Raw genomic sequence first — 72,089 nt, forward strand, 5'->3', positions numbered from 1 at the left:
AGGATGTCTTCCTAACTTGTGGCGAAGGTAAACTTTTTACATATACTGATGATGACTACTTAAATTGTATAAAGGTTTTGTTAAACGTAGTCGTGGCTACACGGAAGTAATCATTTCCTAATTTTATCACGATTTTAATGAACACGTTATAAGCCGAACCAAAAATTAGTTTTATCATATTCTTACTTTCTAGGAGTACGATGCTATCGCTAATATAATTTTTTATTTGTCAGTTGATGGAGGGTATAGTGAATTCGGAGATTGGTCAGAATGTTTCACCTGTGGAGGAGGCAACCAAAAACGAATAAGAACTTGTACTGAACCTCCTCCGTCACAAGGTGGTGCAGATTGTGTCGGGGAAGCGTCCGAAACTCAACCTTGTTATGAAGATGACTGTCCAGGTTTAAATCATACATCTTCATACAGAGTGTTCCACGCAAACGTTAAATATCTTAAAATTGTTCATAGTTTAATTGCTTTCTGGAAAAGAGGAGGCCCAGTATATCAACGTACCCAGTATTATAGAGTTGCACGGTATAACCTTATAATAATAAATAAACATTAAACATATCAAACGAATCAAGAATAATTCATGTGAGTAAAATCATAAAATCGTGACCTTTCTTTATAAGAAAACAACTATTTCAAGAAAACAACAATTTTATTTAGTATCAGTTAAAGCAGACAAAAACATATTTTATAAATATAACTAGCGCAAACTTTAGACCATATATCTTAGGGGACTTGGAGTAGCAAGAGAGTGGCCAGAAAGTATATATACTTTTACCAAAAATACATCGATATGAATCCAGGGTGATACAGGATCGGAGAGTGCAGACCATGAAATTTACGCACCCACCCTTGCCTCCTGAATTCTTGGTTGGATAGACAATTATGCAAAAAATTGGTCGTTTATACTCCAAGTCCCTTTGTTAATAGAAGTAGTATTATTTATGTCTGGAGTTATAGCTTCATTCAATAATAACAATATCAATATAATCAATATTAAAATCATTATCAGACTAAACTATCAAATAAATAAATTATCAAATATCAATTATTAATTCACTCTGATTAAAAAGTTATAAATTAGGATATCTAATATTTAAGAATTACAACTACAAGTGGTTAAAAACGCCCAAAATCGATCTGAGATATTTTCAGTCTATAGTACAATAATGATAGCAATAGTTTAAATTATGTGTCGCTGCAATTAGATTAAATTACTGTAGCTTAAAATTGTTTGGAGTCCAAGTATCTTTTAAGTCAGCAGTCTGTGATTGTATTAATAGTGCTTTCGTTCTCAATTTTATCAAGTTAATGGAAGTTTCTAGGCAATTGCTTGAAGTTAACATTTTTATGAACAGTGTTCCAAAGCTTGGCTGCATTAAACAAAAAGGTATTTGATTTATTTAGAAGAATAACCGTTAGACTCGTTGCACGGTTTGAAATCTTGATAGCCTCATAAAGGGAGTATGGGCAGTGATACTTGATAATCTTAGAGAATTCTAAAATACAGTGATATTTGTACAAGTTTTGAGCCGTAAGAATTTTTAATCTAATAAAAATGGGTTTTGTATGCTCCTTTTCAAAATGTTTATGGCCTAATATTTGCATGCCGTATGGTCTAGTTCTTGCACATGTTGAAATTGTTTATCTAGATATGAGTCGAGATCGCCAAAAAGGATTCTTATACAGTGCTTCTGTATGATAAAAAGACTATCATTTGACCGTTCTTTGAGGACAACTCCCCAAACACTTATACCATAACTGAGATGTGATTCAAATAGAGCATTATATATTTTTAAATATAGTTCAGCAGGTATCGAGTGCCGAATTCTACAGATTGCACCAGTCATGGACCTTAGTTTTTTACGGATGTAGTGCATGTGGGCAGTCCAGTTTAGCTTACTATCTATAACAACACCTAAGAATTTGGTATCCTTGACTTTAGTAATAACCTTACCATTGATGAATATTGATCTAGATTCATCTAGCAGGGTAGCAAATGGTCTAGTCCGTGCACAAGTGTCATCATATTCAGAGGCAGGTTTAAAATGGATGTAGCAGCATTTCGGCATGTTGATATGAAGTAGATTGCATTTCATATAAATCGAGACATGTTTAAGCACTAAGTTGGATCTTAAAATTTATTCCGCTTTTATTTTTATTCCCACTCTCGATTCCTTGCTAGCAGTCCGGTTAATTTAGTACCTTTAGTGGGTCTCATTTAATCATTAGCTCTAATTAAAGAACCTCTCAGTCTCACCCTCTCAGATTTTCACCGCTCCGTTCATTTTTATAGCTTTATTATTTTTATCTTTTTACTACACTTACTAACACGTGCATATTACAAAGGAGCAATAGTTTGCAGAGGCATTCTAGAACGGTATATATTTTAGCTTTCAGTTTCTGTTTCATTATCTTAAAATTTATTCCGCTTTTATTTTTATTCCCACTCTCGATTCCTTGCTAGCAGTCCGGTTAATTTAGTACCTTTAGTGGGTCTCATTTAATCATTAGCTCTAATTAAAGAACCTCTCAGTCTCACCCTCTCAGATTTTCACCGCTCCGTTCATTTTTATAGCTTTATTATTTTTATCTTTTTACTACACTTACTAACACGTGCATATTACAAAGGAGCAATAGTTTGCGGAGGCATTCTAGAACGGTATATATTTTAGCTTTCAGTTTCTGTTTCATTATCTTAAAATTTATTCCGCTTTTATTTTTATTCCCACTCTCGATTCCTTGCTAGCAGTCCGGTTAATTTAGTACCTTTAGTGGGTCTCATTTAATCATTAGCTCTAATTAAAGAACCTCTCAGTCTCACCCTCTCAGATTTTCACCGCTCCGTTCATTTTTATAGCTTTATTATTTTTATCTTTTTACTACACTTACTAACACGTGCATATTACAAAGGAGCAATAGTTTGCGGAGGCATTCTAGAACGGTATATATTTTAGCTTTCAGTTTCTGTTTCATTATCTTAAAATTTATTCCGCTTTTATTTTTATTCCCACTCTCGATTCCTTGCTAGCAGTCCGGTTAATTTAGTACCTTTAGTGGGTCTCATTTAATCATTAGCTCTAATTAAAGAACCTCTCAGTCTCACCCTCTCAGATTTTCACCGCTCCGTTCATTTTTATAGCTTTATTATTTTTATCTTTTTACTACACTTACTAACACGTGCATATTACAAAGGAGCAATAGTTTGCGGAGGCATTCTAGAACGGTATATATTTTAGCTTTCAGTTTCTGTTTCATTATCTTAAAATTTATTCCGCTTTTATTTTTATTCCCACTCTCGATTCCTTGCTAGCAGTCCGGTTAATTTAGTACCTTTAGTGGGTCTCATTTAATCATTAGCTCTAATTAAAGAACCTCTCACCCTCTCAGAAAACTCCGTTTGGAGATATTCCTTATTACGCTCTAAGTTATTAATTTTCCTTGTGTTTGAATCCTGTCACTTTTTAACTGTTTTTAGTCTTTATTATTTTCGGCCGATTTTTGCACTTTTACACTGGGTCATCATTCATAATTTCTGGGATTGAGACGACTTATATCAGCATTTAAGGAAGAGTTTGCTTGTCTGACTTACTTCATTAGACACTTCTGGTCAAGAATTGAACAAGAACCACATTCGAAAACTGGAACATCTGAATGACTCCGCAACCCAGGAATCAACTACTCAGTTATTATCGCTCAATAATCGGTTTGGTATCGACGTTACATACTTTATTATTATTTTTTAAAGCTGATTTTAGAAACCAGGGAATTAAAGTTACCCTCCTAAGGCCAACATTAAATCGCTGATTTTATTTATATATATCACTTTTTTTGTTCTTTCTTTTCCTTCAAAACATTCCAGTACATTGTGCAGAAAGTTGGAGATGAAGCCGTAGTACGTACATGTAGCATTGCACTGGATCGAACTTGCAGAGTGTGGTTTCCTCCAGTCTGCGCCGCGCGCTTATATAAACATACGCGGCGCAGATCGACTGGAGGAGATTGCACTGTGTAGGCTCCGGTGTAATGTGATATGTATGTACTACGGCTTTACAAATTTTGGAAGCATGTAGGGATATATATCTGATACCAATCGTATATACTAAAAATACTCTAGCACAATTGTAACTGCAGTTTTACAGAACTCTAAATGCTTAATGAACACTCTTGCAGGTACCACCCGTATTCACACTCAGACCTGAGTTTAGTCATTTTCCGATACGAGATTGGGGACGGGTTCTATAAACAAACAAACAACAAACAAGCACTAAGTTGGCTTTTTTTTATGTTGCTTCTCTAGACGGTCCTGATATGAAGATATTAGTGTCATCAGCATAAAGTACAAATTTCACTTCACTGTCTGAAAAACAGTTTACTATATCGTTTATATACAGTAGGAAGAGTAATGGCCCTAGAATTGATCCTTGAGGAACCCCGAATTCCACATCCATTGTTTCTGATGGTACATCGTTATACATCACATACTGCTTTCTGTTCGTCAAGTAGCTTTTTATAGTAAGGTAAGTTCTGTGCCTAGGGTGGATGGATTTTTTAACGTTTTTATGGAATTGGTACCGTTGTAAAGCTTACATTATGACAGTTCAGATGGCGAAAGTTTTATCGAAAATGGACCTGACATTGTTTTGGAAATAACAATAATATCAAATGAGTTTACAATAATATCCATGACCAATTTAACCATATAAAGAAATACGGTCGGTGATCAAGTATTGAGCATATGTGCAACTGTGCAAGTGCAGTATTCTAATTGCCCCTTCGATCAGCTAAGGTGCGTCTCACTTGCAGTCATGTGACCGAGATCACGTGATAACACCTTTAACTAACTTATAGCCCTGAGGATCAATTATTGGTACAATGTGTATTGAGGTAAATTGGTCGGGGTATGTTTTATTATATAATATCAGTATTTACACTGAAACATTCAATAGCTTTCCTTAGCTATTGGAACAGTGAAAGACCAAAATATTAGATGTTAACCCTGAGCAAATTGTAGCTTGTAGTTGTGCATTTAATATAATCAATAATACTACATACTACCTTGTCGGACTTTATTTAAACGGACTTTAGTTCATAGTTGGATGCTAGAAGCCCAAGTTTACAATTTACCGCAGAAATTTAGCTCGTACCGTTTTAAAACCAGATCTCGGAGAAGAGTTCACCTTAGATTATTTTAAACCTAATTCTCGGGCAGACGTTTAGCTCGTACCGTTTTATAACTAGATCTCGGAGTAAAGTTCCCCTTGGAGTATTTTGAACCTAATTCTCGGGCAGACGTTTAGCTTGTACCGTTTTATAACTAGATCTCGGAGTAAAGTTCACCTTAGAGTATTTTGAACCTAATTCTCGGGCAGAAGTTTAGCTCGTACCGTTTTAAAACCAGATCTCGGAGAAGAGTTCACCTTAGAGTATTTTGAACCTAATTCTCGGGCAGACGTTTAGATCGTACCGTTTTATAACTAGATCTCGGAGTAAAGTTCACCTTAGAGTATTTTGATTTTTGAACCTAATTCTCAGGCAGAAGTTTGGCTCGTACCGTTTTAAAACCAGATCTCGGTACAGTCGCACTGTTCGGAGATTGTTCACAATACAGTTACACTGTACGGAGATTGTACACAATATGAATACAGTCACACTGTTCGGATATTGTACATAATACAGTCGCAAGCTGTACGGATATTGTGCACAATACAGTTGTACTGTTCGGATATTGTACATAATACAGTCACACTGTTCGAAGATTGTACACAATATAGTCACACTGTTCGGAGATTGTACACAATATAGTCACACTGTTCGGAGATTGTACACAATATAGTCACACTGTTCGGATATTGTACATAATATAGTCGCACTGTTCGGAGATTGTACACAATACATTCGCACTGTACGGAGATTGTACACAATATAGTCGCACTGTACGGAGATTGTACACAATATAGTCACACTGTTAGGAGATTGTACCCAATATAGTCACACTGTTCGGAGATTGTACATAATACAGTCACACTGTTCGGAGATTGTACACAATATAGTCGCACTGTTCAGAGATTGTACACAATACAGTCACACTGTTCGGATATTGTACATAATATAGTCACACTGTTCGGAGATTGTACACAATATAGTCGCACTGTTCAGAGACTGTACACAATACAGTCACACTGTTCGGATATTGTACATAATATAGTCGTACTGTTCGGAGATTGTACACAATACAACCGCACTGTACGGAGATTGTACACAATATAGTCTCACTGTACGGAGATTGTAAAACGTCTGCCCGAGAATTAGGTTTACAATACTCTAAGGTGAACCTTTCTCCGAGATCTGGTTTTAAAACGGTACGAGCTAAATTTCTGCGGTAAATTGTAAACTTGGGCTTCTAGCATCCAACTATGAACTAAAGTCCGTTTAAATAAAGTCCGACAAGGTAGTATGTAGTATTATTGATTATATTAAATGTACAACTACAAGCTACAATTTGCTCAGGGTTAACATCTAATATTTTGGTCTTTTACTGTTTCAACAGCTAAGGAAAGCTATTGAATGTTTCAGTGTAAATACTGATATTATATAATAAAACATACCCCGACCAATTTACCTCAATACACATTGTACCAATTGATCCTCAGGGCTATAAGTTAGTTAAAGGTGTTATCACGTGATCTCGGTCACATGACTGCAAGTGAGACGCACCTTAGCTGATCGAAGGGGCAATTAGAATACTGCACTTGCACAGTTGCACATATGCTCAATACTGGATCACCGACCGTATTTCTTTATATGGTTAAATTGGTCATGGATATTATTGTAAACTCATTTGATATTATTGTTATTTCCAAAACAATGTCAGGTCCATTTTCGATAAAACTTTCGCCATCTGAACTGTCATAATGTAAGCTTTACAACGGTACCAATTCCATAAAAACGTTAAAAAAACGATAAAAAACATTTGACACCCTTGATCACAATATTCTTCTAAGCAAATTAAATTCCTATGGTATTAGGGGCACAGAATCTGTGCCCCTAATACCATAGGAATTTAATTTGCTTAGAAGAATATTGTGATCAAGGGTGTCAAAGGCTTTGCTCAAGTCAATGAATATCCCTAGGACATGTTTATTGCTAGCCAGGGACTTTGTAACAGAGTCTATAGATTTGTGTAGAGCATGGGCGGTAGAATGGCCTTTTCTAAATCCAAACTGTGAGTCTGTTAGTACATCTTTAGATGTGAATAAATTATAGAGCCGTTTGTAAATGACCTTCTCGAAAATTTTTCCAAATAAAGGTAATATTGATACAGGCCGATAATTTTCAATACATTCCTTATTGTCTTTCTTGTAAATAGGAATAAATTTACCAGTTTTAAAAATACTTGGGGATGTTCCACTTTGTATACATATGTTGTAAAGCCTAGCCAAGGTACCAGCGATGAGCTTTGCCGATTTTTTTACAACGATTATAGGTATGTCACTTGCCTTGCCATTTTGAAAATCTCTGATCACCTCGATAATCTCGTCTTCATTAGTTTCTTCCATGTATATGGAGTCAGATACTGAATTAGACATGAACTGAGCAAATGATTCTACTGGTTCCAGAGAAATACTATTGTTCGACAATACATTTCTATTGAGATTGCTTGCAAGAGATGTAAAGTATTTACAAAATTTGTTAGCAATTATTCGTCTGCAAGTAACTCTCTGGCCATCTATGACAAAATCGTCCTTACATCTAGACATATTCTTACTACGGAGTTCATTGATAACTTCCCAGGTCTTTTTTGAGTTCATGCTGTACTTCACGAGTGCATATGCCTGGGCCAGCGTCCCGACTATGCTGCAGGGAAATCTGTACCGAAAGGACCGTGGCCGAGCGCTACACGAAAAGGAAATCGGCCCCTCGTTCCTAGCTTGCTAGGTTCGCCATGTTGTTGTTGTTGTTGTTGTTTTGCTGTACTTCTCGAATTTTCTAGTATAGCACATAGCTTTTGCCATATTTAATGAGTTTTTGAGAAACTTGTCGAATTCCTTGTAGCAGATGTGCTTGTTTTGATCCCCGTCAGGTAGTTTTAATGTACAATTCTTTTTCCATTCGATTTCTATTTCAAGACAGAGCTTCTCTAAGTTAGCATTGCTATAGTCGTAGTGACCTTTCTAAATAAGAATTATAAAGAATATATAAGGTATTATAAAGTATAACATAATATGATAATGATGTATATATACATCATTATTATATTATGTTATACTTTCCCAATCATACTGTTACGGGTATAACGTCTATTAACTAAAATGGAAATCCAGATCGTTGATATTTTTATTATAAAATTACGACATTACTTACTTGGCAATGACAAGACAGTTTAGAATGAATTAGATTATACAATAACCAATGGTTCTGAGCAACAAAACGTCTAATAAAGCTGACAATATATTCAACTCAGATGTTGCACCAACTACTGAAACTGGTAACTTGTTCCGAATCGTTGATGAAAATGGAAACGATGTTCCGAAGGATGAAAAAGGTCTGTTGCTTTACAAGGGTGGAACAGTGTGTGACGATGATTTTGATTATAATGCTGCACATACGATTTGTAAAGAAATGGGATCTACTGGTGCACAAAGTTGGAAAAATAGGGAATTTTTCAGCTTACAGGATAACTTGGACATCAAACTGGATGATGTGCAATGCCTTGATGAATATGAGTGGTCATCTTGTAGTTACAGTGAAACTCACAACTGTGACCATGACGAGGATGTCTTCCTAACTTGTGGCGAAGGTAAACTTTTTACATAGACTGATGATGACTACTTAAATTATATAAAGGTTTTGTTAAACGTAGTCGTGGCTACACGGAAGTAATCATTTCCTAATTTTATCACGATTTTAATGAACACGTTATAAGCCGAACCAAAAATTAGTTTTATCATATTCTTACTTTCTAGGAGTACGATGCTATCGCTAATATAATTTTTTATTTGTCAGTTGATGGAGGGTATAGTGAATTCGGAGATTGGTCAGAATGTTCAGTAATCTGCGGAGGAGGCAACCAAACACAATTGAGAACTTGTACTGAACCTCGTCCGTCACAAGGTGGTGCAGATTGTGTCGGGGAAGCGTCCGAAACTCGACCTTGCAATGAAGCTGACTGTCCAGGTTTAAATCATATATCCTCAATAAAAGTCTATATTTGTACAATGTGCATACATTATTGTTTTGAAATAGGTTTAAACCGCTTACATTGTGGTTTATGATTTTGTATGATCTTAAGTTTGTGAATTCGTTGACTTCTTAAGGTAGAATAGATAACGAGTGTTTATTTCATCTTTAGACTTGTAGACATAAAACCTGGACATAAATCCTGGGCTAAGATAAGTATGGTTTATATAAGATTCTTTACTCATTATATTATATAACATCGACTGTGTTACATTTCATCGGCTGTATCTTAGGTCGAGAGTAATTAGTAATATGTCTTGATGCGTTGGGAAGTTACCATAATACCATAGTTACACTACTAGTTACCATAATAACACTACTAGTTAGTGGTTACCATATTTACACTACTAGTTACCATAGTTACACTACTAGTTACCATAGTTACACTACTAGTTACCATAGTTACACTACTAGTTACCATATTTACACTACTAGTTACCATAGGTACACTACAAGTTACCATAGTTACACTATTAGTCACCATAGTAACACTACTAGTTACCATAGTTACAATACTAGTTAACATAATAAAACTACTAGTTACCATAGTTACACTACTAATTACCATAGTTACACTACTAGTTACCAAAGTTACACTACTAGTGTCTAGTAACCATATTTACTCTACTAGTTACCATAGTTACACTATTAGTCACCATAGTAACACTACTAGTTACCATCGTTACACTACTAGTTACCATAGTTACACTACTAGTTACTATAGTTACGCTACTAGTTACCATAGTTACACTACTAGTTACCATAGTTACACTACTATTTACCATAGTTACACCACTAGTTACCATAGTTACACTACTAGTTACCATAGTTACCATAGTTACACTACTAGTTACCATAGTTACACTACTAGTTACCATAGTTACACTACTAGTTACCATAGTTACACTACTTGTTACCATAGTTACACTACTAGTTACCATAGTTTCACTACTAGTTACCATAGTTACACTACTAGTTACCATTGTTACACTAATAGTTACCATAGTTACACTACTAGTTACCATAGTTACAGTTGGGCTGAAATAAAATGGAAAAAGTTTAACCATATTGGTGGACATTTTTTTTTCTTCAACGATCTTCCAGCAAGAAGATTTAAGATGACCGATCGCCAGGACTTTTGTCCTCGAAATGGCTCCTTTTCGTCACCAACTTTGTTCTTATCGGCTAGATAGAGAACTTAGTTTTTGAGTCATCGACAAACAAATTCCATTTCGTGCAGATTGGAAATTGTTTGAAGCAACTCTAATACATGAAGTGAACGGGACAGTTATTGGAACAAGAGAAGAAGGTTTGCTCGTTGTAAGTTTAGTAAATAAGACAAGTGGAGAAAAGATGAACGGGACCGTTTGTCCTGGTAACTTTAATTGGTACACTGCTAATACGTTCTGTCGCTACCTTGGAAACGAACAGTGTGGGGCAGCAAACCGAACAATTACTGGAATCTCATTTCCGAGTGAGTTTTTTATTACATTTTTCTTCTGAACATTGATATTAAGTTTAAACACGGTACGTGGTAATATTTATATTACGAGGGTTTGTAAACCCAGGTAAATTTTTGCAACCAATAATATAATTCAGGCCGTTTTTATTACAACAAACAATAAAGTCAATGATACTGAATGAATTGATCTGCAAAGATATTAACAACAAAGATACAAAATCTGAATGCTTTGTAAACGTTTCAACAGACAGTTGCAGAAACAATCAGAGTGTGTGGCTGTATTGTACCAACGAAACAGGTTATGTACTCCTATTTCATACCATGTGACTTTTCAGATTATGACAGAAGTTATAATTAATTCGAATCATGTACTATGTATTAAATCATGTGTATTTTAATATACATACCTTACTCGGGAATATTATAGCGGGTTAATTTATGACTGGGAAAATTAATGACCGGAAAAAATATGGCGGACTTTCCCAAAACCCGCCAAATTATCCCGGTCATGTATTTACCGGTGGCCGACCTTTCAAGTTTTTTTTCAGAGGTCAACATATTACAATGCTGGCAAGCATTACCGTCGCCCTTATATTCACAATACTATTTACCCCCTATACTAGTATATCCCCTTTATTGTTTTCCAGGCATTAAGACTCATCGAAAGTAGTTCAGCAGGCATATTTAAGTTCAAAACATTCTAATTCAATGTTAAAGATGACAGGAATAAGAAATAGTTATGTGGAGGTTTTTAAGAAATTTGCGCAAAATACGCGCCAGCATGTTATACGAAATTAGGTAAAAACCCCAAAATCGCCATATTCAGGTGCCTTAAAAACCATGTTAAAATTGAGTTAGAGATCTTTGCAGGGCGTCTAGACCTTGTCCAAATCGACTGTAAAAAAATTGTTGTTTTCAGGAGTATCGGGAAGTGGGTTTTCTGGAACCCCTGTTTTACAACAGATTGTCGTGAAGCATATCACAGTGCTGGCAAGCACGACCGTTGCATTTATTGTGGGTATACTATGTACCCCATTTACTATTATATCCCCTTTACTATTATACCCCCTTTACTATTAAACCCCCTTTACTATTATACCCCCTTTGGTACACGTTACAAGCCTCTTTCGTGCACGCGAAGCGTGCACTCCGGCCGCCGCCTCCGGCAGGAGTTTTTCAGGCATTAAGACTCATCAGAAGTCGTTCAGCAAATTTATTTTTAGTTCAAAACATTCTAATTTGATGTCAAAGATGACAGGAATAAAAAATAGTTATGTTGAGATTTTTAAGAAATTTGCATAAAATACTCGCCAGCACTGTTATACGAAATTCGGTAAAAAACCCAAAATCGCCATATTCAGGTGCCTTAAAAACCATTAAAATAGGGCGTCTAGACGTTGACCAAATCGACTGCAAAAAAAAGTTTCAGGTTTCAGGAGCATCGGGAAGTGGGTTTTCTAGAACCCCTGTTTTACGATAGATTGTCGTTATACATACATATTCAGGGATAGACGCTTTGCCAGTCAATTGTAGCCTGTATTTAATTGTCCATAGATTCAAAAGTATAAAAGATACAGCCATTTCCGACCACAGGTCTTGAAAATAATTGTTTACACTTTAGTTTACATTGAATAAACAAATTATTTGACGTCATGAACACCCCTTGATGACGTCATCAAGTTAACCGTTTTTAAAACTTGATTTTTGACAAAGTAATAACTTTTAAAAATGATTTTACACCATTAAAAAGTAATTGTATTCAAAATCTGAGGAAATTTTTACCTTAGATAATTGTTCAAGCATTCTGAAAATCTACCGGAAAGTTTTTCTAGCTTGCTCCTTCATAAAGATATTCGTCATTGAAGTTTGTGCTTTTTTGAAGAATTATTTTATAAAAACGTCAATTTTGCGATTTAGTATTCTCTGGTGTTGGGCCATGCCTTGGGTTGTGGAGCTCAGTTCTGCTTCCTAAAAGTATAAATTGTGCATTAGGCTGGTTTTAAAGTTAAAAATCGAAAAGTTGCACACGTGGGGACACGCCCAAATTGATAGAAAATTGCTAAAATCACTGAAAATTGCTGTTTTCGTCATTTTCTGTCAACTTTAGAGTGCCGTTGTGATTACAGTTCTTCTTGAAATACTTTGAATCTTTGCATGCTTATCAAATTATGTATAAACCAATTACATGCAAAAATTTACGGCGATTCAATATTGGATGCGCACGCAACGTCCGCTCAAAGTTTGCACGTGCGAAAGGTGAGAATTTTGCTCATTCGTGATTTCCAAGAAATTCTGCTTTGCCACGACAGTTTAATGTCAATATAAATAAATTTAATGCCAACTTGAATGAGTATTAAGTGGCATATTCAGTCATTGATCGACCGATATGCTTACCTAAACACAAGGAAATGTTTTTAAAGGAAAAATTTCGAAATTGTTGAAACTTCCTCCTTATTAATGAAGATATCAGTTTATATTTCGACTTTATAAAGTACCCTGACATTATAATCAAAAAGAGATGATATTTGACCAAAACCCATAATCATGGGTAGAGTGGACCGCTGCCAGTGTCTCTCTTTCCCAAACAAAAGGAAATGATATTAATTTGATTGACCGTTCTCAAATGCAAAATGATACCGAGAATGAAATCGGTCGCTCGCTTTTCCCATTCATTTACAATTGTAATAGAGTAATAGATTAAAAAGAACTACCCAAAGGCAGCTGTACTCGGCAATAAAGATTCAATAAACTTCAGCTAATTCAATAAGTAATAACTACCACCCTTACCCCGAAATACTAGGTATCGACCCGAACGCAACCCAAAGAGATTTTTACAGCATCTGATTGATGTACCTAATCAATCGAAACTTATTACAATTCGTAAGCCGTGAATGATGTATATGATGTATAGACGCTTTGGCAGTCAATTGTAGCCTACATTTAAGTGTCCGTAGATCCAAAAGTATAAACGATACAGTCATCTCGAACCACAGGTTTTAAAGATAATCGTTTAAACTTTAGTTTACATTGTATTGAAAAATAATTTAACGTCATCATCATCACTTGATGACGTCATCAAATTAAGTGTTTTTAAAACTTGATTTTTGACAAAGTAATCATTTTTCAAATCGATTTTACACCATTAAGGAGTAATTATATTCAAAATCTGAGGACATTTTCATCTTAGATAATTGTTCAAGCATTCCGAAAATCTACCGGAAAAGTTTCCTACCTTGCTCCTTCATAAAGATATTTGCTATTGAAGTTAGTGCTTTTTTAAAGAATAATTTTATAAAAACACAAAAGTTGTGAATTAGTATTCTCTGGTGTTGGGCCATCCCTTGGGTTGTGGAGCTCAATTTTGCTTCTTAAAGGTGTAAATTGTGTTATAGGCTAGTTTTAAAGTTAAAAATCAAAAAGTTGCACACGTGGGGACACGCCCAAATTGATTTAAAATAGCTAAAATCACTAAAAATTTTGATTTTCACGATTTTTATCAATTTTGGAGTCCCCTTGTGATCCAAGTTCTTTTTGAAATCTTCTGAAACTTTTCATGCTTATCAAACTATATATTAAATACCACTATGCAAAAATTTACGGTGATTCAATATTGTATGCGCATGCAACGTCCGCTCAAAGATTGCACGTGCGAAAGGTGAGAATTTTGCCCATTCGTGATTTCGAATATTTTTTGCTTTCCACGATATTTAAATGGCATTATATATGAATTTAATGCCAACTTGAATGAGTAAAAAGTGCCATATTCAGTCGGTTATCGACAAATATACCTACCTAAACACAAGGAAACGTTTTCAAAGGCAGAATTTCGAAATCGTTGAAATTACCTCCTTATTAATGAAGTTTCGACTGTGTAAATTATTCTGACATTATAATCAAAATGAGATGATATTTGACCAAAACCCATAATCATGGGTAGAGTGTACCGCTGCCAGTGTCTCTCTTTTCAAAACAAAAGGAAATGATATTAATTTGAGGAACCGTCCGCTAATGCAAATTGAAACCGAGAATGAAATCGGTCGCTCACTTTTCCGATCCCATTTAATAATGAATAAGCTTTATTACAACTAGCAGGAACCCGTCTAACCCTAAAGTGGTGTCAAGACTCAAGAGACTAAAATAATTATTACCTATTTAATTCGCGTTTTTGACACCACTTGGGGGTCCAAATTTTGGGCTCTAAAACTCCTATTTCTTGGTCAATTTTTTATTTTTTCATGCTGATTTGAAGGCCATTAAAGCATTTGACCCAGTCAAAAAAGTTTCAGTTGTATATCTTTTACGGTTTTTGCGGAAAGTCGTGTTAAAGTTGATGCCGTGGTGTCAGTAAAATGGTACAGATATATATGTATATATATATATCGTCTCGCTTTATATATAGTAAGATTCGTAAGCCGTGAATGAATGGGAAAAGCGAGCGACCGATTTCATTCTCGGTTTCAATTTGCATTAGCGAGCGACCGCGATTTCATTCTCGGTATCACGTTTCCTTGTGTTTAGGTATGCATATCTGTCGATAACAGACTGAATATGGCATTAAATTTACATATAATGCCATTTAAATATCGTGGGAAAGCAGAATATATTTGAAATCACGAATGAGCAAAATTCTCACCTTTCGCACGTGCAAACTTTGACGGATGTTACTCGTCTAAATTTCTTCGAAGTAGCGCGCGCCGCTTTCTTCTCGACGGCAAGTGCTACGAAGCTAGTAGCGCGCGCCGGGCCAGATCATTAACAATGGTCAAGTGCAAACTTTGAGCGGACGTTGCAACTTACTATAAACAAGAAAATAATTTAACTGAGAATGGTATATCTGAAGATATACCATTTGGGTTGGCTAAAGTCTATAAAATGTGTATAGATATACCGGTTTTATAGAAGATACGTTTCTTGAAGGTGGTATATCTGCAGATATACCATTTTGTTTTCATGATCGTTAAAAGCTAAAATGGTATATTGTAACGTATACCAGTTTTGGAAAAATAAAATTTCACTTTTTTTCAAAAATTTCTTCAAAATTGTTCAAAAAAAGTTCCAAAGATGCACCTTTTCACCCTGAAGACTATGTGCTACCTGCGCAAAATTGGTATATGTTCAGATATACCAGTTTTGCATGTGGTCCCTCATATATATCACGACAATCTGTTGTAAAACAAGGGTTCCAGAAACTAAACCCACTTCCCGATACTCCTGAAACTTGAAATTTTTTAACAGTCGATTTGGTCAACGTCAAGACGCCCTGCAAAATTTCAGATCTAGCTAACTCAATTTTAACATGGTTTTTGAGGCACCCGAAGATGGCGATTTTGGGATTTTACCTAATTTTGTATAACATGCTGGTCCGTATTTTGTATTTTGCGCAAATTTCTTAAAAACCTCCACATAACTATTTTTTATTACTGTCATCTTTAACACTGAATTAGAATGTTTTGAACTTAAATATACCTGCTGAACTACTTTCGATGAGTCTTAATGTCTGGAAAACAATAAAGTCTGGAAAACAATAAAGAATATAATGGCAACGGTAATGCTTGCCAGCATTGTGATATAAGGTCCGTGTTGCTCAACACATTTCATTCCAGTTATATAACTTACAAATCAACAGATAAGTGGAGCCCTGTTGTTGATAACGAACGTATCACTGCTGATCTGGATACTTCTTACCTGCACCTTAGAACTATCAGCACTGTGGGTAGTTGGGAGCGTATAGTGATATCTTTCTTTAGTGAGGGAGGAAGCGGAGGAAGTATTGGTATCAGTACTCCTGACAACTATTTTCTCTTCTCTTGTCAGATACGCAACGCTCGCTTCGAGAGTCTAGTACCTGCAGATACAGATAAACACTGGGTAGTAGAGAGACGTGGCTACGGGATCATAGTATATTGTAATGGAAAACAGGTACTCAACATAACAGCATCATTTGAAACGTGTAGTGATGTAAGATGGAACACTGTTTGGGGAAGAGAAGTGAGCAGAATGGAGCTTAGAACATCCAACGTTACCTCTTATTATAATATAGGTGAGTGCTTTGGTAGTATAGTACAGAAGTGGGTGACAATGTAATTATTTTAAGAAGTGTAGTTGAATTTCTATTTTAGACATTGTTTGATCCGATACTGCAATCCATTGTATCATTAAACCAGTCATGGGAGGATCAATGAATGTTGAATGAGGGTAAATTCGCTTTTTTAAAAAATATGATTCTTCACTAACTGCTATCATAATCGTTTCAGAGCGTGTATGGGAGTTAGAGAGAGCATCTCCTATCAACATGGTGACTGGAACGAAAAGACTTAATGATAGCGGGGGTCTTTTGGTCGCAACATTTTTTAACAAGCAAACTGGTAAGGTGAAAAATGGAACAGTTTGCAAGGAAGCGTTTAACTGGTATTCGGCACAGCTTTTTTGCCGGTCAATTGGACATCACTTCTCAGACTGGGGAAGTTACCCGAGAAACATGAAATATGTTCCTGAGTGAGTTTCATCTATATGTCAACATTTTAGTTTCTGTTGCAATGGAAATTCTGTATTTTTACTATTTTGAACATCCGAAAATTCCACTCCCAACCATTTATTCATTCAGGGATTGGCTGAAACGAACTGACATGTCAATAGTAATGGGTGACGTAAGCTATAAAGAGAATGATATTGACATATCAGATTGCGATTACCGCATTTTGAAACGCAATTGTCAGCATGAGGACAATATTTGGCTCCACTGCTTTAGTAATACAGGTATAGTTAACCTTAAAAAGTTATAAGCTTAAACTTATCAATAAACTTTCTAATTAAGTTACGATTTATTTCATTACACAATTAGTACTAAATAGCCCGTATAAGCGCTACGACATGAAAATAAAATAATAGGGCATTAGCTGATGGATTTTCGTTTTCGATCTATTTTTCAAAATAACAACATTCCACTGTTCAGGATGTGTCGACGAAATTTTGCAGCAATCAAACGAAAATTGTACTGTGACTAATATCGGCGGATTTTTGAGATACTTGTGTTATGATGAGAGTAGAAAAGAGTACTTTCACAAGTGTGCTTATTCGAAAACCACCTATTATGTAACAGGCACTGCAGAGAGTAACACACTCTTTAGTGTCTCTACTGTCTGTAAAAATGACCCGTATGGTTATCAGGCATGTGGTTTTTATACGAAAATAAACTTACAGAACATTTATTTCTGCGGAGGTTATTTTAGGAATGATACAAATCTAGAAGTACAGCAGTTTGTAGAGTGTGACCAGAACTGTAGAAGAAATTCTGGCGAGGAATCATCACAGAGCTCCATCGACGGGAACAACAAATTGCCGTGTAACGACAAATGCAAAGTTGGCGACTGTAAGGATGAGAGTGTATGTGAGGGTCACACATACGGAGTTTATTGTGTTAGTTATTTTGGAAATCGTTATATACCTGTATCCTGGGTTTGTGACGGAGCTGCTCATTGTGATAACGGGGAGGATGAGAAGCACTGTAACAACACCACATTACCAACCTGTATACATTATGCTGTGAAAGTGCAGCAGGGAAAGGACATTACAGTCCCCATATTTAACTACACCAGGTGTAGTGTATTTGATATCAGTGGTAAATACTCGTACGATAACACATATCCGTACCGGCACATAAGACGTTATTCGTACTGTTACGGATATCTAGACCAGACAAATTGCACTGATGTAAACAGAGTGGGTGGTTACTGTTTGATCAATGGTTTCATGTCGAGTATATCAAAGTACGTGTTCTGTGGAAGTGAATTTAAGCTGATCAATGAAAAGATTAGTCTCTGTGACGATAATCTAGAAAACGATTGTAGGTCAATATCTGCGGACTGTGTTGTTCACAAGCACAAACTCTGTGATGGAGTTAGTGACTGTGAAGATAATAGTGATGAGACCCTTGACATATGCCACCTAACAACAGTGGGATTCTTCAACTGTATTCGTAGTTTTGGTGGCGATAGAAATATAACAATACCCATAAAATGGATAATGGACAACCAAACCGATTGTCTCAATGGAAAAGATGAAAAAAGAAACCTTTGGAAATATTGTGGAGAGAAAAATGATTTGACTTATAGAGTTGTCTTAGGAGACAAAACCTGCCAGGATATTTTGTTTTGTCCTGGAGATTCCGATCAAGGCTATGTTGATTTTGACTTTCTTTGTGATGGTGTAAACTCTTGTGAGATTGAAAATGAGGTCTGCAGAATTTCGCGAGATTTCCCAAGTATCAATACGACTGCTGTGAATGAAAGATGTGCTGGACGAGATTTATGCAAATCATTGGACTCTAAAAATTTAACATGTCATATACGGGAATATCAGGGGCCAGCAGGATCTGCTTTCGGTGTCAATATAATGCTCAATGTGCCGTCCTTTCAAGTAGACTGCAATAGTCTTTTCGGTGAATATTATGTGTTTATCAGTTGCTTGGGTTTATGCTTAAACTCCACGTGTCCTATCCAAGACACTTTTCTAGAACATGATTCATGTCGTGGTCAGTATCCTGACCGAGTCAAAACTCTGGCAAACAACAATAAACTGACTTTTGTGACAATGTCCGATGTAGGTGAATATGAAAATACAATTTTCCAATGTAAGAATACTAAATGTTTAAAGTACAGCCAAGTTTGCGACCTTGTTGATGACTGTGGTGACATGTCGGATGAACGAAACTGTACAAATCATATAGTTTGTGAGAATACAAACAACCGGACAGATCAAGTAAAAGAGCACTTGATATCTCATTCTCAGAAGTGTGATGGTAGATTTGATTGTTTTGATCTTTCAGATGAATGCAATCTAGAGTGTGGCAAAGAAATCCTCCAAAACTGGTTCTTGAAACTTTATTGCTGGTTGTTGGGCCTCTTAGCAGCAATTTTTAATATCATCACCGTGTGCAAAGTAGCGAGTTGTATTAAAGACTCTGAAACAAGAAGCAATCTATACACTACAGTACTAATTTGTGTAATCGGAATGGGTGATTTCCTTATAGGTGTCTACTTGATCGTACTATCAGTATTCGACAGCATTATTTTCGGAGAGGATTATTGCAGGAAGCAAGCTGAGTGGTTATCAGGAAATTCTTGTTCTGTTCTTGGAGTTATCAGCACTGCTGGATCACAACTTTCTTTATTTTCGATGACTCTTTTAAGTTTGATCAGGATGTGGGGAATTCTGAACAGCTCTCTTAGAATGAGCGTTCCAGCCCGTGTCAATAAAAGAGCAATAGCAAAAGGTATTGGGATCGTTATTGGAATCGTTACTGCTTCGCTATCAGTGGCAATCATACCATTGGTCCCCGCCTTAGAGGACTACTTTGTGCAAGGTTTCTTCTATGATCCACTCTACAAGCTATTTATCGGATTCCCGAACAAAATCAAGCATATTAAAATTCTTCAAGCATACTACAAAACTGACAATTTGTTGGCAAATACAACTTGGGCTAAGATTGGCGAGAAAGTTGATGGAATGTTCAACCAAAGCTTGAGTAGAAGTGCAGTTCACTTTTATGGAAATGATGGTGTGTGCCTCTTCAAATATTTTGTTCGAAGTGACGATCCTAGAAGAAACCGTATAACATCGGATTTAAAAACAGACATGAACGACGTGAAAGGAAATATGATAGTCTGGCTTATGCTGGGAGTCAATCTTTTCTGCTTTGTGGTGATAACTGTGTCTTATTTGATGATCAATATTATATCTCGGAAATCATCAAGGAATTCTGGGCAAAATAGCAATCCAGATGCTGTCCGCAGAAACCGAGCAATACAGACCAGGATTGCGCTGGTCATAGCCACAGATTTCGCCTCTTGGGTTCCATTTATAATCATCAGTGGGCTCCACAATCTCGAAACAATTGATGCTACAGATTGGTACGTGAGCTTCGCTATGATAGTACTACCCCTCAATTCGGTCATAAACCCTTTACTATATAATAACACTCTCAGAGAGTTGTTTGGTGAAGCTTTCAGAAATTTTGCTGCTAGATGTTCGAGAGGCGCTACATCTTTAAGATTGCAACTGCAAGTTACTGCAGTAGAAATGGGAGATCAAATTGAGGGAGCATCGCAAGTAAGAGCAAACGAAGATATCGTCGTGGAAACGCCAATTTAGATGGAATCATAGACCTACTAATTATAAGGTGAGATTCTACAGATTTACATAAAATGCTTTATTAACCCATTAGGGACGATAGGGTCGTTTACGACCCACCTTTTCTAGAGGCTATAGAGGACAAACCATAATACTAAACGCAACGAATCTTTCGCACATATGCTCAAAATTTATTGGGCTACATTATTGACTTTCCAGTCGAGACCCAATTAATTACTAACAACTAAATAATTAGGCTAATTAGTCGTCATAATTGGAAAATATTTCACTTTACTTCTTGCCTTGATTGGGACATTAAAACTTTATGTAGGCTTATTTTGTTGAGGACAAAATAGTTGCGGGCAACGATTTCCTTGAGACATATGAAAAGCCCGTGATAATCAGATGTTCACAAACAGAGCTAGACGCTGTTTACTAACTGCGGTCGCATACGACCCACTCGTCCGGGTCGCAAACGACCCATCACGGTTTTTCGGCTTTAACTTCTGAAACAAAGACGTTAGGATAAAATGAAATAAAAAGCATAAGTTAAAAACATATGGTCAATACTGTGTGACTCTAACTTTTTTAAAATAAAGAATTTGGGTCATTAACGACCCACTCGGCTCACTTGCTTATTACTACATATGTCCATGTAACTTCTTGAATTCAGCCTAAAGCATGACATCATAAGTTCAAAATCGCCTCTCAGCAAGTGATAATCATCATAAACTGCGAAAAATCGGTTAAATGGGTCATTAGCGACCCACTAAGACCACAAAATTGATTAATTAAATATAATGTTGTCAAACTTTTACAAATATTAGTATAAAAACATGTTATATCTTGGTCATTACTCCTGTACGTTGATTTAACTTTTAAAATCGATCAACTGGGTCAATAACGACCCACTCGGAAGTTGAACCACCTCATCAATTATTATCAGTATCATGCTGTTCCACCATCAAGAAAGACACTCGTAGGTCTTAATTCCACGCAAACCACGGGTGGCTGACTACTAGCCCTTCTGAGATCCAGGGCCAACTGAAGGGCCGTCATCACTCATCAAAGAGCTGCGAGAATAACACTACTGCATTTGCCTGGAGTTGCGTCCTGACATTAATACTATGGTGCGTGGAAATCTGTACCGAAAGGACCGTGGCCGTGCCGCAAAAGAAAAGGAATCGGCCCTCGTTCCTAACTTGCTAGGTAATAGCCATGCTGTTGTTGTTGCTTATTAGATTCTGTTACCTTTTTCGTCAATTTCGAATCTTGGTAAACGACCTGCTACAACCCACCGCTTGAGACCCAGGGTCCCACGGTGATCAGATCATGTCACTCAAGAAAAATCCCCTGAACGAAGTATACGAGATATCATGTAACCTTGGGTAAATACTGAAAGACGAGTGGTCAAATTGCATATTCTAATCCAACATGCCAATATGTTTTTTTCATTCCTAGAAAGTACGAGAATAACTAAACAACCGCTGCATTCAGATGGCTACATCTACAGCTCTGTGAAGAAGGACAAGGAAAAAGCCCCCCCCCCCCCCCCCCCCCATTTGGCTGGCGGTGCTGCAACCTGCAATCTCTCAGACAACTACCTCGTTTTGGGTAACAAACCCCGCAGCAACGAGGCAGCTTTCAAAACGAAAACAAGTATTACGTAATCGGCCGAGAGGGAGGGGAGTTTCCAACTGATTAAGCTTGTGTAATTTTGACATAATAGCTATGTGGTGGGGGGGGGGGGCGTAAAAATTGTCCAATAAGTGATAAAGGAATATATGAACGGCCCCTAAGAAGTAAAGAAAGGGAGCGGCGAAGAGAGTAGATGCAGCCATCGGAAATCTGAATCCAGCAGTTGTATAGTTCTTCTTGGACGTTCTAGGAATCGGGAAAAGATAGGCATGTTGTTTGCTGTCTCACGACATTACGGTCGTGTACTAACAGCTGATAAACTCACCTACCTATCAATCCAATTCTGCCCATTATTCGTCAGTCATTGGGTGACGTGATCTGCAGATTACCGTGAGACTCCAGATCTCAGAAGGGCTAGTAGTCAGCCACCCGTGGTTTGCGTGGAATTAAGACCTACGAGTGTCTTTCTTGATGGTAGAACAACATGATACTGATAATTAATGTCGTGGTTCAACTTCCGAGTGGGTCGTTATTGACCCAGTTGATCGATTTTAAAATTTAAATCAACGTACAGGAGTAATGACCAAGATATAACATGTTTTTATACTAATATTTGTAAAAGTTTGACAACATTATATTTAATTAATCAATTTTGTGGTCTTAGTGGGTCGCTAATGACCCATTTAACCGATTTTTCGCAGTTTATGATGATTATCACTTGCTGAGAGGCGATTTTGAACTTATGATGTCATGCTTTAGGCTGAATTCAAGAAGTTACATGGACATATGTAGTAATAAGCAAGTGAGCCGAGTGGGTCGTTAATGACCCAAATTCTTTATTTTAAAAAAGTTAGAGTCACACAGTATTGACCATATGTTTTTAACTTATGCTTTTTATTTCATTTTATCCTAACGTCTTTGTTTCAGAAGTTAAAGCCGAAAAACCGTGATGGGTCGTTTGCGACCCGGACGAGTGGGTCGTATGCGACCATAGCTGTATCTTTTAAAGTAAACGAGATACAGATTAGCTTTTTTGGATATCTCATTTTTGCTGTAAAGTGACCTAGTGTGTTAAACGGCATCAAAATCGGCAAACTTTAAAACTCGTCGTCCCTAATGGGTTAAAAACTGTTAACATCAAGATGAATCTTCAATGTACATCTTACATTGTAAAAAATAAATGTGTATGATATAGATGTAATTATGTAGTTATGTGTATAAAAATGATGGCTTAACAGTTAACACTATCATCGACAGTGTAAAACCTTTAATTGGTCATCAGTGATTGACATAAACATTTCCAATCTCAGGACTATTGCATGATAAAGTGGATGGACACTATTTGCTTTCAAGCCACAGCATGATCACAACAATGGCTTAAATGAAGATGTTGAAAATATTAGTGCCCAGGAACTGTAAAGCTGTGATAAATGACTGACTAGTCGTTAATTCAATATTTTTATGTTCCACGAATTTATAGTCGTTGGTTTTTTAAACAAACCATTTTCCGTTTGAGCAGCTATACTGTAAGTAGATGGAAATATTTTAAACGGGTCATATCCTGTCCAAACCCAGGATGCATAACGTGAAGAATTCGTTGTAACTTTGTATGAAAAGAATTGATATATTATGTGTACTCTGGTGGCACGTGACAGAAATTAACCGATCAAAATATCGAGTAACCATGGTAACGTATTTACTAATATACTATAAAACTTTAAAATATTATCGATTTTTCACTGTTATTTTTAGTACTACTCTTAGGGAGAAGAGTTGTTTTATATTTTTAGCAAATATCCTGGAAATTATTCTACTCAGTGTTACTTTCTACTTCTAGTTTTTGGTTTACTTAATTGTCTCACTTGTTTCGCCAGCCCATTTTTAAGTTACATAATACTTAAATAAAGACTTCAAATATAATAGGGAGCATTTTAACTAAAATAACGCAGTGTTTCTGATTATAATTATAAGGGACACCTAAAAATAAATACGGTATCATTTCGGCTCACATCATATTTGACTGCCAGGTCGGAGTATCCGTTTTAATTAAAGTGCCGCATCATGGTTACTGCACCATAGTCATTCAATTATTCAGAGTGCCACACTTTTTTCAATGTGCCGCATGTATGAGTACTTTTTAGAGTGCCGAAAGTTATGCGGTACTAGATAGTAGATAATCTGTGGTGTAATACTATAATGGTGCTCTCCCCGACTCGCAACCAGCAGGTTAATCTGGTTACCATGGTTACTCTGGTTACCATGGTTACTACACCATAGTAACAGAGTAGTCCAGGGTGTTTGTACAGTTTGCCAAAGCAAACATTTTTAGCATTTTTGTTGCTCTTACAAAAGTGTTTGCATTTTGGCCCTCCTGTACGCGAGAAAGTCTGGATTTCCTTTTGACTTTTAATTTCCTGTTCTCTGTCATACTTCGCCCTGGAAACGTAACAGTTAAGATACTATACAGGCTACCGGACAACTGAACCCAATTTGAGAGAACTATAGCGTTCTCATTAGTAATACACTCAGTCGCTTGAGCTACGCATATTTACCTTCGTGAGACAAGCACGTAAATTAAACAACTTTTCCTTATTTTGACCGAACGATATCCTTTCCATCGTTTAATAAGCTAGACCATCGGCCTCCATCTATTTCTCTCTCTCTCTCTCTCTCTCTCTCTCTCTCTCTCTCTCTCTCTCTCTCTCTCTCTCTCTCTCTCTCTCTCTCTCTCTCTCTCTCTCTCTCTCTCTCTCTCTCTCTCTCTCTCTCTCTCTCTCTCTCTCTCTCTCTCTCTCTCTCTCTCTCTCTCTCTCTCTCTCTCTCTCTCTCTCTCTCTCTCTCTCTCTCTCTCTCTCTCTCTCTCTCTCTCTCTCTCTCTCTCTCTCTCTCTCTCTATTCCTTCTCTCAAGCTGCGCACATGCTAGCTCCAGAGTGTATAGGAGTTTATGTTACAGTGTAGAGGAGTTTATCTTACAGTGAAATACAGAGACTGACCTCAGTCCCATTTCCTGGTTTAGTTTAGCTGTCTCTAAATGTACTGTGATTTACTGTTCTATTTGCTGTTCTATTTTCGTGATTATATATCGCTTGTTAAGGTGCTATTTATGCCGTTATCTTTAAATTCTGATTATTTTTAGACATTAGGTATTTATGTTTTAGTACGGATTTTGTTGTCTTACGTTCCCCATTCGTTCAGGAACTATTTATACTTGTAGTTAAAATAAACTTTTGAAACTATCTTAGCTTTCCAAAGGCTACCCACAAATGAAGTCTCGTGCTTGAATAGTATAGAAAATGAAGCTACAGTTTGCGTGAGTAAAAAACTCAAAATATCTCAGAACAGTAAACTAAAATAAGACACAGTGTTTTTCCAGTAAATTGAGGAATGAAGAACTAACAATGAGATAAATCGATTATCTAAGTTTCGATTGTTTTGCCTTTTAATTCAGTGTCTATCGAAGAAACTGAAAAAAGAGCAATAACAAACTTTCCGGATTGCAACATTGCCATGTTCCGAAAATAATCGCCGCGCTAACAAAACATGCGCCATTCTTTAAAGTATTCGCCATGTTGTGATTTATTTGCAATGCTGCGCGCAAATGATGCAAATATTTCATAAGGAGGCAATAAATCAGCTACTTTAAAGCTATAAAAACAAGTTACTCTGGTTACCATGGTTACATGTAAGTATAACCAGTTATCTCTCTCAGACTTGTAGCAGTGTTGGTGGTTCAGACTGCAAGTGTTGATGTCTTCCATCTGCTCGCCCAGCCTGCCAGGTCTGTACACCTTTACACACAGGGGGACTAAAGTGCTAAGAAACTGCTGCTAACTGCTGCTAACTGCTGCTAACTGCTGCTAACTGCTGCTAACTGCTGCTTATAACTGCTGCTAACTGCTGTTAACTGCAGCAGTTAGCAGCAGTTTCTTTGCACTATAATAGTCCCCTGTGTTATACAGAGATAATTTGATTTTAGTGTGAGGTTCGATATTTATATGTCCAATCGAATACTTCATGATCATTAACCCATTATGCTTTAAAACGATTATGATCGACTTCTGGTTGATTTCATTACAGTGTAATGATATGATTGAAACGTTACAGCGTGACTGTGGAGGTTGGAAAACCGTTCAACCTAACATGTGTTGCCCCAAACGGAGAGAACACGTTCCAGTGGTTCCATGAGGAGTCCATACCTAATGGGTTAGTTATACTACTAGTTACCATAATTACACTAATACTAGTTCCAGTGGTTCCATGAGGTGTCCATACCTAATGGGTTAGTAATTAGTCCATACCTAATGGGTTAGTAATACTACTAGTTACCATAGTAACACTACTAGTTACTAATGCTCTAATGGGTTAGTTATACTAAGAATACTAGAATTTGAGGCGTCCATACCTATTATTATTACCTAATGGGTTAGTTATTTATTACCTAATGGGTTAGTTATACTGTATATATATATATAATAACATCTATAATGGGTTAGTTATACTATATATATACTACTACTACTATGTCGGAGCTAAGTCCGATCTACGCCAGAAAACCCCCTCCATATATCCCTGTCCCGCATCAGGGTTCGCAGTTCCTCTTTAGAGTTTGTCCCAACTTCCTTCAGTAACATAGTTATACTAAGAATACTAGAATTTGAGGATTCCCTAATGCTCTAATGGGTTAGTTATACTAAGAATACTAGAATTTGAGGATTCCCTAATGCTCTAATGGGTTAGTAATACTAAGAATACTAGAATTTGAGGATTCCCTGATGCTCTAATGGGTTAGTTATACTAAGATTACTAAAATTTGGTACAACACGTCTCTAACACGTCTCCAACACATCTCTAAAACGTCTCTAACACGTCTCTAAAACGTCTCTAACACGTCTCTAACACGTCTCTAACACGTCTCTAACACGTCTCTAACACGTCTCTAATACGTCTCTAACACGTCTCTAACACGTCTCTAACACGTTTCTAACACGTCTCTAACACGTCTCTAACACGTCTCTAACACGTCTCTAACACGTCTCTAACACGTCTCTAACACGTCTCTAACACGTCTCTAACACGTCTCTAACACGTCTCTAACACGTCTCTAACACGTCTCTAACACGTCTCTAACACGTCTCTAACACGTCTCTAACACGTCTCTAACACGTCTCTAACACGTCTCTAACACGTCTCTAACACGTCTCTAAAACGTCTCTAACACGTCTCTAACACGTCTCTAACACGTCTCTAACACGTCTCTGACACGTCTCTAACACGTTTCTAACACGTCTCTAACACGTTTCTAACACGTCTCTAACACAGGGTGATGGCTACCCCCTACACTGGAGCTGGTAACGGTTTATCAGCTGTTCTCTCAATTCCAGCAGCTGAACAAGCTGACGGGGGTTTTTATCAGTGCAGAGTTACGTCCGGAGATAACATCATTTACAGTGATGTAGCCACTGTCTCTCTTCACTGTTAGTTGCATAGTGTTTACTTCTTTATATTAAGTCACTGTGTTTAACCTTCTTCTATTTCCCATATTACATTTATTTATTTATTAATTATATTAATAATTATGTAATTAATTATATATTTATTAATATAAATAATTATGAATATTCCCGTAGATTTCTCAACGATAACAGCTCAAGTGAAAGCAGTGTCAGTAAACTCAGCAGCAGGAGCTGTCAGGACCACACTACCCTGTAATATTCCGTCTAGTGTCAGTTCTCCTGCAGCCAAAGTACATTGGTACAAAGGTAGGTCTATAGTTAGCATTTCCACTGGATATTGTTTAGGATTATATTACCTATTCTTTAAGACTTTCTTTGAAGATTCTTCCTTTGAGATTTTCAGGGTTGTTAACGATAATTTTCTTCATAACAATAAAAATCACTATAATAACATACTAATTAAACTAATTACAACACTACAAATTTATTACATTTATTGAGTATTATATAACGCGATGGAAATATTTTGAGCGGGTGATATCCTGTCCAAACCCAGGATACATGTAACATGAAGACTTTGTTGTAACTTTGTATGAAAAGCATTAATACTTTATAACTATTTTTCAGACAACATATTGGTGGAGAAGATAAACGCGTTTGTTGTTCACGCCAACACCTTACTCAAAGTGGAATCTCTTCCCAGCATTTCCATCACTGACAACTCACTGGTTTGTCCTCAACACACGTATCTACTTTATAATGCTACTAGCAATATTCTGATCTTACAGCAACATCGATGGTAGTTGTGAATATAACCTTTCCTGGGGACCCCCAATATGTAGATATTATGCTTAGTTTGCATAATACGTAGATATTATGCAAGCTCGCATAATATTTAGATATTATGCTTAGTTTGAAAACAGCCTTGTAACTTAAAATGACCCATTAAGTACTAAGCAATATCTAATAACAGCCTTGTAAAGTTGTAACTTAAAATGACCCATTGTAACTTAAAATGACCCATTAAGTGCTTAGCAATATCTAATAAGCACTCTACAAGGTCCTGTTCAACATAAAGAAGGAAATGGCCGGACAGTACAGGTGTGAGGCTGAGGTGACTAGTGATCACATATCTGTGAAGAAACAAACTGTGATGACCTACAATCTCACTGTCTCTAAAGGTAACATGTTTATCATAGTAAAATAATAGTGAAATAATAGTGAAATAATAGTGAAATAATAGTGAAATAATAGTGAAATAATAGTGAAATAATAGTGAAATAATTACATTTTGTTTACACATCTTGTATGGAATATTCTAATTTACCCCGTTATCCCTAACTTGGGTATTTCTTCAGAGTTCGGAGATGTTAACTACAGTTCCACCACCCTGCTTGTTAACGGAGGTTCAGTAACAGCTGGAGAGACTGTTACACTGTGTTGCGGTACTGTCGGGTATCTTAACGGTAAGTGTACAGTGGGGCACTGTGTTGTGGTACTGTCGGGTATCTTAACGGTAAGTGTACAGTGGCCGGGCACTGTTTCCAAATCAGCCAAAAAGAAACAGAATCTTAAATCAGGGAAAAATTAAAGTTACAACTTGTGGGTATGATTAATTTTTTAACCTCAAACAAGTCAATCATAATACACTAAAAACTAAACAGAATTAATATAATTATTATTAGGACCTACTTCTCACTAACTAATCATATATTAAGACAATAAAACTATCGGACTACGATGTATGGGGACTTGCCACCCCATGGAAACATTCAAATATATTCACTCTGTTATATCGTTTCCTCAAACTATTTGTTATATGTGTTGATAGTATTAAAACTGCTTAGTACTTATCACGGTTCTTTTGCGATAGTCAAAACGCGACAACTAGCGCTGGATGGCGACAACTAGCGCTATCCAGCGCTAGTTGTCGCCATCCAGCGCTAGTTGTCGCTATCCAGCGCTGGATAACGCTGGCCAGCGCAAAATATATATGTTCGATAATTGTCGCTATCCAGCGCTAGTTGTCGCCATCCAGCGCTAGTTGTCGCCATCCAGCGCTAGTTTTCGCCATCCAGCGCTAGTTGTCGCTGGCTATGCGACACTGTCGCACGCGATAGTTTGCGATGGCCAGCGCAACTGGCCATCGCAGAAAACAGTTCGATAACTAGCGCTGGATAGCGACAACTAGCGCTGGCCAGCGCTGGCCAGCGCTAAGCGATAGCCAGCGCTGGCCATCGATATCCAGCGCAAATTTTTTGCGCTATTACTCGTCAGCTAGCGCTGGCCAGCGCTAGTTGTCGCTATCCAGCGCTAACCAGCGCTAACCAGCGCTAACCAGCGCTAACCAGCGCTAACCAGCGCTAACCAGCGCTAACCAGCGCTAGCCAGCGCTAGCCAGCGCTGGCCAGCGCTAGCTGACGAGTAATATCGCAACTATATTGCGCTGGCTGACAAGTAATACTAATATCGAGCGTGCTAAATCACTCTACAGTCGATCTTCGAGATTGTTCTAAAAGGGCCCCCGATGGTTGTAACCAACTTCAATCGATGTATTTTCGGACGCTAATTCCGAATCAACCCCCATGGGCCCATGACATAGGGTTAAAATGCTCTCCTGACGAGATATTGGCGAAAAACTGTACATGTATCGATCACGTGATATGACCGTATAAGGAAGTTAGTTTAATTTCTCGTTATTGTTAGGGTTTCAGCAAATGTTTTTGTTAAGGATTGGGTTAGGGTTAGGGTTGAAATCAGATTAGAGGGTTAGGGTTTCGAAAAGTCGTTCAGAACCAGCTAGAGTCAGAGAATGGGTTAAAAAAGTCACGTGACAGTCGAGTGTAAAGTGATTAATCATCATCCAAGTAATATCGCAAGTATATGATTTTGATACATTGCGCTGGCTAGCGCTGGCTACCGCTGGCTAGCGCTGGCTAACGCTGACTAGCGCTGGATAGCGACAACTAGCGCTGGCTAGCGCTGGATAGCGACAACTAGCGCTGGCTAGCGCTGGATAGCGACAACTAGCGCTGGATAGCGACAACTAGCGCTGGCTAGCGCTGGCCAGCGCTGGCCAGCGCTAGCTGACGAGTAATAGCGCAAAAATTTTGCGCTGGATATCGATGGCCAGCGCTGGCCAGCGCTGGCTATCGCTTAGCGCTGGCCAGCGCTAGTTGTCGCTATCCAGCGCTAGTTGTCGCTATCCAGCGCTAGTTATCGAACTGTTTTCTGCGATGGCCAGTTGCGCTGGCCATCGCAAACTATCGCGTGCGACAGTGTCGCATAGCCAGCGACAACTAGCGCTGGATAGCGACAACTAGCGCTGGATGGCGACAACTAGCGCTGGATGGCGACAACTAGCGCTGGATAGCGACAATTATCGAACATATATATTTTGCGCTGGCCAGCGTTATCCAGCGCTGGATAGCGACAACTAGCGCTGGATGGCGACAACTAGCGCTGGATAGCGCTAGTTGTCGCCATCCAGCGCTAGTTGTCGCGTTTTGACTATCGCAAAAGAACCGCAATGGGGTGGCATGTGCCTCAATAAAAATATTACAAACATTTATCACAATGCTGGCAAGCATAACCGTTGCCCTTATATTCACAACACTATGTACCCCCTATACTATTATATCCCCTTTATTGTTTTCCAGGCATTAAGACTCATCGAAAGTAGTTCAACAGGTATATTTAAGTTCAAAACATTCTAATTCAATGTTAAAGATGACAGGAATAAGAAATAGTTATGTGGAGGTTTTTAAGAAATTTGCGCAAAATACGCGCCAGCATGTTATACGAAATTAGGTAAAAAACCCAAAATCGCCATATTCAGGTGCCTTAAAAACCATGTTAAAATTGGGTTAGAGATCTGAAACTTTGCAGAGCGTCTAGACCTTGTCCAAATCGACTGTAAAAAAAATTTCATGTTGCAGGAGTATCGGGAAGTGGGTTTTCTGGAACCCCTGTTTTACAACAGATTGTCGTGAAGCTATATATGTATATATATATGTATATATGTATAGACGCTTTTGCAGTAAATTGTAGCCTACATTTAAGTGTCCGTAGATTCAAAAGTATAAAAGATACAGTCATTTCGAACCACAGGTTTTAAAGATAATTGTTTATACTTTAGTTTACATTATATCGAAAAATAATTTATCGTCATCATCATCACTTGATGACGTCATCAATTTAAGTGTTTTTAAAACTTGATTTTTGACAAAATAACAACTTTTCAAATCGATTTTAAAGCATTAAGGAGTAATTTTATTCAAAATCTGAGGACATTTTCATCCTAGATAATTGTTCAAGCATTCTGAAAATCTACCGGAAAGTTTTCCTACCTTGCTCCTTCATAAAGATATTCGCTATTGAAGTTTGTGCTTTTTTGAAGAATAATTTTATAAAAACACAAAAGTTGTGAATTAGTATTCTCTGGTGTTGGGCCATCCCTTGGGTTGTGGAGCTCAATTTTGCTTCCTAAAGGTCTAAATTGTGTTATAGGCTAGTTTTAAAGTTGAAAATCGAAAAGTTGCACACGTGGGGACACGCCCAAATTCATTTAAAATAGCTAAAATCACTAAAAATTGTTATTTTCACGATTTTTACCAACTTTGGAGTCCCGTTGTGATCCAAGTTCTTTTTGAAATCTTCTGAAACTTTTCATGCTTATCAAACTATATATTAAATAACACTATGCAAAAATTTATGGTGATTCAATATTTTATGCGCACGCAACGTCCGCTCAAAGTTTGCACGTGCGAAAGGTGAGAATTTTGCTCATTCGTGATTTCGAATATATTCTGCTTTCCCACGATATTAAAATGGCATTATATATGAATTTAATGCCAACTTGAATGAGTAAAAAGTGCTATATTCAGTCTGTTATTGACAGATATGCCTACCTAAACACAAGGAAACGTTTTCAAAGGTAAAATTTCGAAATCGTTGAAATTACCTCCTTATTAAGTTTCGACTGTGTAAATTATCCTGACATTATAATCAAAAAGAGATGATATTTGACCAAAACCCATAATCATGGGTAGAGTGAACCGCTGCCAGTGTCTCTCTTTTCCAAACAAAAGAAAATGATATTAATTTGAGGAACCGTCCGCAAATGCAAATTGATACCGAGAATGAAATCGGTCGCTCGCTTTTCCCATTCATTCACGGCTTACGTATTGTAATAAAGCTTATTGAATGGGAAAAGCGAGCGACCGATTTCATTCTCGGTATCAATTTGCATTTGCGGACGGTTCCTCAAATTAATGTCATTTTCTTTTGTTTGGAAAAGAGAGACACTGGCAGCGGTTCACTCTACCCATGATTATGGGTTTTGGTCAAATTATTATATCAATTTATCATTAAATATTTCAACAATATCAATAACTTATGGTTGATTCTTCACACTTAGAAAAATATATTTAAAAAATTTACTCTGCACTAAAGAATAAATAATTTATATTATGTAAATCAACTATATTATCTCCCCATCTTCTCATAGTCATTTTATCAAAGCGGTAGAAATCCAAGTATTTTTTAATACGCGGTGCGCAAGGAATTCCGTTGAAAAAAAAATGAAAAAAAAGAAAGTATGTTTGCAGGTGAGGTACCCACCTACACATGGTTCACATCCAGTGAAGGAGGAGGATCAGTGCAAATAACAACAGGGTTAAGTGACTTTGGGAGGACTCTAGCGGTCACCACGACCAGCTCTCAATCTTACTCTTGTAGATCCTGCTTGGGTGATTCCTGTCAGAGCAGCGCTGTTACTGCTAGTGTTACACCAGGTAAACCGTTACTGCTGGTGTTACACCAGGTAAACCGTTACTGCTAGTGTTACACCAGGTAAACCGCTACTGCTAGTGTTACACCAGGTAAACCGTTACTGCTAGTGTTACACCAGGTGTTTGTTTGTTTGGGGCTGGCTTTTACACCAGTCAATGTTTACTCAAAATATATAATAATTGTAATAATCAATATTAATCCCCGAAGGGCACGCAAATTACATGCCATGAAACTCATAGTTATTTCGTCTAGATTTTATCAGTTGATTCTGATGACCCTGATCTGCAAACACATTTAAAAGCTTAAACGTTTGTGGACACGTTCATTGAAGTTTGAGGAAATTGGTAAATTTCTAAAACAGCGTTTTTGACGATAGTGGTTTAATTTTAACAATTATTAATCTAGCGTGTTCATAAGTTCTGAACATTAGCCACGTGACCCATACTCCCATATGCACTGCTCAAAAATAAAATGTATTGCTTTTAGGCACTATTATGTAAAAAATGTCACATTTTTGTGACATTGTTTACCATAGCTGCCCAATTAGCATTTTTTGGTCTAAAATATAGTAGATTAGGTCAATCTAACAATTATGATACAATGTAGGCCTAAAGGGCAGTGATCGAACGGCTTTAAGGCAACATTTCGTAAACTTTGTCACACTCAGAATACGGGACCTCTTTTCTACTGTGAGGTGTCCTCAAAACCCTTTCAACTCATTATTTGATAGTTCTTCTGCCAATCATAGCCCTAAAATATGTTGTTTTGGAAAATTAACAAATACATGCACTTGGCTATTGGGAAATGATGTAAATTCTGTCACATTATATGGAATTTGAAATTCTGGGTGAATTTCCGAAATCATTTATATCTGATTTTGGTTTGGAAGGCGGGAAAACTCTATATGAGGACGATACACGGATACAGTTGATTGAAGTATAGGGCAGTTGATGTAAACATCGTCACAAAATGATACGAAATCGTAAATGGACACGTTCATGTTGAAGTTTAAGGATATTGGTAAACCAAAAAAAAAATAACGTGTTCAGAAGTTCTGGACATTAGCCACGTGACCCATACTTCCATATACACGGCTCAGAAATAAAATTTATTGTTTTTAGGCACTATAATGTAAAAAATGTCACATTTTTGTGACTGTGTTAACCATAGCTGCCCAATTAGCATTTTTTTGGTTTAAAATATAGTAGATTAGGTCATTCTAACAATTGTGATACAACATTTGGCTAAAGGGCAGGGATCGAACGGTTTTAAGGCAATATTTCGTAAACTTTGTCACACTCAGAATACGATACCTCTTTTCTACTGTGAGGTGTCCTCAAAACCCTTTCAACACATTATTTGATGGTTCTTCTACCAATCATAGCCCTAAAATATGTTGTTTTGAAAAGTTAGCAAATACATGCACTTATTGGGAAATGATGTAAATTCTGTCACATTAGGGTAAAGCACATAATTTTGTCATTTTTTGGCAATTTTCCGACTGCCTGATATAAACCATGGGTTTTAACCTCGTCTGAAATTCCGATTTAGATGAAACCTCCACCATGTTATAGTAGACAGTCTAGGCAAGTTCTATCACAAAAATGATCGAAATTGCTGGGGTTGAAGATGTTCAAAAAAATTATTTTGAAAAAATGACAAAATTAGGTGACTTTACTTAATTTTGTCGCCCCGAACCTAATTTTGTCACTTGAAGATTGTGCAAAAAGTAACCGTTTCTCGGTATTTTAGACTACCTGGATGCATCATTCGAGCGCTTTTTTACCAACATTGACCTCAAAAATCCCAAAGATATGATGTTTTCATAGTTTTGTAGCTTGATGAAAAGATGACACTTTTTGGGTATATAATCTTAGAAAATAGCCCCCAAATGCCCCTGAAACCACTGGTATCTTGAAAAACAATTGGTTCTAGGTCTAGGTTGAAATTTTCATGTCTGTAGATAGATCACTTGCTTAGTAATTTCATCAATTATTTTTTTAGTCATTTTAGATTGAAAAAATCAGATTATCCACCTCGGCGAAAATATGCTATTATAAGTGTTATGCTATTATAAGTGCCTTATACATATCCTATGGGCAAAAAAACTTCAGAATAGTTGTATAAGGCCATTTTCAACACAATCTGTGATTTACAAGAAATTTGAGAAAGGTCGATTTTTTTGACAAAATTAGGTACTTTTGGCAAAATCGAACCTAATTTTGTCACCCTCTGTAACTTAAACAATAATTGCGCTAGAGACTTGAAAATTTGTACGTATACTTCTGCTGTAGAAGATATTTGAAATATGCAATGGCATGAAGCTAGCTCAATTACTTTTGAAATAGCAATAAATCAAAATTTTGAAAATTCCTTAAGAAAACCTTAAGGATCTTATTTATTTTTCGGGTTAACAGTTTCGCCTTCATTTTTGACACAGATGCAAAAGAGCTAAAAACTTAAACTTTGTAGGAGCAGTTTCAGCAAAGTCTAAGCTTTCTTTTTATACACAAACCTTTTCTTTCAAGCTGAAATTCCGAGCCGAGGCAGTTTTTCAGAGCAAAATGACAAAATTAGGTACCCTGACAAAATTACGTGCCTTACCCTATATGGAATTTAAAATTTTGGGTAAATTGCCGAAATCATTTATATCTGATTTTGGTTTGGAAGGCGGGAAAACTGTATATAAGGACGATGCACGGATAGAACTGATTCAAGTATAGGGCAGTTGATGTAAAAATTGTCACAATAATAATAAGGGCAGTTGATATGAAAGAAAATCTATCTAACTAATGCAATGGCTGATGAGACGAAATTTACATTTTTTTTGAACTTATTTTGAAGAAACATGCCTCGATTAGAATTCAATATTCTTCCAGGAATTATTAGTAGGTTATTATTCAGCAAATCAGAACTCAAGTTTAACAATTCTGAGTTTAATTTTACTAAGTTACCGAAATGTGACGAAATTCACTTTTCCTGCCCCAACAGTATAATTTCAATGTGATGAAAAATGGGCATGGGTTTCTATATTTCCTTATCTCTGAATTAATCATTTCAAACTATAATTAGGACTGTTGATGTGAAAGAAAGTGTATCTAAATTTTACAATGACGTATGTGACGAAATTTACATTTCTTGACCCTATTTTGAAGAACCATACCCCGATTAGAATTCAATATTCTTCCAGGAATTATTGGTAGGTTATTTTTCAGCAAATCAGAACTCAAGTTTAACAATGCTGAGTTTGATATCACTAATTTACCGAAATGTGACGAAATTTACTTTTCCTGCCCCAACAGTATAATTTCAATGTGATGAAAAATGGGCATGGGTTTCTATATTTCCTGTATAAATCCATTCCAACTATAATAAGGGCAGTTGATATGAAAGAAAATCTATCTAACTAATGCAATGGCTGATGTGACGAAATTTACATTTCTTGCCCCTATTTTGAAGAATCATACCTCAATTAGTATATAATGTTACTTTATCACCATCACTATGTCGATAAATTAGTTATTTTGCCAACACGGAGCAAATAAAGTTATTATTTTTTTTTGTGACGAAATTTACAAATTTTTACCCTGTTCAGGTGTTGAAATTTATCCAATGTTAACATATCACATTATCACTGCCATATAATAATTTATATGACCGGCGTATGGTTGAAATATTGTTAATTGACCCATAGTACGTAATATAGGGTGTTTAAGTTGGTATACTAATATTTACTCAATTTCACACATGTTGAGATATCATACAAATTTATGTGACTAAATTTACCTTTTTCTGCCTTCTGTATTTGTATTTGCCTATAACAATGAAATATGTGAACAATTCCAAACACATTCAGCTCACAAAATAATGCTAGACTGTTCGGCATTTCTTGTCAGGATGTCATAAACATCCCTCATATAAATTTCTTAAATGTGTGACAGAGTTTACATGGAGCTACCATTTAAGGAAAAAAGTCGCTAAATATGTAGATAATAGTCATATACAGCTATTCTATGAATTGGAAATTCGAAAATTTGGTCAAACACGGCAACAAGGGGTCCATATAAACTCCGTCACGTTTTTATAGTGTGACAAAGTTTACAACTCACTGCCGGGCGCATTTAATCGATATCTTATCGTCTGATATAGATATCGTTATGCGACAAAGTTTATCTAGAGGATGAAACGATTATCTTAGGGTAAGAGGGTTTATATAGTTTCATAGTGTGACACATTTTACATCATCGTGCCGTTCAGTAGGGTCACTAATATTTACCAATATCCTCAAACTTCAATGAACGTGTCCTTATATAAAATTCTTTACTTGATAATACTGTCGTAGGTGTTTTATCAGTATAGGTTTGCGCTAGTTGGCAGTGAAATATGGAATGTGCTGTCAGGATGGCACGATAAGTGATTTAGATGGGACACTGATATAATAGTGAAAGTTGAGCTGCATATAATAGGTTGCTATTAAGTGTCGGCTGTTCTAACGGTGTGCTAACTATTCTCGGTAGTTGATTTGTTGAGTGCCTGATCTTGCTGATTTACGTAGCCCGGGTAAATTATGTAACAGAAAAGTTGGCCATTCTTCATCGTTTCCTGTGCTTTGTAGTTCTATCATTACACGCTTTGCTGATTTCTTATAAATGCTTATTGAGAAAATGCTAGATGGGCAAGTTATGCGATTAATGTTGTGCTCGGTAATAGCTAATATAGGACCTTTATACAGAACACTAGCGCGTAGATCTGGTTGAGAGTACGTTGTTAGCCAGTCGATATTGTCGTCATAAGATGTGCCATACTTTGGTAAATCGGGAGGAAATAAGTCTTTTATTGACGACGGCAGAAGGCCAGGCATGTAATTTATCTTGTGCGTAAACCGTTACTGCTAGTGTTACACCAGGTAAACCGTTACTGCTAGTGTTACACCAGGTAAACCGTTACTGCTAGTGTTACACCAGATAAACCGTTACTGCTAGTGTTACACCAGGTAAACCGTTACTGTTAGTGCTACACCAGGTAAACCGTTACTGCTAGTGTTACACCAGGTAAACCGTTACTGCTAGTGTTACACCAGGTAAACCGTTACTGCTAGTGTTACACCAGGTAAACCGTTACTCAATAGACCACTATTTAATATTACATAACAAACCGGCTAAAATAATATAATACGGGAAAGTGAAAATGCAATTAACTAGAAAACATTCAAATGTAAAAATGAAATAACGCTGAAATGGTAACCATGGTAACGAAATGTCCCTCTCAGCTGCTACTAAGATAAAGTTCACTGCTGTTCCAGCAGACTACTACCTTCACGAGGATGGAGTGACACAGGGAGCTATATCTCTTACTTGCACTACTAATCTAGGAGAGGTTTGTAGTAAAACATCAAATAAAACAGGCGGGAGACACTGCACGTGATGCCCTTATAAGGAGACATGATATATCAAACTTTAGTTTTGAGATGACGTAACTTTAGCTTTTTTTGGTTCCTTCTAATTTCTTCGACCTTTTAGTTAAAGAAAATGTATTGTTATTTATGATTGAGACATTAACCCAAGATTTGGTTACAGGGTAACTGGATCAAGAATGGTGTTTCTGTCTCATTCCCTATAGACCAGCCCAACCCAGCTAATTCTGGAATATACCAGTGTTATGTGAAAAACAGTGACTCCTGGCTCATGAAGTCTACTCAAGTCCTCGTTACTGGTGCGTTATAGGGACACTTAGCAGTTACACTTAGTTGAGTGTGATGATAGTGGAAGTGAAATGTAGAAATTTTAGCGCTAGATAACATCAAGCGCTAATAACACAACAGTACATTAAAAAATAAATACATTTCAGAAAAGTTGTCAGTGACAAATAACACAACAGTACATTAAAAGATAAATACATTTCAGAAAAGTTGTCAGTGTCAGTGACAAATAACACAACAGTACATTAAAAGATAAATACATTTCAGAAAAGTTGTCAGTGTCAGTGACAAATAACACAACAGTACATTAAAAGATAAATACATTTCAGAAAAGTTGTCAGTGTCAGTGACAAATAACACAACAGTACATTAAAAGATAAATACATTTCAGAAAAGTTGTCAGTGTCAGTGACAAATAACACAACAGTACTTTAAAAGATAAATACATTTCAGAAAAGTTGTCAGTGTCAGCGACGGCCCCAAGTGAGCTGAACACTACTACTAAAGGATCTGTTTCTTGTACAGTGGGTGGCTACCCAGCTCCTGAGGTAACCATCTTCAAAACAGATCTCAACAAGGACGACACAGTGAGTACATTATAAGCTTGGTGACACGTTTTTGCTAGTGTTGGTGACACGTTTTTGCTAGTGTTGGGGACACGTTTTTGCTAGTGTTGGGACACGTTTTTACTAGTAGTTAGGGCACGTTTCTTGCTAGTACTTGGGGACAAAAAACGTGTCCCCAACTACTTTGGGGCACGTTTTTGCTAGTGTTGGGGACACGTTCTTGCTAGTGTTGGGGACACGTTTTTGCTAGTAGTTGGGGCACGCTTCTTGCTAGTACTTGGGGCACGTTTTTTCTAGTACTTGGGGCACGTTTTTGCTAGTGTTGGGGACACGTTTTTGCTAGTAATTGGCGACAAAAAACGTGTCCCCAACTACTTTGGGGCACGTTTTTGCTAGTGTTGGGGACACGTTTTTGCTAGTATTTGGGAGCAAGTTTTTGCTAGTATTTGGGAGCACGTTTATGCTAGTAGTTGGGGCACGTTTTTGCTATTAGTTGGGGACGGATTTTTGCTAGTATTTGGGATCAAGTTTTTGCTAGTAGTTGGGCACGTTTTTTAGCAGTTGGGGCATGTTTTTGCTAGTACTTGGGGGCACGTTTTAGTTGGCGACGTTACTTTATGGCTATCTTTGCGACATGATATGGATCAGATTAGAGTTATCATAAAGAGGTTGGAAAATAGATTTGCCTTCACTCAAAATACCATGATTTCCTGTAATGTAGTTTAATTATATCACTTTACTTTAATTATAAACCTCCCAGAACATGGTAGCGTGTGCAGTAGACAAGGCAGATAAAACAAATTGTATTGAACGCAGTGGAAACTCTTACTCGGTTGAAATTGATCACAGTGATCTTGAGTCGTCGGGTAAGGGAGTGTTTTTTATTTGAAAATTCAATTAATTATTATATATATAAATCGAGCGTTATATTTCAACCATGCAAAATTACGATGACATATTTTGATATACTAATTGATAAATGGTACTGCAATATAAGTTGCTTAATGTTTGGCCGGATGACAACTAACAAGAAATCAAACATATCATAAATAATTATAAATATTTTGCTCATTACAATTCTGTAACAACTGAGAACAAAAAAAACAGTATGTTGAGAACTTTCCAATACTTTTATAAATGATAATTAAAAACATGACGTTATAAAGCAATGAAATGGGTTATAATATAGTTTTTATGTTCCTCGCAGTAACTCTATTATTACACCACACCAGGGACATACACGTGTAAAGTTCACCACAAGTACAGGCTATCAGATGGGTCAGCTGTTGAGAAAGCTGACGAGAAGTCTGCTCCTGTTGCTATAGGTTTGATAAAACGGAGCTCTTATAGATGCTACTTGAACTAACATCATTCAAGTCTGTTATAGGGTAGCACTTATAAATGCCAATTATTGAAACCTCGAAGAATACAATAGAATGTTGAAACAATTTGGATGGTAAAATATTAGTGTACTTATATGGCAATACTCAATGCCCAATTATGTACGCATTGAAATACATATTCAGCAAAGTTTCCTCCTTTAGTTTACTACTTCTCCTTCTTTAGTGTTCCCAGTGGATGTGTACTCCTTAACCACCACTCCTTCTTTAGTGTCCCCAGTGGATGTGTACTCCTTAACCACCACTCCTTCTTTAGTGTCCCCAGTGGATGTGTACTCCTTAACCACCACTCCTTCTTTAGTGTCCCCAGTGGATGTGTACTCCTTAACCACCACTCCTTCTTTAGTGTCCCCAGTGGATGTGTACTCCTTAACCACCACTCCTTCTTTAGTGTTCCCAGTGGATGTGTACTCCTTAACCACCACTCCTTCTTTAGTGTCCCCAGTGGATGTGTACTCCTTAACCACCACTCCTTCTTTAGTGTTCCCAGTGGATGTGTACTCCTTAACCACCACTCCTTCTTTAGTGTCCCCAGTGGATGTGTACTCCTTAACCACCACTCCTTCTTTAGTGTCCCCAGTGGATGTGTACTCCTTAACCACCACTCCTTCTTTAGTCTCCCCAGTAGATGTGTACTCCTTAACCACCACTCCTTCTTTAGTGTCCCCAGTGGATGTATACTCCTTAACCACCACTCCTTCTTTAGTGTCCCCAGTGGATGTGTACTCCTTAACCACCACTCCTTCTTTAGTGTCCCCAGTAGATGTGTACTCCTTAACCACCACTCCTTCTTTAGTGTCCCCAGTGGATGTGTACTCCTTAACCACCACTCCTTCTTTAGTGTCCCCAGTGGATGTGTACTCCTTAACCACCACTCCTTCTTTAGTGTCCCCAGTGGATGTGTACTCCTTAACCACCACTCCTTCTTTAGTGTCCCCAGTGGATGTGTACTCCTTAACCACCACTCCTTCTTTAGTGTCCCCAGTGGATGTGTACTCCTTAACCACCACTCCTTCTTTAGTGTTCCCAGTGGATGTGTACTCCTTAACCACCACTCCTTCTTTAGTGTCCCCAGTGGATGTGTACTCCTTAACCACCACTCCTTCTTTAGTGTCCCCAGTGGATGTGTACTCCTTAACCACCACTCCTTCTTTAGTGTCCCCAGTGGATGTGTACTCCTTAACCACCACTCCTTCTTTAGTGTCCCCAGTGGATGTGTACTCCTTAACCACCACTCCTTCTTTAGTGTCCCCAGTGGATGTGTACTCCTTAACCACCACTCCTTCTTTAGTGTCCCCAGTGGATGTGTACTCCTTAACCACCACTCCTTCTTTAGTGTTCCCAGTGGATGTGTACTCCTTAACCACCACTCCTTCTTTAGTGTTCCCAGTGGATGTGTACTCATTAACCACCACTCCTTCTTTAGTGTTCCCAGTGGATGTGTACTCCTTAACCACCACTCCTTCTTTAGTGTTCCCAGTGGATGTGTACTCATTAACCACCACTCCTTCTTTAGTGTCCCCAGTGGATGTGTACTCCTTAACCACCACTCCTTCTTTAGTGTCCCCAGTGGATGTGTACTCCTTAACCGCCACTCCTTCTTTAGTGTCCCCAGTGGATGTGTACTCCTTAACCACCACTCCTTCTTTAGTGTCCCCAGTGGATGTGTACTCCTTAACCACCACTCCTTCTTTAGTGTCCCCAGTGGATGTGTACTCCTTAACCACCACTCCTTCTTTAGTGTTCTCAGTGGATGTGTACTCCTTAACCACCACTCCTTCTTTAGTGTCCCCAGTGGATGTGTACTCCTTAACCACCACTCCTTCTTTAGTGTTCCCAGTGGATGTGTACTCCTTAACCACCACTCCTTCTTTAGTGTCCCCAGTGGATGTGTACTCCTTAAGCACCACTCCTTCTTTAGTGTCCCCAGTGGATGTGTACTCCTTAACCACCACTCCTTCTTTAGTGTCCCCAGTGGATGTGTACTCCTTAACCACCACTCCTTCTTTAGTGTCCCCAGTGGATGTGTACTCCTTAACCACCACTCCTTCTTTAGTGTCCCCAGTGGATGTGTACTCCTTAACCACCACTCCTTCTTTAGTGTCCCCAGTGGATGTGTACTCCTTAACCACCACTCCTTCTTTAGTGTTCCCAGTGGATGTGTACTCCTTAACCACCACTCCTTCTTTAGTGTTCCCAGTGGATGTGTACTCATTAACCACCACTCCTTCTTTAGTGTTCCCAGTGGATGTGTACTCCTTAACCACCACTCCTTCTTTAGTGTTCCCAGTGGATGTGTACTCATTAACCACCACTCCTTCTTTAGTGTCCCCAGTGGATGTGTACTCCTTAACCACCACTCCTTCTTTAGTGTCCCCAGTGGATGTGTACTCCTTAACCGCCACTCCTTCTTTAGTGTCCCCAGTGGATGTGTACTCCTTAACCACCACTCCTTCTTTAGTGTCCCCAGTGGATGTGTACTCCTTAACCACCACTCCTTCTTTAGTGTCCCCAGTGGATGTGTACTCCTTAACCACCACTCCTTCTTTAGTGTTCCCAGTGGATGTGTACTCCTTAACCACCACTCCTTCTTTAGTGTCCCCAGTGGATGTGTACTCCTTAACCACCACTCCTTCTTTAGTGTCCCCAGTGGATGTGTACTCCTTAACCACCACAACTGGAGAGTTACAGTACGGAAGTGAAGCTACCTTTACCTGTAGTGTTAGGGGAGGCAGAGCTCCTTACAAAGTTGAGATGAAGGTTAGTTAATATATTTAACTGTCAGTTTTATTACATGATCTGTATCTTGGTTCCTTTTCTCAAAAAACTGCAGAAGGAGAACGCTCTTCAGTAACCAGCACAACAGTCCTGTCATGTATATGTTCATATACGAATTTATATATCTATCATATTATGACCTCCTGATATCTTCAGTTTGGTAGTACTTTGGTATACGTGTTCAGCAACAATGACAATGAGCAGAGTCAGGGGGATGGAAAGTGTGTGGGAGATTACGTGAAGACTTGCTTCGGTAGGTTTTGAAATCTGGTTTAATATTATGTTTATTATAAAGTTATAAGCAGCCATGACAACCATGATGGTACGATTCAACGTTTTTAAATAAAATTATAATATATAAATTTGGCTAATTTTGGTAAACAGTTTTAATTGCAGTTTATTTTAATGATTTCAATGAATATTGTGTCTAGTCCAATGATTTAGATACATTTTATGTAAATTCCTAAATCAAATGGCCAATCGTTTTATTTCAGGTAAAGTTTCCAGCGTAAACTACAATCACGAGGGAGAACTGAGCTGTACAGGTTACAACGTGGCGGGTAACTTGACTACATTCTCAGATTCAGAGAGCCTCACAACCACTGTCTGTAAGTAATACTTTATATTACTTATAAATACTCGCGTCATAACACGTGCACGCGCGTCACAACACGTGCACAACACGTGCACATCACAATTCACAATACAAGTGCGCTTATGTAGAAAGTGAGTAATGACGTCATACTGCAAGTGAACGAATTGTCGAAATCTTTACCCGCAATTGAAAACTGAATAGTTCTTTGGATATAATGATTGTGGTGATAGTTTCAAATGGTGTGTAACTGTGTGAGATCTAGATCTTCTTAATAAGACTGAGATATTTGTAATCAAGTCTAAGCTTAATCTTATTGTGTGATAGTGGAAACACTCAACATCCACGCCACCATCATGTAACTATGACACCACTCAACCTACAAAATTCGACGAGGATGGGATTCGAACCCACGCGGGCATTGCCCAATGGATTAGCAGTCCATCGCCTTAACCACTCGGCCACCTCGTCCTCATTTAGAACCACATTTTCAATTTATTTTAAGCCGCCATCATGTAACCATGCCCCCATTAAGCCAACAAAATTCGACGAGGATGGGATTCGAACCCACGCGGGCATTGCCCAATGGATTAGCAGTCCATCGCCTTAACCACTCGGCCACCTCGTCCTCATTTAGAACCACATTTTCAATTTATTTTAAGCCGCCATCATGTAACCATGCCCCCATTAAGCCATCAAAATTCGACGAGGATGGGATTCGAACCCACGCGGGCATTGCCCAATGGATTAGCAGTCCATAGCCTTAACCACTCGGCCACCTCGTCCTCATTTAGAACCACATTTTCAATTTATTTTAAGCCGCCATCATGTAACCATGCCCCCATTAAGCCAACAAAATTCGACGAGGATGGGATTCGAACCCACGCGGGCATTGCCCAATGGATTAGCAGTCCATCGCCTTAACCACTCGGCCACCTCGTCCTCATTTAGAACCACATTTTCAGCCCGGTCTACCTTTGTGCAAGTATCTGGAGATTTCTTCCCCCTCAATAACGCTGACTTGATCCTGACTTGTACCCATTATGAGAGGCCACTTTCTTTCGACCACACTGATGTCACTTGGTATCAGGTATGTTGACTTACTCAGAAGAGTTCAGTAGTAGCAATTCTTTTGTCTAACAAGGGTTCGGGGATAATGAAATCTTTATTTCAATTAAATGATTTTTAAGCTCTTTAATTTTTGATGGAAAATGTAAATTTTAGTGCAGAATGTTTCTTCCTTTAAATCTTTATTTTATCGTTATAAGGATGGTAAAAGTATCGTGCCTGATAGCACTGTGTTTTCTGTAAAGAATGGTCTCGGAGTTTATCAAGTGAGTTGCTATTTATAAATGAAATTTATGCAACTTTAATTTAAAAGAGTAAATGATTGTCCAAATTAACTGATTGAGGTTGTAAAAAATACGGATTTTAGGGTAAAGTAGTAGCGGTATTCAAAGATGTAACAGCAACAACTGAAGGCTTATACAAATGCATCAGTGAGGGTGTGGAGTCTGCTGAAGTCAATGTTTATGTTGGTAGGTGGTATTAAGTAATTATATGACGTTTAATAAATTAAAGACTATCTTATTAATCATTTGGTTGATATAACTTAAGAGGAAAGACAGCGTACTGGATCCAACTAAACAGAGTAAAACAGAATTCAGTCAGAAAACTACATATTTTGTTGAAAGTAAATTGTAGTAATGTTCGATTTTTCAGCAAATGGTAAGTGGAAAGAGGATGGCAAAATCTCAAGAAACGGCTGCAGTTAAACTAAGCTGCATCATATTTATTAATTCTCATATTTACCATGATCAAACTTGATGTTTTATATATCTATCAAGGCAGCGGTCTGTACATCGTACAATGCACCTGGTTGTTCAAGTATACTCTCTATCATTGTTAATATCTCGTTATCTCTCCCAGGAGAAGGGTTCGCTCCCTCATCCCCCCTGATGACGGTCCCAGACGGCCAGGTTGGGGTCCCAATGGATATGATGTGTGTTTCAGAGGGCTACCCTCCACCTACTATTGAGTGGATTATTTACACTAATCAGACGGTCGGGAATGTTACTGAAGTTGTGAAGGTACAACAAAGTTGTACATTTTATGCACATTTTATACAATAATAATAAAAGTCTCTGCAAGAAAAGCTATTTAGGATAATTTTTGCATACCAGTCATACTGCAGTTGAACTGATAGTTGAACTGATAGTTGAACTGATAGTTGAACTGATAGTTGAACTGATAGTTGAACTGATAGTTGAACTGATAGTTGAACTGATAGTTGAACTGATAGTTGAACTGATAGTTGAACTGATAGTTGAACTGATAGTTGAACTGATAGTTGAACTGATAGTTGAACTGATAGTTGAACTGATAGTTGAACTGCTAGTTAACAGGGCTCTTTTTCTATTCGTACATGGAAAGGTGGATGTCACTAAATCTATTTAAAGAATATTTCTTCTTAGCAATAGCAACTTTAGTAGAGCCACCATTTAATTAATGACCACATAATTTATTAAAACTTGCTTATAAAATTAATTATTTAGGAGAAAACCAAAACTACTTCCAAAATAAACTGGATACCAAAGTATGAGGCATCCATGAAGATCTTTTGTAAAGCTACAAACGTGAACGGAACAACAACATCAAACACTGTCCTGAGGGTTCTAATGGCTGGTTAGTGATTAACTTTATGTAGCGTGTGCTATATGGTTATTATGGTAACCATGGCAACCATACTATTATGGTTTCTTGGATACTGAAACTAATCTTGAATTTTATAATTTGACTTATTATTTTTGATGAAATGCCAAATATTACAGCTGGTTTGAAGTACAAATCGAAAGTTTTAAATAATTACATTTCCAACACTGTTCAGCGGCAGTGAAAGGCAAGAAAGATTCAGAACAGGCAGCTATCATAGCTGCTAGTGTGATTGGAGGTATAATCTTGCTGATGTGTATCTTCTTCCTGGTGGTGGGCATCTGCAAACATAGAAGAGCCACTAAACACGGTGAGACTTATGCAGTTATATACGCTAATCTAACTGCGTTTATAATATTTTAGAGTCAATCTGATCGTACACTGTTGAACCCCAGGTTACTGATTTAAATCAATATTTAAACAAGTTCCTCATAGTAGTAGAACAGCTGTTGAGAGGGCTCTAAAAAAGCAGTGCAATTAGATTTGTAATCGCATTTTTTGAAACAAAACCAGTGCGATTATGAAAATAATAAGTGGCTGTCAAATAGGTCAAAAGTGGAGTTATATACCTAATGAGTTAATGCGAACAAGGATTAACAGTTTTAATTTAAAACTTGGGCTTGATACAAGTTGTTCTACTAGTTACCATATTTACACTACTAGCAACACTACTAGTTACACTACTAGTTACCATAGTTACACTCCAGATTTACATTTTGACTATTTCAGATCAATCAGCTGACAGCACTGTTATTGAGTAAGTATATAGTATAGACTAGAATTTGTATAAATTTATATATCTGGACAACAGTTTCCACAATCAAATGATTTGTTCGGATCAGGCGAAGAATCATCTTAGATGTAGTAAGATGCAGTAACTGTGGTTACTATGGTTACTAAACACTAGGAGTATTATAGAGTTATAGCAAAAGTATTGCCGTCATCAAACATCAATCATTTCCTGATAAAAATACAATTTCTGAACTCGAAAAAGCGTTAGCAGCATTTAAGAACGTCTTTATGAGTTTATGCTATACGACGACGTTACCACTGAGTTAGATATCCAATTGGCAAATTGACTGTAAACATCGAATATAAATATTCTGATCCTCGATAACTATAGTTACACTACTGTAAGTGTAACTATAGTTATCATGTTTCATGTTTAATTCATGTTTAATTCCTGTTTAATCCCTGTTTAATTCCTATTTAATTCCTGTTTAATTCCTACTGGTTACCATAATAACCTGAAACTCAAGCCTCCCCACTTTCAGAAATGGTCCGTCTAAACTAGAACGGAACTGTCTCGTGTCGTGTATAGCGTGTTGTCCTTGTTGTTTCAGATCAGAATCTTCAGAAGCGGGGGATCTAGAAGATGACAAGCCGGAAGGAAAATGGAAGTTCCCAGCCCTCCCCCGGTTCTACTTCAAGTCTAAGAAAGTAGACGGTACACCAGATGATGGAGGGAAAGAGAAGAAGGGGCCGTTTGGGCGTTGGTCTATGGTGGATATTACCAGGATGTCGAAAAGGGAGAAAATTGATGATTCTCCAAGCCCCGTCAGAAAGTCAGCTGGAGCTGAAACTAAAAGGTCTGATTCAAAGGAAAGTGATGTCCCCCCGACTGAGACCGATGACTCTGAAGCTGTTGATATCCCCGGACGATTGAAAGCTCCTGCTGTGATCCGATCTGTGTCTCACAATCCTGCTCGTGAGAACACTTCAGATGAAGAGAAGAGGAGGAGGAACAGTGCTGAGGATATACCCCTGGCAATGAGAATTAGTAATTTCTTTCAGCTGAGAAAAGATGGTCCCACTTTTGTTACGTTTAATGAGGATACGAAACAGTATGAGCGCACTTTAACCAGGACCGGGAAATCCGTTTGAAAAACATGGAACTTATAAAAGATTTAACTGTTTCGTTAAATAAACATTCTCGTGAAGAGAACAAAAACTACAATGAGTTTAGAAACTGAAAAAATTTTTTCACAGTTTATTGGAAATAAAATTGTGTGAGTGATACGTACAACATACAATGGAGGAAATTACTAAGCAGCACTTTGACTGCTTAAAGTGACAATCGATAAAACTAATTTTGTTGCTCAGCAGCGATTTGGAAAAACTTATACATATATATTTTACAATGGAAATTGTTATTCATTTAATCTATTTACTTATTTCTTTGATATTTATTTTGATTGACATTTGCTGCATCCATTTCATACAGTAAAATAAGAAAGCCTGTGTTTTAAGGGTATCAAGAAATTAACTCCTATATATAAGATCAAAATCATGAGTACTATAAATGTTAAATCGGTTCCATGCAATTGTGTGAGCAGGGCATAAATTCGTTGTAATACCAGAAATATATAAATATATATATAAATATACTGATTAATCATTCAAAAAATGTATATTTTGCAACACGAACTGCACACATTTTTGATTTGGTGAGAATCAGTGATTTTGGTCAGAACAGAATCCCAAACAGCTAATTCTTTCAGAAACAAAGACGCTGCGGCAGATAAGGTTTGTAATTTCAACACTCTTAATTGCTTATAATTTAGTAGATGAACTTTTTGCCCCAAGTGTTCCCCAGGAAATTCAATTTTGTGCCCCAGGTGTGCCCCAAGTGTGCCTAGCTAGATTATCAAATTACCTCTATATGAAATGTTTAAATGCATTGCTTATTTAGTTCTAATCAGATAATAATAATGTTAAATTCAGTTCTACCGATACTGAACTAATGTTATATATTACACCCTACTCCTTTATAAATATTGTTTATAAACTATTCATTTCAAATTACACGCAGGAGAACCCTTATGCGTCTGTATTTACTCTACAGAAGTATAACTTTAAAGGTAATCTGAAACTGAAAAATCCCTTTACTCTTCCTCGGTCTGAACCAGAACAGGTATAATAATAGAATAATTAACAAATACCTGGTAAATACCCGGTAAATACCTGGTAAATGCCCGGTAAATACCTGATAAATACCTGGCAAATACCTGGTAAATATCTGGTGAATACCTGGTAATATATGTTACCCGTTAACCGTTAACTTTATGACTTCATTTCTAGATCTAACTATTATTAACACTTTAATCAGACTACGAGGAGATCTACTCTGATATTAAATAGTTTGCAAACATATTTAACATATATGCACATATATGCACATATAAGCATATATGCACATATTTAAGCACAATTTCTAAACCAGGAAGATAAGCCGGACAAGTCACAGTACGCAGAAATAATTGGCGAGGTTAAGAACAAGGAAAACATTGATCAGGACCTTGACTACGACGAAAAAAGAAGTTCTGACGAAATTATCATAAGTAATTACCTACTTATTTTACCAATCTTTAGGGGACAATTTTCACAAAGACCAAAACTAAGCTTCAGCTTATTTTATAAAATAATAAATGCGACCATAGTTAATAAATCTTAAATCAACTTAGAATACAAATTAAGCTGAATTGTTAATTTCCTCAGATCCTACCATTGTGGGTCCAGCTTCAGAGAAGACTATTTCCGTTAGTTCCAGTGGCACCGGGTCCCTGGTCGAAAGTAAACACGACGATGACAAAGTGTAGAATTGTATATTTCGATTAAAATGGTTTCCAGTTCGCTGGTTGTATCGACTTATAGCCGATGCTGAAGTGATGTTATATATTTAACCCTACTCCTTTACAAATATTGTTTATAAATTGGTGGACTTTCATGGATGATAGATATTTAGTTAAAAACGTGCGTCAAATTTTTTAGTTTAGCGTTTATCTGGTGGTATAATTAGGAAGTATACAAATTTAGATTATTAGGCAAAACAATTATAAACTGAAAGTAGAAATATTTTTTACTTTTAGTTGGGTTAGTGATGGGATTAGTGATTTGTAATTTCAGAATATTTTTATAAAACGTTTGTAATTGAGTAGAGAGGGAGTTTTATTCTGTCATGATTAAAATTTAGTAAATTTAGTGAGGATTAACTCTAAAATAAATAAGGATAAATTCTAAAATAAATAATAAAACACAAGCTCTTATATTGATAAAGTTACACAGCACACAAAAACCATAAAGGGCCACAACAAATACAAACATATATATTAATGTAAATATAAAATAAGTCATAACAGTTAGTCTCAATAACGCTCAGAGCCTGGCCACGTATGGGCACGTGTTCGTTTGGGTTTCATACCATCACTGATCCCAAATACTACTGTAAAAATCTCTTTGTTCCTAAAACAATAAATCAGAGAGTTGGAGATTGGCCAGAAAGCAATAGCAATGTTAGAAGCTATAGAGAGTTGCACAGGTACACCTATCTGGAGTAGGTCTAACACGCTGGCGCAGAATCTTGGAGAGTAGCCAACTACAGCTGCTATGAATATCAGCGCTATTGTCAGGGAGCACTTCAACTTTGCCATTTTAGTGAGCTGTCCTGATACGTCTGAGGTTAGTGAGGTTAGTGAGGTTAGTGAGGTTAGTGAGGTTAGTGAGGTTAGTGAGGTTAGTGAGGTTAATGAGGTTAGTGAGGTTAGTCAGGTTAGTGAGGTAAGTGAGCTGTCCTGCTACGTCTGAGGTTAGTGAGGTTAGTGAGGTTAGTGAGGTTAGTGAGGTTAGTGAGGTTAGTGAGGTTAGTGAGGATAGTCAGGTTAGTCAGGTTAGTGGAATTATTGAGGTTAGTGAGGTTAGTGAGGTTAGTGAGGTTAGTGAGGTTAGTGAAGTTAGTGAGGATAGTCAGGTTAGTGAGGTTAGTGAGGTTAGTGAGGTTAGTGAGGTTAGTGAGGTAAGTGAGGTTAATGAGGTTAGTGAGGTTAGTGAGGTTAGTGGAATTATTGAGGTTAGTGAGGTGAATGAGGTTAGTGAGGTTAGTGAGGTTAGTGAGGTTAGTGAGATTAGTGAGCTCTCCTGACTCTTGATACATCTGAGGATGTGAAGTTGTAAAATAAACTTGTAAATATACAATTAAACAAAAAAATGTCCAATAAAACAATAATTCATAAAAGTATAATGCTAGTTTGATTTTGAAAGGACAGGTAACAAACGGGCAACTTGTGCGTTCCTGAAAACTTTGGCACTCAAGTTACCAATAAAAACACACCATATCTGTAAGAACATTGATCAAAAGAAATTGTTGCAACATTATACTATTATAGGTTGGTTCTTTACCGATTGTTGAAACTCGACATGTAGCGTCATTTAGCGTCAGATGACGCTAGATGCCGCTACATGTCGAGTTTCAACTATCAGTAAAGAACCCATGGGTTTAGTTCAATCTTAGATATGTAAGATTTGACTAGGATGTTATAGTGGTAGTAGTAAACACTGATTAAGATACTCACGAGATAAAGCACCCTTCCTCAAATCGTTTAGTGAAGCCACAAATCCAGAGATTGAGCTTTTTCTAGAATCGTGACTTGTTACACTCGGCCTCCTGTCTGATCCCTGGAATTTCAGTTATTAATTAATTAATTAATTATAATAATCGGTTATTACTTATTGATAACTTCAAAAAAATTGAAAAAACGTCAAGATAAGAAAATTCAAAATATTGATATCAATTTAGGGATATGGACTGATTTTGTGTGACTAAGAAATAACCCGGTTACCATAGTAACACAACTAACCCTGCTATTTATCGGAGAAATATTTATCTGAAACTTTACATGTTGTTAATAGTTGTATCATGTTGTGATGTATTGTATTTATATAATGTAGTGATTTATATTTATTTACGTCACATATCTGTACCTGATATGAGACAGAGTTAGAGAGACTGTCCCTGTAGACAGAATAGTTTACCGGGTCCGTCATTCTTCTCCTCTCTTTCTTTTTAGCTTTCCTTTGATTTACCTCTGTGATCCGCCGCTGTCGCTTTGGAGTTATCGCAGTTCTTCCGCAGCGCTCTATCAAGATATTGAAATAAGATTAGGATTACTGAGGGGCACTGTGTAGGTAACCAGGTAACCAGGTAACCAGGTAACCAGGTAACCAGGTAACCAGGTAACCAGGTAACCAGGTAACCAGGTAACCAGGTAACCAGGTAACCAGGTAACCAGGTAACCAGGTAACCAGGTAACCAGGTAACCAGGTAACCAGGTAACCAGGTAACCAGGTAACCAGGTAACCAGGTAACCAGGTAACCAGGTAACCAGGTAACCAGGTAACCAGGTAACCAGGTAACAATGTAACCAGGTAACCAGGTAACCAGGTAACCAGGTAACCAGGTAACCAGGTAACCAGGTAACCAGGTAACCAGGTAACCAGGTAACCAGGTAACCAGGTAACCAGGTAACAATGTAACCAGGTAACCAGGTAACCAGGTAACCAGGTAACCAGGTAACCAGGTAACCAGGTAACCAGGTAACCAGGTAACCAGGTAACCAGGTAACCAGGTAACCAGGTAACCAGGTAACCAGGTAACCAGGTAACCAGGTAACCAGGTAACCAGGTAACCAGGTAACCAGGTAACCAGGTAACCTTCCGCAGTAGTCTATCAAGATATCGAAATAAGATTATGATTACTGAGGGGCACTGTGTAGGTAACCAGGTAACCAGGTAACCAGGTAACCAGGTAACCTTCCGCAGCGCTCTATCAAGATATTGAAATAAGATTAGGATTAAGATGATAATTAAGTGGGTCCCAATCCCCACCGACCATTCTTCTTTGTTTTATGCCCATGTTATACTTGCTTCATCATCTCCTTTTTATAACAACCACGGTATCTTTATTGACTAAGCGCATGTTGTAAATGTGTTGAGAAAATTTACATTTCGGTTTTTTTTGTTAGTCAGAATATGAAACGAGCTTAAACAGATAGAAGATAATAGCGTTATCTAGAGCTTCATTTCATAACAAAAATGAGGGCTTTATAGCGTGTATAACACCTAGAGCTTCATTGAAAAACTAACAGCGGGATCCGGGATTATCAGAATCTATCCCGCTGGCTGGCTTATTATTCAGAGGTGTGTATAATACCTAGAGCTTCATTGGAGCTGTTAAGGTCTATAAACGGTGCCTGCTTGACATTGTCCTCCGTGAAAACGTTGATTTCAATCTTGGTCACGTGTCTTGGAACCCTGAAATACAATGTTTTACCATTGACAAATCAGTGAGGTAACCAGGGCAACCAGGGTAACTAGGGTAACCAGGGTAATCAGTGAGGTCGGGAGAGTGACACAAGTCGCCATCGAAGTACTGGACGCAGTATATCCGGAGAAAACTTTGATGTAATGAAAATTTTGAATATGTCCTACCGGTAGAAATATTTGAATTTCAGCTTTCCGCGACTCAAATTTCACTGAATTATGACTGAATGTTTTTGAATGACCATCTTACAAGGTCACTGAGGATGGCACAAGACTCAATTGAGGTACTCAAAGTTCTATTCCCAAAGAAAGCTTTGATAAACGGAAAATCATGAGAATATAAAAAGAGGTTGACTCTTACATTTGTTCAGCTGAAGAAGGTAGCTCGTAGGATACCTTTAACGTTGTGTTCTCAATCTCTAGCTTCTTCACAGTGAGCTGAGATCCTTTGAAAGGTAGTTCCAAGCAATTAGCCACCTCCTGCAACATTGTTCATTATATAATATTATATTATATATAATTGTTCATAAGTTAGTTTATGATATTGCCAAAAAGTTAAAAAACAAAAGTACCAAAGATACTAAAATCAGTGCACTCAAACTAGCATCTGAAGATGTTAAATTTGTTAATGCACTTACTGGAACAATCTCACAGTCGCTAGAAGAGGGAGTGTTCCCACAGGCACTTAAAGTTGCTTGAGTTGTTCCTATATACAAAAACGGCTCAAAAACAGCAGTCTCTAATTATCGCCCCATCTCATTACTGGCAGCTTTTTCCAAAATTTACGAAAAAGTTATGCATGCCAGACTTGTAGAATTCTTGAATCAAAATTCAAGTTTATATGAACGACAGTATGGATTTAGGGCAGGTAGATCTTGTGAACATGCACTTTTGGATGCGCAACATACCCTCATCAGCTCATTACATAAAAAGCAAATTTCTCTTCTCCTCCTCATAGATTTTTCAAAGGCTTTTGACATGGTAGATCACAAGATACTTCTACACAAGCTTAATCATTACGGTATAAGAGGCATCGCTAATAAATGGTTTAAGTCATACCTTACGAATAGAAAACAATATGTTTATGGAGTACCACAAGGTAGCATCCTAGGTCCTCTACTCTTTGTCCTATACATTAATGACTTACCTGGCATAAGCACACTAGCAAAGTTTATCTTATACGCAGATGATGCCAACATTATTATATCAGGTAACAACATATATGAGATTAAAGATCAATTGAACCTGCTGTCCCAATCTTTGGTAAAATGGGTTGATGTCAATAGATTACTTATTAATCTCAAAAAACAAATTATATGATATTTTCCCGACAGAAGATACCTAATCTCTCCCCAGTTATCATAAACAACGTAAATATCTTGCGCTTGAACGAAGCTAAGTTCTAAGGTGTGATTCTTGATGAAAAATTAACTTGGTCATCTCACATAAAAGCTCTCAAGTGTAAAATGGCCCGATATGTTGGCATATTGTACAAAATCAAATCATACATTCCCTTAGAAGTTAGAATTCAAATCTACCACAGTTTTATTGAATCACACCTAAACTACTGTTCCTTGCTCTGGGGTTTCACGTCCAAGACCAAAATTGAGTGTTTATTCCGTCAACAAAAGAAAGGTATCAGAGCCGTTATGCCAGGATTCGTGAATCATTTTTATAAAGATGGGATACCTCCTACTGGTACCAAATCCTTTTTCAGCAACTACTCGATCCTAACCATACACAGCATAATTTTATCTAATTCACTAATTTTCATGAATAAAATTTTCTATTTCCCTAATCAGCTCCCTCCTCCCGTAGCAAAAACTATTCACGAAAATGTGCCGACTCGTAACTCGGACGTTATCACTGAAGCTATAGCTATGATCGGTTCAATGACTACAATACTGCCACATATAGAAATTCAATATTCTTTAACGGCCCACTCCTTTTTGTAGACGCATCGATAGACGAAGCATTCAATTCAGTGTCATGCCAATCGCTGAAGGCGTTCAAATCACAATGTAAGAAAACAATACTGAAGCTGCAGAGGGGGGATGATTGTGTGAATGAGTGGTCCACGAGTAAATTTCTCATCCACGAAATCAGTGGCCTCCGTAGGTCCACAAGAAACAGAAATTCCTAACTGTTTTTGCTGCTAATTGGGGCTAAATCCAACGTCCAGAATTAAGTTTAAATTTGTTTTCTATCACTTTTATACCAAACCAAATGAATGTTATGTTTATAATCTGTAAATCTTTAAAGAGAATCTGTTTGTCGTACAGTGAAATAAATTTTGAAATTTTGCTTGACGTATTTTCCATTATTTGCAGTTTGTTGCAATTTTATCATTACATTTGTAACGTCTACATAATGTAAATTAAAGAATTAAGATGAAAAGTTGGGTATGGTAACCGGGTTACCATAGTAACACTACTAACCCTCATTCTTTAGTAGGTAGTGTTACTATGGTAACCGTGTTACCATAGTAACACTACTAACCCTCCTTCTTTAGTAGGTAGTGTTACTATGGTAACCGTGTTACCACAGGGACAAAAGGATTTCGCGGCATGTACGAAATCGCGAAATTTCCCATTCTCCGCGACAAATTTTATGTATAGTTTAATGTATAGCCTGTTAAATTTCGCGGTACCGCGATTTTTGGCCAAAATAATCGCGAAATCCTTTTGTCACTGTGTTACCATAGTAACACTACTAACCCTCCTTCTTTAGTAGGTAGTGTTACTATGGTAACCGTGTTACCATAGTAACACGACCAACCCTCTTTCTTTAGTAGGTAGTGTTACTATGGTAACCGTGTTACCATAGTAACTCTACTAACCCTCCTTCTTTAGTAGGTAGTGTTACTATGGTAACCGTGTTACCGTAGTAACACTACTAACCCTCCTTCTTTAGTAGGTAGTGTTACTATGGTAACCGTGTTACCATAGTAACACTACTAACCCTCCTTCTTTAGTAGGTAGTGTTACTATGGTAACTGTGTTACCATAGTAACACTACTAACCCTCCTTCTTTAGTAGGTAGTGTTACTATGGTAACCGTGTTACCATAGTAACACGACCAACCCTCTTTCTTTAGTAGGTAGTGTTACTATGGTAACTGTGTTACCATAGTAACGCTACTAACCCTCCTTCTTTAGTAAGTAGTGTTACTATGGTAACTGTGTTACCATAGTAACACGACTAACCCTCCTTCTTTAGTAGGTAGTGTTACTATGGTAACCGTGTTACCATAGTAACACTACTAACCCTCCTTCTTTAGTAGGTAGTGTTACTATGGTAACCGTGTTACCATAGTAACACGACCAACCCTCTTTCTTTAGTAGGTAGTGTTACTATGGTAACTGTGTTACCATAGTAACGCTACTAACCCTCCTTCTTTAGTAAGTAGTGTTACTATGGTAACTGTGTTACCATAGTAACACGACTAACCCTCCTTCTTTAGTAGGTAGTGTTACTATGGTAACCGTGTTACCATAGTAACACTACTAACCCTCCTTCTTTAGTAGGTAGCGTTACTATGGTAACCAGGTTACCTACCGTAGTAACGCTACTAACCCTCCTTCTTTACTTACACTCGCAGCTGCCTCCCCGTTGAGGACTTGTTCAATGCTGTGTTGCAATCTTTGTGTACTCACATCTCCTGGCCTATTCACCGGCTGAAATCATACTATTCTTTATCATAAGCACAAATTGGTATTTTAAAGTTTTTAAACCGAGTAAACATTCCAAATATGCGTTTTATGTCCCACGTAGCTAACATTTCTATATTCTATACTGATAATCTTAAGATATGTGTTTGTTCGTTCGCATGTAATTACCGAGCGTCTTAATCAAGGAAACGGTTAGAGTTATGGGACTGGTTTTTTCGGTATAATAAATAATTTCGACAAAACTTTGACGAACCTAAATGATAAAGGATTTTTAAATCGGTAAGAGCAGTTCTCCCCCATAACAGATTTGCTATAATATCACAATAAGGTAATTTGGCAGTGTACCTCAAGATTGCCTATCAAGTATCACTATTTCGCATCGTTTTAAAGTTTTAACTACAAATATGTAATGCGTGCTTTCGAATATAATGAACGAACCTTCATCTTATTATATGTGCATATATAATATATATATTATATATGTACATATAATATATATATTACAATAAGCGTAACAAAGTAAACGATGTTATTGTCCAACTAAAAGTTACATGTTAAAACGAAAATCGTCCTGGATTAGTTAGTTGAGCACTTTGCTGAAAGGAGAAACAAACATGTTTGTATATATTACAGTATGTATATTACTCCTACCAAATCATTGTCAGACATGTGTCCAGTTTCCTTCTCTTCTTTAGTAGGTAGTGTTGCTATGGTAGTAGGTAGTGTTGCTATGGTAGTAGGTAGTGTTGCTATGGTAGTAGGTAGTGTTGCTATGGTAGTAGGTAGTGTTGCTATGGTAGTAGGTAGTGTTGCTATGGTAGTAGGTAGTGTTGCTATGGTAGTAGGTAGTGGTGCTATGGTAGTAGGTAGTGTTGCTATGGTAGTAGGTAGTGTTGCTATGGTAGTAGGTAGTGTTGCTATGGTAGTAGGTAGTGTTGCTATGGTAGTAGGTAGTGTTGCTATGGTAGTAGGTAGTGTTGCTATGGTAGTAGGTAGTGGTGCTATGGTAGTAGGTAGTGTTGCTATGGTAGTAGGTAGTGTTGCTATGGTAGTAGGTAGTGTTGCTATGGTAGTAGGTAGTGTTGCTATGGTAGTAGGTAGTGTTGCTATGGTAGTAGGTAGTGTTGCTATGGTAGTAGGTAGTGTTGCTATGGTAGTAGGTAGTGTTGCTATGGTAGTAGGTAGTGTTGCTATGGTAGTAGGTAGTGTTGCTATGGTAGTAGGTAGTGTTGCTATGGTAGTAGGTAGTGTTGCTATGGTAGTAGGTAGTGCTGCTATGGTAGTAGGTAGTGTTGCTATGGTAGTAGGTAGTGTTGCTATGGTAGTAGGTAGTGTTGCTATGGTAGTAGGTAGTGTTGCTATGGTAGTAGGTAGTGTTGCTATGGTAGTAGGTAGTGTTGCTATGGTAGTAGGTAGTGTTGCTATGGTAGTAGGTAGTGTTGCTATGGTAGTAGGTAGTGTTGCTATGGTAGTAGGTAGTGTTGCTATGGTAGTAGGTAGTGTTGCTATGGTAGTAGGTAGTGTTGCTATGGTAGTAGGTAGTGTTGCTATGGTAGTAGGTAGTGTTGCTATGGTAGTAGGTAGTGTTGCTATGGTAGTAGGTAGTGTTGCTATGGTAGTAGGTAGTGCTGCTATGGTAGTAGGTAGTGTTGCTATGGTAGTAGGTAGTGTTGCTATGGTAGTAGGTAGTGTTGCTATGGTAGTAGGTAGTGTTGCTATGGTAGTAGGTAGTGTTGCTATGGTAGTAGGTAGTGTTGCTATGGTAGTAGGTAGTGTTGCTATGGTAGTAGGTAGTGTTGCTATGGTAGTAGGTAGTGTTGCTATGGTAGTAGGTAGTGTTGCTATGGTAGTAGGTAGTGTTGCTATGGTAGTAGGTAGTGTTGCTATGGTAGTAGGTAGTGTTGCTATGGTAGTAGGTAGTGTTGCTATGGTAGTAGGTAGTGTTGCTATGGTAGTAGGTAGTGTTGCTATGGTAGTAGGTAGTGTTGCTATGGTAGTAGGTAGTGTTGCTATGGTAGTAGGTAGTGTTGCTATGGTAGTAGGTAGTGTTGCTATGGTAGTAGGTAGTGTTGCTATGGTAGTAGGTAGTGTTGCTATGGTAGTAGGTAGTGTTGCTATGGTAGTAGGTAGTGTTGCTATGGTAGTAGGTAGTGTTGCTATGGTAGTAGGTAGTGTTGCTATGGTAGTAGGTAGTGTTGCTATGGTAGTAGGTAGTGTTGCTATGGTAGTAGGTAGTGTTGCTATGGTAGTAGGTAGTGTTGCTATGGTAGTAGGTAGTGTTGCTATGGTAGTAGGTAGTGTTGCTATGGTAGTAGGTAGTGTTGCTATGGTAGTAGGTAGTGTTGCTATGGTAGTAGGTAGTGTTGCTATGGTAGTAGGTAGTGTTGCTATGGTAGTAGGTAGTGTTGCTATGGTAGTAGGTAGTGTTGCTATGGTAGTAGGTAGTGTTGCTATGGTAGTAGGTAGTGTTGCTATAGTAGTAGGTAGTGTTGCTATGGTAGTAGGTAGTGTTGCTATGGTAGTAGGTAGTGTTGCTATGGTAGTAGGTAGTGTTGCTATGGTAGTAGGTAGTGTTGCTATGGTAGTAGGTAGTGTTGCTATGGTAGTAGGTAGTGTTGCTATGGTAGTAGGTAGTGTTGCTATGGTAGTAGGTAGTGTTGCTATGGTAGTAGGTAGTGTTGCTATGGTAGTAGGTAGTGTTGCTATGGTAGTAGGTAGTGTTGCTATGGTAGTAGGTAGTGTTGCTATGGTAGTAGGTAGTGTTGCTATGGTAGTAGGTAGTGTTGCTATGGTAGTAGGTAGTGTTGCTATGGTAGTAGGTAGTGTTGCTATGGTAGTAGGTAGTGTTGCTATGGTAGTAGGTAGTGTTGCTATGGTAGTAGGTAGTGTTGCTATGGTAGTAGGTAGTGTTGCTATGGTAGTAGGTAGTGTTGCTATGGTAGTAGGTAGTGTTGCTATGGTAGTAGGTAGTGTTGCTATGGTAGTAGGTAGTGTTGCATTGCTATGGTAGTAGGTAGTGTTGCTATGGTAGTAGGTAGTGTTGCTATGGTAGTAGGTAGTGTTGCTATGGTAGTAGGTAGTGTTGCTATGGTAGTAGGTAGTGTTGCTATGGTAGTAGGTAGTGTTGCTATGGTAGTAGGTAGTGTCGCTATGGTAGTAGGTAGTGTCGCTATGGTAGTAGGTAGTGTCGCTATGGTAGTAGGTAGTGTCGCTATGGTAGTAGGTAGTGTCGCTATGGTAGTAGGTAGTGTTGCTATGGTAGTAGGTAGTGTTGCTATGGTAGTAGGTAGTGTTGCTATGGTAGTAGGTAGTGTTGCTATGGTAGTAGGTAGTGTTGCTATGGTAGTAGGTAGTGTTGCTATGGTAGTAGGTAGTGTTGCTATGGTAGTAGGTAGTGTTGCTATGGTAGTAGGTAGTGTTGCTATGGTAGTAGGTAGTGTTGCTATGGTAGTAGGTAGTGTTGCTATGGTAGTAGGTAGTGTTGCTATGGTAGTAGGTAGTGTTGCTATGGTAGTAGGTAGTGTTGCTATGGTAGTAGGTAGTGTTGCTATGGTAGTAGGTAGTGTTGCTATGGTAGTAGGTAGTGTTGCTATGGTAGTAGGTAGTGTTGCTATGGTAGTAGGTAGTGTTGCTATGGTAGTAGGTAGTGTTGCTATGGTAGTAGGTAGTGCTGCTATGGTAGTAGGTAGTGCTGCTATGGTAGTAGGTAGTGTTGCTATGGTAGTAGGTAGTGTTGCTATGGTAGTAGGTAGTGTTGCTATGGTAGTAGGTAGTGTTGCTATGGTAGTAGGTAGTGTTGCTATGGTAGTAGGAAGTGTTGCTATGGCAGTAGGTAGTGCTGCTATGGTAGTAGGTAGTGCTGCTATGGTAGTAGGTAGTGTTGCTATGGTAGTAGGTAGTGGTGCTATGGTAGTAGGTAGTGTTGCTATGGTAGTAGGTAGTGATGCTATGGTAGTAGGTAGTGTTGCTATGGTAGTAGGTAGTGTTGCTATGGTAGTAGGTAGTGTTGCTATGGTAGTAGGTAGTGTTGCTATGGTAGTAGGTAGTGTTGCTATGGTAGTAGGTAGTGTTGCTATGGTAATAGGTAGTGTTGCTATGGTAGTAGGTAGTGTTGCTATGGTAGTAGGTAGTGTTGCTATGGTAGTAGGTAGTGTTGCTATGGTAGTAGGTAGTGTTGCTATGGTAGTAGGTAGTGTTGCTATGGTAGTAGGTAGTGTTGCTATGGTAGTAGGTAGTGGTGCTATGGTAGTAGGTAGTGCTGCTATGGTAGTAGGTAGTGCTGCTATGGTAGTAGGTAGTGCTGCTATGGTAGTAGGTAGTGGTGCTATGGTAGTAGGTAGTGGTGCTATGGTAGTAGGTAGTGTTGCTATGGTAGTAGGTAGTGTTGCTATGGTAGTAGGTAGTGTTGCTATGGTAGTAGGTAGTGTTGCTATGGTAGTAGGTAGTGTTGCTATGGTAGTAGGTAGTGTTGCTATGGTAGTAGGTAGTGTTGCTATGGTAGTAGGTAGTGTTGCTATGGTAGTAGGTAGTGTTGCTATGGTAGTAGGTAGTGTTGCTATGGTAGTAGGTAGTGTTGCTATGGTAGTAGGTAGTGTTGCTATGGTAGTAGGTAGTGTTGCTATGGTAGTAGGTAGTGTTGCTATGGTAGTAGGTAGTGTTGCTATGGTAGTAGGTAGTGTTGCTATGGTAGTAGGTAGTGTTGCTATGGTAGTAGGTAGTGTTGCTATGGTAGTAGGTAGTGCTGCTATGGTAGTAGGTAGTGTTGCTATGGTAGTAGGTAGTGCTGCTATGGTAGTAGGTAGTGTTGCTATGGTAGTAGGTAGTGTTGCTATGGTAGTAGGTAGTGTTGTTATGGTAGTAGGTAGTGTTGCTATGGTAGTAGGTAGTGTTGCTATGGTAGTAGGTAGTCTTGCTATGGTAGTAGGTAGTGCTGCTATGGTAGTAGGTAGTGTTGCTATGGTAGTAGGTAGTGTTGCTATGGTAGTAGGTAGTGTTGCTATGGTAGTAGGTAGTGTTGCTATGGTAGTAGGTAGTGTTGCTATGGTAGTAGGTAGTGTTGCTATGGTAGTAGGTAGTGTTGCTATGGTAGTAGGTAGTGTTGCTATGGTAGTAGGTAGTGTTGCTATGGTAGTAGGTAGTGCTGCTATGGTAGTAGGTAGTGTTGCTATGGTAGTAGGTAGTGTTGCTATGGTAGTAGGTAGTGTTGCTATGGTTACAGCTCCACGAGAGTAGTCTAGAGAGCACTGCTGACAGTTTCCATTCACCTGTCATATTGCAACTTCCTTACAAGGTAATATCACCATAGTAGCACTACCATATAAGGTAAGACTGTGATATTGCAACTTCCTTATAAGGTATATATCATTACTTACTTACTCGGTATATACAAGTATACACATTTCCATAACGGTGTAATCTATATAATCATCATATATTTGTTGGTGGAAATATGTCGAATCAGTGAAAATTGCCAATCAAATTTTAGAAATCATTAGTGTTTTGCCAAATTTTTGATTACTGATGGAAAGTGTTAGCTGGATATCACACTTTTTAGGTAATATTATGAAGGAGCAGTGGTATCACACTTTGTAGGCAGCGACTTACTTTATTGGTGAGAGAGTATTTGCTGCCTCGACTAGACACTGGAGATTGAGTGAAAGTTGATCGATCAAATCTGAAAAATGGGTTGTGGACATTAAAATTTAAATGATCTAACTTGTCTTGATCCAACATTCGATTTAAAAACCTGTTGAAAACATATTACACCCTCTTATATAGAATAATAAATTATACTATTACTTACGATGATTCCATTCTCTCTTTACTGTGATAGTTGGCTGTTGAGGGGCTCAATGCTAATAGTGGGAACTTTATCTTCATTCTACGTATCTCCAGTAGAATATTTACGTAGAAGAAGGATAGGATGATAGTGAGGAACGGTAACCATAGCACGTGGCACCAATAGTAACCTGTAAATATTATGAAGGAGCAATAGTAACCTGTAAATATTATGAAGCAGCAATAGTAACCTGTAAATATTATGAAGGAGCAATAGTAACCTGGAAATATTATGAAGGAGCAATAGTAACCTGTAAATATTATGAAGAAACAATAGTATCACACTTTGATATTATAGTAACTTTGAAATATGCGATTATAAAATTTAGATTTTTTTAAATTTACAAACAAATGAGTTAAGTGATGAGCACATTATATTAAAATTAAACTAACAAACTTGTTATATTATCATTACCTGAAATGGGTTTGGGGTACGGTTGAGAGAAATCCGGTGAAATGCTGCACATGAACTTTCTATAGTCCTGTACATTTACATGGTTATAATGGTTATAATGGTAACCATGTAAAAATACTTTTACAAAAGTAGTAGTACTAATGAAAGTAAGCAGTATTTAAATTATAGAGGTTGTAACTACATGTACAAAGTACATGTAGATTGTAGAGATGTAGCTATGAATTGTCACGAACAGAAAAGCCAACCTTATCAATATTGAGTATAACGAGAAAGGGAGTATGTATAAAGATAGGTAGGACCCACGCCACTGCGCACAGGAGATGAACTCTCTGTCTTGACTTTAACAGGGAACTGTATTGCAGTGGGAGCAGTATCGCTAGGTAACGGTCCAAGCCTATAAACACTAGGAGAAGGAACGATACCTGAAACATAACCATAACATAAAGGTTATGGAACATAACCATAACATCAAGGTTATGGAACATAATCATAACATGAAGGTTATTAAACATAACCATAACATAAAGGTTATGGAACATAACCATAACATAAAGGTTATGGAACATAATCATAACATAAAGGTTATGGAATATAACAAGGTAATGTGTAACAGGTTAAATAAACCTTAGCTCATTTTGAAGTCCTCCAATAAAAAAGCTTTTAAGCATTAGCTAAGATATATATTTGTAAGTTAAACACAAGCATTATTTATATATATATATATATATATTATTATAGATATATATTATTATAGATATACTAACCCTGGTGAGCAGGATTACAAGGACTTCAGTAGGTTGACAGGTGGAGTTGTGGTGTACCACTGGAGATGTGAGGAAACTGTGCCCTAACGCAGCTACAGCTAGCAGCATGTCCGCGACTGAAATTAAAACTCGAGTTACATTTGTTTTTAAGTATTTAGCTCTCTTGAGTGGGTCGATCATGACCAAATACCCCTTTATATAATAAAGGATATCGATATCATGATATCGATAAATTACTGGAGACTCTTATTTCGTCCCCAGCTCAGTAAGTTAAATTTGTTTAGAATATTTTATCAGAATTTAGCAGATATTATGCTTATCATAAAAAGCTTTCTAAAACGTATTTTAATCCTCATCGGTGGTTTTGTGTGATTAATTCTACTAAAGGTTAGTTATCAATTAATTAATTAATTATGTATTTTTAATTAAAAGGTTAATTATTTGAAAGCTCAGACCTGTAAGATGGAGAAGTAGAAGCTGAGCTCTTCTTTTCAAAACTTTTTTCGGTTCTCTTATAAACGCACTGAAAGATAGTAAAACTAATTGAGATTCGCACGGTTTATACCTGAATTAGTTACCATAGTTACACTACTCAGTTACCATAGTTACAGCCGCTGCTTATTGTGAACTGCAGTACATTGGTTAGTTGTGTACCAGATGACAGTTCTGTTTTTTACTGGTAAAAAAAGTTATTTTCCATGATTTGCAGTTTGTTGCGATTTTATCTCATTTGACCTCATTTTTTATTTAGATTTGATATATTTTCTAGTAGTTATGTTTTCAGGAGTGCCCATTGGGGTCTTTAGTTTTAACTTATTATGATGTAAACAATAAACTAGTCCATTAGAGACAATCCCCTTACGAGGGGCCTTCAATCATCAATATTCAACAGTTAGGCAAGTTTCCATAAACGATATTTTATGATCGTCGCCGATAATCGCTTATTGAGCGCTTTTTCGGCGCTTTTTTTAAAAAAAACCGTTTACAATCGCTTTTTTTACGATTATAAACGGTTCAAAAAAAATCGCTTATAATCGACTATAATTGGTGTCATAATTCAAAAAAGCGCTTTTTTGAATTTAAAAGCGCTTATAAGCGCTTTTAAGTGCTTACTAGCGTCGCTGAGCGATTTGAAAGCGGTTTTCCAGTAGGATTAGCGCAAAAAAACGGGTGGATAAGCGGTTGGCCGGATAAGCGATTCGTAGGCGCTTTTTTGAACCATTTATAAGCGATTATAAGCGCTTATAATTGGGGTGCAATTTAGCTGTTTGTAAAGCGCAAATAAAGCGCTTATAAGCGCTTTTAAAATTGAGTCAGGAAAACGCTATATTACATCTTACAACCGCTTATAATCGATTATAAGCGTTTTTTCAGAAATCGCTTATAACAGCTAATTCATCGCTATTTCACCGCTCTTACCGCTTTTCCTATCATCCATGGCCAGGTGAGCAGGAATTAAAAAGCGCTTATAAGCGCTTTTTCGATGCTGCCCCTAGCCTGGTCGGAACGGGGTAGTGCCCGGAATTTAAAAGCGCTTATAAGCGATTTCTCAATTCCCCTTAACCTGGTTGGAACTTTCATGTGCTTTTATGAGCAACCTGGGGTGCACAGGCAGAGTCAGGATTTAAAAGCGCTTATAGGCGCTTATGATCGCTTTTCTACCGCTTTTTCTATCACCCATGGCCTGGTTGGCAAGAATTATAAAGCGCTTATAAGCGTTTTTTCAATGCTGCCCCTAACCTGTTCGGAACAGGAGTGTGCCCGGAATTAAAAAGCGCTTATAAGCGCTTTTTCAATGCTGCCACTAACCTGGTCGGAACGGGGGAGTGCCCGGAATTAAAAAGCGCTTATAAGCGATTTCTCAATTCCCCTTAACCTGGTCGGAACTTGCATGTGATTTTCTGAGCAACCTGGGGTGCACCGGCAGAGTCAGGATTTAAAAGCGCTTATAGGCGCTTATGATCGCTTTTCTACCGCTTTTTCTATCACCCATGGCCTGGTTGGCAAGAATTATAAAGCGCTTATAAGCGTTTTTTCAATGCTGCCCCTAACCTGTTCGGAACAGGGGTGTGCCCGGAATTGAAAGCGCATATGATCGCTTTTCTACCGCTTTTCCTATCACCCATGGCCTGGTTGGCAAGAATTAGAAAGCGCTTATAAGCGCTTTTTCAATGCTGCCACTAACCTGGTCGGAACGGGGGAGTGCCCGGAATTAAAAAGCGCTCATTAGCGCTTTTTTAATGCTGCGCTTATAAGCGATTTCTCAATTCCCCTTAACCTGGTCAGAACTGGAAATCAGTGTGCCCGCTTATAGTTATAAGTGCTTTTCTGTGCAACCTGGGGTCACCGGCAGAATCAGGATTTAAAAGCGCTTATAGGCGCTTATGATCGCTTTTCTACCGCTTCTACTAAATCGCTTGCCCAAATTTTAAGGAAATTCTTGTGAAAAGGCCCTTTGGGGCATGAAAATGATCTATATATGTGTATTTTTGGACGCTGATTCCGAATCACCCCCCATGACGTAGGGTTAAAATGCTTCCCTGGAGAGTTATGGGCAAAAATCCGTTTTGGTCACGTGACAGGCTAGGCTAGTAAAATACGAATTCGATTGTTTAGGGCCCGGGTTAGGGTTAGGCTTGTGGAACGGGTTATGGTTAACTTCGGGGTTATGGTTAGGGTTAGGGTTGGGATTAGGATTTATGTAAAACCGTTTTGTACGGCTGCAAAACCATAAAAACCAAAGTCACGTGAAATTTTTGGGCGAGCGAATTAGTAAAAGCCGAGTTGGACTCCAATATATGGAACAAATATTTTACGAGTGTCACCCGTCAATTCTCGCAATCACGTTCAACATTGCGCTTCGCACAAATACGGCGCGCGCTAACATTGACTCTTAAAATAATCGGATTGCTTTAATGTTTAAGTACCCGGGTTTTTACGCTTGCAGTGGCGCCCCACCTCCCGGTGACACAGAGGCGGTACTTGTGCGAAAAAATGCTTGCAGCCTGGGCACGGATCTAAGCAATTTTATATTGGGTGTCAAAATTTTGTCCTCATATCTGCAATCTGACGTCGCGCGTGGCAACATGAATACTGCGGGCGCGCGCACGAAGGCGAGTTGATGCTTTTCTTTACTTGTGAAACAAGTGGCGCGAATTTTACCAGGTGACCCCAAGCTAGTATGTTCATAAGCATAGCCTGGCGTAATTAAACCCTCTAAACCGCGCAAATAGGCGTGTTTATGCGATTTTAAAATCAAATAATCAGATTTTACAATCTAACTCAGCGCGCGGCTCTTGTAGTGCATACGTCACTTCTTTTTTATTGGTAGTTGGCGTGCACGTGATCTTTTGCGCGGCTCTAATTGGTTCTGAACGATCACGTGAATGCTAGTCCAATGAGCATTCGCACTTTTTTAGGGCGATGAAAGTCGTAATTCACTCAGCCCGAATAAAGATTTGGCGGAATGCAGATAATGACAGGCTGAGCGCCGCCCAGTAACGCGAATTGTAAGCACCCTGTCACCCGATCTTAAGGTGACGTACGACACTTCGTTTAACAAACTAATTAAAACGTTTTTTGTTTCCCGCTAGGCTCATTGGACCAGGTGAGCTTGCATGCTTGTGAATGTGATTGTAAGTACAGCTGTACTGTAGTTTATACCTAATTACCCCTACTGCAGAAACTGCAAAGTGCGGGAAATTTTGGGAACCAATATATGGTTGCCAAAATCGATGGAGGGTTGGCGGCTAGATCAAAGCTCAACGGCTTTGGATTAGGGGTGGACGATAAAATAAACTTGCTCAGATTTTAAAATTTTTTTGTAACACTGTTTTCTAGAGACTGTGAGAATTTTCACAATACCAAATTTGTCATACCTTTTTGGAAAGATCAGTGAGTTTCGCCTCACTAGCTGGGTGCCATTTGCTCTATCCAAAGCCCTTGCGCTTGCAGTAGCGCGCGCCCACTCACTTCTTGACGTACTTGTGAAACAAGCGCGCCCGAAGTGGCGCGAAAGCACATGGTTAGGTAATGGGAAAAGCGGTAGAAAAGCGATCATAAGCGCCTATAAGCGCTTTTAAATCCTGACTCTGCCGGTGCACCCCAGGTTGCACAGAAAAGCACTTATAAGCGGGCACTCTGATTTCTAGTTCCGACCAGGTTAAGGGGAATTGAGAAATCGCTTATAAGCGCTTATTAATTCCAGGCACTCCCCCGTTCCGACCAGGTTAGGGGCAGCATTGAAAAAAAGCTTATAAGCGCTTTATAATTCTTGCCAACCAGGCCTTGGGTGATGGGAAAAGCGGTAGAAAAGCAATCATAAGCGCCTATAAGCGCTTTTAAATCCTGACTCTGCCGGTGCACCCCAGGTTGCTCAAAAAAGCACATGCAAGTGGGCACTCTCCAGTTCCGACCAGGTTGAAGAGAATTGAGAAATCGTTTATAAGCGCTTTTTAATTCCGGGCACACCCCCGTTCCAAACAGGTTAGGGGCAGCATTGAAAAAACGCTTATAAGCGCTTTATAATTCTTGCCAACCAGGCCATGGGTGATAGAAAAAGCGGTAGAAAAGCGATCATAATGCTTTTTAATCCTGACTCTGCCGGTGCACCCCAGGTTGCTCAGAAAAGCACTTATAAGCGGGCACTCTGATTTCCAGTTCCGACCAGGTTAGGGGCAGCATTTAAAAAGCGCTTTTTTATTCCGGGCACTCCCCCGTTCCGACCAGGTAAGGGGCAGCATTGAAAAACGCTTATAAGCGCTTTATAATTCTTGCCAACCCATGCCATGGGTGATAGGAAAAGTGGTAGAAAAGCGATCATAAGCGCCTATAAGCGCTTTTAAATCCTGACTCTGCCGGTGCACCCCAGGTTGCTCAGAAAAGCACATGAAAGTTCCAACCAGGTTAAGGGGAATTGAGAAATCGCTTATAAGCGCTTTTAAATTCCGGGCACTACCCCGTTCCGACCAGGCTAGGGGCAGCATCGAAAAAGCGCTTATAAGCGCTTTTTAATTCCTGCTCACCTGGTCATGGATGATAGGAAAAGCGGTAAAAGCGGTGAAATAGCGATGAATTAGCCGTTATAAGCGATTTCTAAAAAAACGCTTATAATCGATTATAAGCGGTTATAAGATGTAATATAGCGTTTTCCTGACTCAATTTTAAAAGCGCTTATAAGCGCTTTATTTGCGCTTTACAAACAGCTAAATTGCACCCCAATTATAAGCGCTTATAATCGCTTATAAATGGTTCAAAAAAGCGCCTACGAATCGCTTATCCGGCCAACCGCTTATCCACCCGTTTTTGGCGCTAATCCTACTGGAAAACCGCTTTCAAATCGCTCAGCGACGCTAGTAAGCGCTTAAAAGCACTTATAAGCGCTTTTAAATTCAAAAAAGCGCTTTTTTGAATTATGACACCAATTATAGTCGATTATAAGCGATTTTTTTTGAACCGTTTATAATCGTAAAAAAAGCGATTGTAAACGGTTTTTTTTTTAAAAAGCGCCGAAAAAGCGCTCAATAAGCGATTATCGGCGACGATCATAAAATATCGTTTATGGAAACTTGCCAAAAGTTATTGATTCAATAACTTTACCTGATAATGAGACCATTACAAAGTATTCCCGAAAGAGACAGTAGAATCATTATTGAGGAAATGCCTCTAGTCAGGATCTCGTCGGGGTTGTGCATCTTGATGGGAAGTGAAGGTTTACAGTTACCATATTTACACTACTAGTTACCATAGTTACACTACTAGTTACCATAGTTACACTACTAGTTACCATAGTTACACTACTAGTTACCATAGTTACACCACTAGTTACCATAGTTACACTACTAGTTACCATAGTTACACTACTAGTTACCATAGTTACACGCTATACATGGGTTCTCAGTTAACTTAAAATATCACAATATGATATCTACAAAAATAGATATACTAACAGATATCACAAAATAACTTTAAAACCATAACTAATAACGCAATGCGAGCATTAAATCGCTCCTTTGTTGTAAGCGTTCTAGCTACCTTTATAGCTCTTTATACAGCAATACAGCAGTTGTTCTATATAACCATAAAACTATAAGCGTGTCAAAGTAAACGATGTTATTGTCCAATTAAAAGTTTCATGTGTGAACAACAATCTTCAGGGAAGATTGTTGTCCCTGAGCTGTGTTGTATAATGTTTGCCATTTTAATTGTAATTTATAGAAAGCTCCTATTTATAAGTTGAGCACTTTTCTGAAAGTATATTGCAAATATGCAGTATGCGAATATCCAGTGAGGTCGGAATTAGTAACAAAACGATAGCTGCATTAATAATTGTAAATACCAAGAAAGCGATTCATGATTAATTTACTACAACTGTTTTATCTCAACTAGTAACGTCACTGGTGTAATCGCTTCTATTATAGTAGCAAGAAAGTGACTACTTTGACATTAATTCTCAGCTTACAAAATATGTTGAAGTACACAACTTTAACTCAATATATAGCTGAGATAAACCTATAATAGATAACCTACAATCTTCGTTTGGTGAACTTGAATATCTTGGAACTTGTTACTACTAGTTACCATAGTTACACTACTAGTTGAATATCTTGCAACTTGTTAGGACCAAATAACAATATGACTCTATGATATAGACTTTACACCATGCCGGATCTAACTTTAAGAACTTGTAGAAATCATGGACCCATTAACCGGATGCTTCCGGATTTATGCCGAAAACCCATATTGGAAAGTTGGAAGAGAACACCCGATCTACACCTGCAAAGCACATTTTGATCACTTGAGCACAAACTTGGCAAAAAAGACCAAAGTAGTTGCCCA

General features: G+C 37.9%; 2 protein-coding genes and 4 non-coding genes across 6 annotated transcripts; 1 reads left to right on the forward strand and 5 right to left on the reverse strand.

Annotated features, from left to right (window-relative positions):
• Positions 1 to 25,718: 25,718 nt before the first annotated feature.
• Positions 25,719 to 51,406, forward strand: LOC134825655 (hemicentin-2-like). The gene is made up of 28 exons (XM_063837864.1): positions 25,719 to 25,788; positions 26,188 to 26,256; positions 26,583 to 26,681; positions 27,798 to 27,952; positions 28,106 to 28,237; positions 28,559 to 28,659; positions 28,992 to 29,112; positions 29,290 to 29,397; positions 33,541 to 33,726; positions 38,994 to 39,100; positions 39,301 to 39,436; positions 39,876 to 40,009; positions 40,749 to 40,854; positions 41,221 to 41,313; positions 44,030 to 44,148; positions 44,323 to 44,419; positions 44,661 to 44,774; positions 45,724 to 45,848; positions 46,027 to 46,092; positions 46,194 to 46,296; positions 46,688 to 46,848; positions 47,314 to 47,443; positions 47,646 to 47,780; positions 48,200 to 48,227; positions 49,972 to 49,996; positions 50,283 to 50,384; positions 50,694 to 50,811; positions 50,969 to 51,406. Exons 1-28 carry the CDS (start codon positions 25,772 to 25,774, stop codon positions 51,067 to 51,069), a joined length of 2,988 nt encoding a protein of 995 aa, XP_063693934.1. The 5' UTR covers positions 25,719 to 25,771; the 3' UTR covers positions 51,070 to 51,406.
• Positions 45,148 to 45,229, reverse strand: Trnas-gcu (transfer RNA serine (anticodon GCU)). The gene has a single exon. It is a non-coding gene; the product is annotated as a tRNA-Ser (tRNA).
• On the reverse strand, positions 45,305 to 45,386 carry Trnas-gcu (transfer RNA serine (anticodon GCU)). The gene has a single exon. It is a non-coding gene; the product is annotated as a tRNA-Ser (tRNA).
• Positions 45,462 to 45,543, reverse strand: Trnas-gcu (transfer RNA serine (anticodon GCU)). The gene has a single exon. It is a non-coding gene; the product is annotated as a tRNA-Ser (tRNA).
• Trnas-gcu (transfer RNA serine (anticodon GCU)) lies at positions 45,619 to 45,700 on the reverse strand. Its single transcript has one exon. It is a non-coding gene; the product is annotated as a tRNA-Ser (tRNA).
• A 191-nt stretch (positions 51,407 to 51,597) lies between the features above and the next one.
• On the reverse strand, positions 51,598 to 56,244 carry LOC134825656 (uncharacterized). The gene is made up of 5 exons (XM_063837866.1): positions 54,927 to 56,244; positions 54,456 to 54,556; positions 53,228 to 53,382; positions 52,819 to 52,921; positions 51,598 to 51,923 (listed from the first exon to the last, which is right to left on the reverse strand). Exons 1-5 carry the CDS (start codon positions 55,052 to 55,054, stop codon positions 51,616 to 51,618), a joined length of 795 nt encoding a protein of 264 aa, XP_063693936.1. The 5' UTR covers positions 55,055 to 56,244; the 3' UTR covers positions 51,598 to 51,615.
• Positions 56,245 to 72,089: the final 15,845 nt, after the last annotated feature.

Source organism: Bolinopsis microptera, unplaced genomic scaffold (assembly GCF_026151205.1).
Source record: "Bolinopsis microptera isolate Bmic1 unplaced genomic scaffold, MBARI_Bmic_1.0 sca3, whole genome shotgun sequence".
NCBI lineage: Eukaryota > Metazoa > Ctenophora > Tentaculata > Lobata > Bolinopsidae > Bolinopsis > Bolinopsis microptera.

What these genes read in the sequence shown, in the direction of transcription:
- LOC134825655 (XM_063837864.1), top strand. An exon ending in ATGGTCTCGGAGTTTATCAA is followed by an intron (nt 46,093 to 46,193) that starts GTGAGTTGCTAT and finishes TACGGATTTTAG; the next exon opens with GGTAAAGTAGTAGCGGTATT. An exon ending in GCTGACAGCACTGTTATTGA is followed by an intron (nt 48,228 to 49,971) that starts GTAAGTATATAG and finishes TAATTCTTTCAG; the next exon opens with AAACAAAGACGCTGCGGCAG.
- LOC134825656 (XM_063837866.1), bottom strand. Translation starts at nt 55,054, where the DNA reads ATGTTGCAGGAGGTGGCTAATTGCTTGGAACTACCTTTCAAAGGATCT. An exon ending in CAGCTCCAATGAAGCTCTAG is followed by an intron (nt 53,383 to 54,455) that starts GTATTATACACA and finishes ATATCTTGATAG; the next exon opens with AGCGCTGCGGAAGAACTGCG. An exon ending in GAGGAAGGGTGCTTTATCTC is followed by an intron (nt 51,924 to 52,818) that starts GTGAGTATCTTA and finishes CACTAACCTCAG; the next exon opens with ACGTATCAGGACAGCTCACT.